The sequence below is a fragment of the Ochotona curzoniae genome, unplaced genomic scaffold (genome assembly GCF_017591425.1).
Source record: "Ochotona curzoniae isolate NIBS_2020 unplaced genomic scaffold, NIBS_Ocur_1.0 contig_4877, whole genome shotgun sequence".
NCBI lineage: Eukaryota > Metazoa > Chordata > Mammalia > Lagomorpha > Ochotonidae > Ochotona > Ochotona curzoniae.
This window is the reverse complement of record NW_024466409.1, coordinates 1,276,306-1,348,394: the sequence shown is the minus strand read 5'-3', so window position 1 is coordinate 1,348,394 and position 72,089 is coordinate 1,276,306. Positions and strand designations below refer to the sequence as shown.

Below are 72,089 nucleotides of genomic sequence, written 5' to 3'. Positions count from 1 at the left end.
CATAAATTATATTTAAATTAGAACAAAGTAGCATAATGCCACTATATCTTGAAATATAGTAAGAAATTCCAGGAAAAATAAATCTAAAATATTTCATCTGTGTGACCAATAAAACTTAAAAACAACCTTCATGGAGTGGAGGAAAGACTAATACGGTGTTTTTAACTATACATCTTGCCCTATGATTGGCCCTTTGCCCTGATTGGCGTGCCTTGGTGATCTTTAAGCTAATTGGATAGGATTGATATATAAGCCAGGAGTTTTGGGGGGGAGGGGCTTCTGTGCAACGGAATTAACAGACATAACGGTTTTAATGGAAGGTCTGAATAAAGCGCCTCTGAGATGCTCTCCAGTGTCAGGTGATTTCTTCTGAGGGACGGGAGACCCCAATAATACCTTACAGGCATTGAGTTTCAGAGCTGAGCCCCATCAACCCAGCATTCAATGTTTTACTTGCTCTTCAAAGTTATTCTCTTTTACACACCTTTGAGGCCCCTGGAGTTAATAAATGACTCAAAGAGTAGTAACTAAGGAACACTTCATGAGAGGACTATTGATAGAGATGGGCAAGATTAAATAAAGAAGTGTGGTTAAGCACACCAAGGTTAGCCAGAGTGAAACATTGTTTTTTCGTCCTTAATTATAAGGGTATATGAAAGGAGCAGCCCTAGAGTTACTAGAACAAGAATATCCATAGCTGGAGCTGGAGCACCAGAACAGACAACCAACCAAGTAAAGGAGGACTGCCATAGCCAAGCCTGATAAAGATTATTTCGTTCATGTTATGGATGGAGTTCTTTAATTCAAGTATTTGCCTCTTGTTGAGTCACTTGATGGCAATCCTTTTGAACATTTTCGGGCATTTTATCAGTCTCTTTCATCTTGAAATGCTAATATTGAAATGTTTTTATGTGTCATTCAATTCTAATGAATCAGCTTGATTTTGTTTCAGTATTGCTATTTCCTATATGACAAATTCTTTAAGTACCTTGAACTTATGTATACACCCTTGTTGTTAAGAAGCTTTGTAACAACTTTTTAAAATTCTTTGTCCCCCATTTCCTCGATGTCTCTCTCAGTTAATTCTTTATTTTTTCCATCTGCACACTGCTTTTATTGTAGAATAATTAGGGAAAAAACAAGGCGCATATGAATCATGTTCCAAATCAAAGCCCTTTTGGATACCAGGAACAGCCTAAGGGCTTTGTTTCTACCCTCTTTATGACAAAACCTTAGTGTTTGCAAGAAAGCCCCTTGTAACACCAGGACTGCGAATTGTGTGGTCTCTGAGGCCAGTGCTTGTGTGTCTCCTACGAGTTTATTAGACACAGATCATAACAAGTTACATAGACCTTTTGTGGTGATCAGTGCAGGATGCCTGAAGCAATCTTAACAGGTTCAACCTGGGATTCCTGTCCTCCATGTTCAGGCATGGAGTGATCCACAGTGCCACAGCTGGTCAGTACCGGAGCGGGACCAGAATCTGCACGCCCTGCAACCACCTGGACTCCACAGCTCTTGTCCTGCTTAGTTGTCTGTGGTGCAGGACAGGGCAGTGGTGACAAGACCTATTGACTTTGTTGTCTCCCTGTCTAAGGAAGTCAAACAAACCGCATGCCACTTTTCCCTTTGAGCATATGGGACTCGGGCAAGGATGAGCTGTTCAAACACTGAGGATATATTACAAAGGCAGCTCAAGGATGACAAATATTTCTGACTTACACTCACATCAGGCACTGCCTAGCTGGTGTTGGGGACTGCCTGTCTCCCCTGGTCATGCGGAATAATTCTCCTGAAGGCCTGGGTGAATAATGAGCCCTGTTCTGCTTTCTCCTGGCATCCAGGAGGCATTAGGCATTCTCTCAGTTAATTCTCAGGATGACAAAGGATTTTGCTCATTTGCAAGGGAGTCATCAGTAATAATTACTGTGCCTCTTTCTCTTCTTTCACTCTTGGTCACTGCTATTCTGGTTAGCAAATTCCTCTCTTCAAGGGTGGTTTCTAAGCTGTGCTGCCAACTGGTCAACAGGTCAGTTTTACTGATTGTGTTTGGTATCTGGGTCTTCATTTGCAATGATTTGTGCCATTCATTCCAGTGAATTTCAGTCCTGGGCTCTTGTGTCTACTTCCATAGGTCTCCCTAGCCCCAGCTCCTGGCTCACCACTTTCCACACCCTATGATCTTGGGCTGCTGACTCACCATTGCCTGAACAGCCTTTCTCTCACTCCTGGTTCAAGTAGTGCCCAGGATTAAGGAGATACCAGCTGTCCTAAATCAATAGGTTGTCCGTGGTGTTGATTTTGCCAGAACCTGCTAGCCATTAGGTCTGAAGGCCACCCAGACCAATTTTGGGTTGAACACATAGGTTATCAAGTTGGTACTATTTTTCTTGTGACACCAGAGCAAAGTGTTGAGCTGGAATGAATTCTCTCTTGTCACATTGCCTGTGCAGCTTGCTAGTGTTCCTTTATCCCCATAGCCTTTTCCTCAGTACACAAAATGGCACCCAATGTGGTACTGGTGGAGGTCTGAGCCTGCTGGCCATTAGGTCTGAAGGCCACCCGTACCTATTTGGAGTGGAATCTGTAGGATGCCAAGTCATTACTCTTTTACTGTGAGACCAGTGCAATGTGTTGAGATGGACTGCCCCCTCCCCCCACCAAAGCCTTTTACTCAGTAGGCAAAGTGGCACCCAGTGAGACACTGGTAGAGCTTTGGACCAGATAATCCGAGCCCTGAAATCACCCTGTTTCTGCACCTACCTGCTTAGGCTCTCCCACTCTGCTTCTCTTTGTGGTCAAATCAAGCAAATCAGCAGGATAGGCAGTCAAAATCTGAGTTTACCTCCTGAACTCCCAGTGAGCTCCCCTTCCAACCTGACCACTGTTAGAGCTCTGGTTGCTGACTTATCTGGCCAGTACCACACTGCTCCTCTATCTCTGCTGCTTCTCCATGTCCACAGGTCTCCAGGTCTACCTCTGCCATTGATCTGCCACCTCTTATTTCCTGGAATCACAGCCTCTGCTCCACTCTGTCTAATGATTCTCTGTTTAAATGTGTCCTTACTCTATTCAGCCATCTTGTTTCTCAGCTGATCTATTTTCACATTTCTGAATAATTTGCACACTGTCTTCCATTACTGGTTTCACTCCTGCTCTTTTTGCTTTTGATTTGAATGGAAGATCTTTATGTATCCTTTCTCCTTCAATCCATGTGTATCTTTGCTGGTGAAGTGTAATTCATGTGAGAAGCAAATAGGTGAGTTTTGTTTTTTAATATATTATGCCAAAATGCTTGTTATAATTTTTTAAAATTTAGGCCATTTACACTCAGTTATTATTGAAAATTAGCAACCTTTTTCCATATATATTTCTGTTTGCTTTAGATTTACTTTATGTGTGTTAGGAGATATTCTGCTTCATATTCTTTCATAATGATAACTACCTTTTTTTCTTCTTTTTTTGCTGTATGTAATATATGCTTAAATATCATTTGTAACGCTAAACAAGTAGTAGCAATTGCTTTCAGTTTCTGTTTGTTTTGTAAGGTCTTTATTTCACCTTCATTTATAATTGAGAGCTCTGCAGGGTACATTATTCCTAGCTGACACCCTTTCTTCTTTCAGGTTTTGGTCTATGTCTCCCCTTATCTCCTTGACTTTAAGGTTTCTTATGTATAATCATCTTTCAGTACAATTGGTGATCCTCTGGAGGTAATGTGGAATTTCCCTCATGCACATTTTGGAAGATTTTGTTTATATTTCACTGTGGAAAAGTTGATTACAATGTGAAGTGATGACAATCTTTTCAGGTAATGTGTCTTGTTCTATGTGTCTACTATACTTGGATATACCTTCCTTTTTCCAAATTAGGAGATTTTATGTTACTATTTCACTGAACAAGCCTTTTAATTAATTTTCTCTATCTACACCTTCAGGAACCCCTAAGACACATATGTTGGATCATTCAGTAGTACTCCATAAACTCAAACATTGTTTTAAGTTTTTCTCATTTTTTGCTCCTTTGCCTTCTTCTCCTCCTTTTCCTCCTCTTCTTTATTCTCCATTTCCCTCCCTTTCTCCTCCCTTTCTCCTTCTTCTCTTCTTCCTTATTTTCCTGTTCCTCCTTCTTCTCCATCTCTCCCTCTTACAGCTTCTTTTTCAATTTCTACTTCTTCTTCCTCTTTTCTCCCTCTCTTCGTCCTCCTGTTGTTACTAAGAATAACCACGTATTTGTCTTTGTCTTCTATCTTGGAGATTCTTTGTTCTATCTTAGCACTGACTTATCTTAGCAACTCTGTTACAAGATTTTTCCATTGTATTTGTAAAATTTTAGATATTATTTTAAAATGTGGATACAAACAATTTCAGTAGCTTATTTTGTACATGGCTTGTAGTTCTACTAATCACACATTTTAAAATTTTGATTTACTTAATTCTATTTCCTAGTAGCTGCTGTGGTAATTAGATGTGCAGAACATTATTTATGGTGTATGAAAAAATCAAAAAATATAATATAGATTTTACGTTGGTTGGTTTGCATGTGAAGACATATTCATGGGAGTATTTTGATATATCTGTCTAGGAGAGGGCATGTTTCAAGTTCAATGTGGTCCCAAGATGTCAAAGTAACAGAGAAAACAAAAGTTCTAAGAAAAATTTTAATTACAGCTTTAATCATAATAGTTTCTGAGTTATAAACTGGCACTCCTCCTCCTACTATCTTTGTCTGGCATTGGTAGTAAGTACTGCTAGCCAAAAAGCATAGAATAGAAAATGTTTTGTGTGTATTTTCATGGAAAGCTTAATTAAAAGTACCATTCCTTCTATCAGTACTTGGCAAAATTCACAGAACTCTTGTAGTCCTTGGTCTTTCCAATTTGGAATATTGTTAATTGTTCAACAAACATAAATGTGTCTCGGAAATGTCATTAAAACCCTGACAAAATGATTGATTGGCTAATCCTTCCCCTTCAAGCATCAGGATCCCATATACGTGCCAGTTCATGTCCCACCTACTGCACTTCCCATCCAGCACCATGCTCGTGGTCTGAGAAAGCAGTGGATATGGCTCCAGTCTTGGGACTCTGTACCCACTTGTGAGATCTGGAAGAGGTTCCTGCTTCCTGGCTTCAGATTATCTCAGCTCCAACCATTGTAGGTATTTGGAAAGTGAGCCAGCAGATTGAAGATCTTTCCTTCTCTATATAGATCTGCTTTTCCAATATTTTTTAAATAAACCTTTTTCTTAAAGTCATTAGATTAAAAATGTATCTTCATACAAAAATTTTAAAATACACAGTCTTTCTGTTTTGGAGTTTGACTAATTTTTTTCTTCAACATATCAGGACATTTTCTATAATGGTTACTATTTTTATATAAAGTGAATACATTTCATACATTTCACAATACAAGGATGATAGATTTATAAATACAAGATTTAGAAGCACAGTGATACTTAACACCCTATCATCATTCCAGGCAACATTATCACTCTCCCTCCTCCTTCCAAAATTAAAAACAAACAAACAAACAAACAAAAAAAACCTTTACAGAAACATAATTTCAGTTCACTTAAATAATCGAACATATGCCTGCATTAGGTTAAAAAGATTCAACAAATATGTTGGACCTCCAGCCGCTGCATGGCGGCTGGGGGTCCCCCCGTCAGTGGTGTCTCATGCCTGGTTTTCACACAGTGGCTACCACACGTGTGGGGAGCTGCCAGTATCGGGCGGCCAGTGCACCATTTGGCGCTAGGCTCCACCTGCTGGCCGCCTGGCCGGGGAGCTCTGGGATTTTGGTTCTTTGATTGCTGCTTAGATAGCTGCATGCTGAACCCTCAGGGCTTTGGGGACATGAATCAATCCTAAAGATTCCCAATGACAGTAAATCTTCCTCAGATGAACTTGTAATTAATACAGTCTCAACCCATGTGCTTTGAAAAATTGTAAAACCTAATATACTTTCAAAATCTTGTGCTACGTGGAAATGGGGAGGGAGAGCAAAGAAATCTTCCATCTCCTTTGATTGTGTGAATAAGCCGTGTAGTGTAACCTATCAGGAACATAACACGTGACTTATAGACAATAGATTCAAACAGCATTGGACAGTAGTAAAACTACAAAGACTCTCAGGGGGAATCAAGAGCAATCCTGACAACCTCTTAACAGGAGGTCATATGCCCAGAGCAGGGGTGGGCACCAGAGTGGAGCAGGGGGACAGGAGGCTTATATCCCAAGCTGGAGACTCCCGGATCCCCACCAAGGGCTATCATTATGGGCACCAAGGACTACATCCCAACTGTCAAGGAGACCACGGGGAACTAGAATGCCTTCGGAGGCCAAGAACTCAGAGGACATACCCCTCCCCCCCCCGCCGCCCCGCCACTTTGGACCTACCATACAGGATGGGAGAAACCCAAATCCTTCCTCATACGATCACAGGTCATCGGAACAAGAGTGAGGAACCCTGAGTGGTCCTCAGAATCAGAAGAACAGTAAACTTCTTCGGGACTAGGGAGAGGAGCTTTCTCTGGTCCTTACTTGGTTCCAACTTTGGGTCCCCACCCTCTCTGCAATAACCATCAGGGTCACTCCAGAGCCCCCCCCCCAAACACACACACTCACACTCACATTCTCACACACACTCACAAATTAGAATAGATAGGCAGGGAACAACAAGGAATGCTTGGTCAGCATGGACTCACACATACCTTACTAGGTAGGACACAAAGATTAAGTACTATTAAGTACTCCTCACCAAGGTATTGAAGAATTCTCTGCACACCCCTCCTAAAACTGTTTTGCACCTCAATTGTTGAAATGTCAATGAAGTAGTCACAGGTTGTTGCTAAGAAATTGCATTTAATTTTAACATATTGTTTACTATGTCAATTAATTCCATAGCATTATATATTGTTGCTGATGTTACGTTGGGGCTTTTAATTGATCGGGATTTTACTCTGTTGGCTGTACCTTCAGACCAGAGAAGGTCTCCCCAAGAAGCTGTTGAACTTATCTGGACAATAAGATGCTGGACTCTATGCTTGGCATATGCTTGCAATGAAGGAATCTCAACTGAACTTGAACTGTGGTCACACAACAAGGGGGAGGAATCCACCATGGGGGGAGGGTTAGGGGAACCCAGTACCTATAAAACTGTGTCCCATAATACAATGCAATCAATTTTAAAAATTCAACAAATAGCAACAAAAACAAGTTTAAAAATTACTATTCTTCAAGAGTATGACAGAGCTGTAAATAATATCAAAACTTAAAATCTCCATTGCACTGTTATAGAGTACCTTTTCTGGCCCAGCATGGTGGCCTAGTAGTTAAAGTCCTCACCTCGAAAATGTTGGAATCCCATACGGATGCCAGTTCTAATTCCAGCAGCTCCAATTCCCATCCAACTCCTTGCTTGTGGCCCAGGAAAGCAGTCGAGGGCGGCTCAATGTCTTGGGACCCTGCAAGCACATGGGAGACCTGGAAGAGCTCCTGGCTCCTGGCTTTAAATTGGCACAGCTCTGGGTGTTGTGGTCACTTGGGGAATGAATCATCAAAGGGAAGATCTTCCTCTCTGTCTCTTCTCCTCTCCCTAATTAACTTTGCAATTAAAAAATTAATAAATCTTAAAAAAATACATCCTTGTGCTCTATATATTATTTAGAACAAATTGGGGAAATATTTTATATTTCTCTTTTGGATTGCATTGTTTCATTAATAATTAATATTTTTCTTATGTATATCTTTTAATTAATTATATTTATTTTTGTTGATTGTTTATTAGAGTGATAAGAGTCAAGGGCTATAGGAAGGTGGGTTAGAATCACCGTTTCTACATTCTCTTTTTTTCTATCCTGTATCTGCGGAAAGACAATGGGTGGGGAGACAAGCAGAGAAGCCACACCCAGTCTTCCAAATGCCTCTGAACCCTGAAATGGAGGACAGCCACTTGACACTAACCCTGGGTCCTGGATATGGGGCATGTCCTAATGGTGCTGCTCAAGAGGTTTTGATAGTTCAACAGTTTTGAATTACTGACAAGCTCACCACTCCAAAAACGATGAAATTGCTCCGGAATCCACTGATTGACATAGTCCACCCTAGAGTCTCTGTTTGCCCAGATATTCACTGCCAACACTTGGCTTGGGTAGTTGATCAATTTGTTCTGTCCCCTGTCATGGTACCAGGTGTTCTCCATAGGCTCCAATGTACTGCATGTCATCCATGTGCATCTGTATATGCTGTCCATTGCTCCATCTGAGCCTCTGAGGAGGCCCAGCTCTGACTCATGCACTCCATGGTCAGACCATGGAACTTGCAATTCTTTCCATGGTTAGGCTTCTGAGTCCAGCAGTTCAGTTCAGTTGGGACAGACCTGATTCTCATGTGTTTTTACCAATACAGGGTCTGGCACAGACTGTCACCCCATCGACTTAAACATGCTGGTAGTAGCAATTGCTCGGTCAGTTCTGTTTCCAGGTCTGCCTTCTACACAAAACCAATGGATGGTATAGCCCAGCTCAATCATGCCAACCACACACTAGGCCCTCACACAAACTAGTGGGAGCTGCAGCCTAGTCAGAGATACCTGCAATAATCCACACCAGGCCCATCACCTGCCCTGGTTCCCATGCCAGGCAGTGTGTACAGTAGACTGGTCCAAACCATCTCATATCCCATTCAGCTCTCATATATGTCAATGGGCAATGAAGCCTAGTTCAACCCAGCTAACCCCACTATCCAGCCCACACTCATCCTGGCAGGTGCCACTCTCTTTGTAGTTATGCCTGCCCCAGTCCTGGTTCTCATGCTCACCAGTTAAAGTGGCAACCCAAGAGGGAGGTGTCCACTGTTTCCCTAATGGGTCCACTCCCATTCTCGGATTCTGCACTTTCCAGGTGGATCTGCAGTTTAACAGAATTAGTCCCCAGTACCAGCATCTGTCAGTTAATACTGAAGCAAAGCCTAACCAACCCTCTCTCATTCTGGCTTGTGCATGCACCAGTAGGAACAGTCAACTCAGCCGGGCTTTTCCCTGATCTAGTTCACATGAGGACCACAGATACTGTAGCACTGCCTGGTCTGGTCTGCCCCATCCCAACTCACTCTCTCCAGTGGGAGTGGTGGTCCAGCAGGGGAGGCCTCCACATCCCCTTGCCAGCTTTGCCCCTCTCCCGTAGGTCTTGGGTGTGCTGGTTAGGTGCCACAACCCAGTCTGGCATGGCCTGCCAACCTCAGCTTTTGCCGATGTGTGCTGTAACCTAGCCAGACTCTGCCCATCCCCAATTCCAGCTCAAGTTGGTGGGGGCTAAAGCCCAGCCCAGCCCAGTCAGCACCAAGTCCGAGCCATAATGTGTCCTGGTGTGTGCTGCAACTGGACCCAGCCTGAGCCACACTCCATTCTGGTGCTCGGATTTGCCAGCAGGTGATGTGGGCTGGTCCTGCCTGGTTCGACCCTGACCTGCACCAAATTTATGCTGCTGGGTGTCAATCCCTGGTCTGATCTGGGCTGCTCCCTGTTTTGGTACTTGTGCTCACCTGCAGGGTCTGTGGCCTGACAGAGGAGTTTCCCAGGTTCCTCCATCTGAACCTCTCCCAATGCCAGATCTTGTGCACATGGGTGGGTCCATGGGTCAGCCCTATTCAGTCCACCTCCTGATCTAGCAAAAACAATGGCCTTTCCTGACTTGTCTTCAACCCATTCCAGTTATTATGGTTGGATGTTACAACCCAATCTATCCTGGCACACAGTCCTATTTTGACCCATATGATGCCAAAGTCAGTATTATTTTCCGTGTGTGACTAGTGCAATGCACTGAGCTTAGTGACTTTGCTCCCAGCTCAGCTCATGCACAGTTCACTGTTGTCCTTACATTCTTAAAACCTTTGCCACACTGTACAAAATGGAGCCTAATGTGCCACTACTAGAGTTCTTGATCTGTTGGCTGTCAGATCTGAGGGCTACTCAGACCTGTGTTGGGTGCAATCTGTAGGAGGTCATGATGTTGCAGTTCACTGAGCCAGAAATGAGTTCACCAGCTCAGTGCATGCACAGTATTGTCCATTGTCCATCCTTCCTTGAACAAAGTGATGCCTGACATGGCTACAGGAAGTGAACTGTGTTGTGAAATCCACCCTGTTCCTGCACTGCCTGTCTGGGATCTGCTGCTCTGTCTCTGCTTCTGGTCAAATCAAACACACCAGCTGGATGGGCAGTTCTTTGTCTGGGTACACCTTTAAAGCTCCTAGTGAATGTCCCATTCCAGCTTGTTGCTGGTGGAGTTCTGTATGCTGGTGGAGTTCATATTACAGTTCGCTGAATGCCGTTGGGGTATCAGTCACTGCAACATCACACCATTGTGTCCACTGCTTTCCTGTGTCTCAGTCCAAGTGCTTCTCTGCTGTTATTCTTTCCTCTCCTGTTTCATGGAATGTACTCTCTCTGCTTCACACTGGCTAATGTTTCTCTGTTTAAATGTCTCCTTACCCTATTCTACCATCCTGATTCTCTCCTAAAACAAATTTTTTAAAAGGAAATAAAACACAGAAATTAGGAATTTAAAAATTGAGTTTAAGATCTGCTACACAAATTAATGTTTTGTAAACACTGGAAAACTGACAAAACTTGCAAAACACATTTAAAATAAGAAATATAACCTGAGGATGTGTATAACCATAAAAGAATGTTCAGCGTATGTTGAGATATATTCCTCTAAACAGAAAACAATATAAATGATAGCACTAGCATACATATAGTAGATACTATATGCTTCTTCCCAGAGCATCTATCAATAGATTAGTTCAAAAATCATGGAAACAATCCTACAAAATCCTAATGATGTTATTTCTTCCTTCAGATGGTAAAAATAGAAAACAGCAGAATCAAATCATTGGATATCCCCATTATCTACACAAGTCCAAAGCCTCTTGTGAAAATGAAAGACTTTAGACACAGTCAGGGAATATGTACAAGAGAGGAGAAAAAAGTAAGATCTCATGAAGAAAATAAGCATATCACTAAGCAAGTGGGAACTTGACTGAGGTCCTATGCAGCAACTGTGACATTGGCACTCGAGAGAAAGACCTTCAACGCACTAGGAGAAATGAGCAATTATACCACACAGTGTGTCAAAAACGAACTCACGAATATGCTTTGAGAAATGGAAAATGTGACATGTAAAGTGGGAAGATAAGTAGTAACAAAATTGATCATTTATATCTATTTGAGCAAACACTATTTCAAACAATAAGCTGTTTTTAATTCTTGGGGAAGGAGAGAATCAAAACAGAGCCTGTTTGGATAGAATTATGAAAATATCTTAAGGCAATGTATCATTCTCATGGAGGGCTGAATTCCGGAGACATATGTGTGATTGTCTATTATACCAACGCACCAGGAAAGGCTGTCACAGAGTCCCCTCCACCAACATACACTTCCTGCACGAGCTCACTGGGTTCCTCCTTGAGTGTAAAGAGGCAAGATCTTGTGTGTTTTTATGGGGTGTTTCCTGTGCCTACAACAGTGCCTGGCACATTATAAATACACAGCAATATTTTTAAATGAACACAAACCAATGTTCCTCCATAACTCCTGCGTTTCATTTAGAAATATCAGGTGAGCCATACAATGGAGAGCCTTGGATGTCAAAGAGGTAACACCAGAATTTTGTATGCTGTTAAACGTACTTAATTTTCATGCTTTGTGCATGGACTCACAGTGAGCAATGAAATACACAGGATCCTCACAGGAGGAAACAGGGTCAGTCAGACATGATAGAATTCACAGAGGTTGATAAGTGGTTGGAGTGAGGAGAAACACTAAGAATTAGCTCATGAGTTTCTTGTCTCTCACTCTTATTTGCCAGGGCCCCTGTACAGGAAATCACAGGGTTGTTCAACATCTTGATAAGACTCACACAGTTACCAACGTTCCCCACAGCTCCCATAGGCACCTTTCTGTCCAGAGGGGGGAAAAGCATCCTTCACTATTTGGCATCCCAGGATAGTTCTTCCTTTCCAACTCCTCACCCGCAGCAGGAAGAATGGTGCTAAGGTAAGAGTTTGCCCAGGATCATCTTGTTTCGATGGCAATTTGGCACTTTCCCTCTTATCCTACATCAACATGAAACATCTTGAGATACACTCATTAGTGAGACTCATCATCTTTGCAGGCTTGCAGTAGAGACTGAATGGGGCCAACTGTGTTCTATGCACTCTCCTTTATCTCCCTTTCCTTTCAACCATACAAGTCTTAACCTGTTGAGAGAAGTACTTTTTCTTTTCTGTGTTGATGTAATTAGTGTGCAAAGTTCTTCAAAGCTAAATAATAAAACCTCAACTTTCATAATTTTTCTATTCCATGTTTTTGTAATATATATTTATATTTATAATAAGTATGTCAGTGAAAGCCTCAAGGCAGATTCTGGAGAATCTTGGGAGAAGTTTTTAAAAAGACAGCTTACAAAGCCATGAGAAGACATAAGACAAACCAAAGTAGAATTATATCCAATAAATAAAAAAAATAGTGACAATCTAATACCATTCCTACAAGGACATGGAAAGGACAATCTGTGAGAGAGGAGTGTAGAATTCTGCTGTAGTTGTGGCCGTAGGAATGTGCTACAGGACAGGAATGGTGACCTTCAGTAAACTTACACTCTTCTGCGAGTTTACACCTTAGCAAAAGGAGCCCAGAAGTTAGATAAGAAAAAAAAACCTAGCTAACTGTTCTGATGACATGGGATAAAACCTATCTTTTCCCATAGCCTCATCATGTACGTATTACCTGAAACTAAAAATTATTGGGTCAATTTCTCATTCACTCTCTTCTGTTTTGTATGTACATCTCTATCTAGTGTCACTTTGGGGGGAAATTGCCTCACTATAACCACAAAAGGTTTGGAAATGCAATAGAGTTCAGGAATTAAAAAAAAAGTGCAAGTACCAAAGTATTAATACATTTTTGAGTTTATTATTTTCAGTGCAGTATAGAACACTAGTATATGTGTGATGTAAAGAATTAAGATTACTGAGGTCAATGTTGTCATGCATTTGGTAAAGTCAGTTCTTGTTACACTTGCATCCCATATGGATACCTGTCCAAGTCCTTGTTGCTCCTGGTCCTGGAAGAGTAATCTCCATATCTCCTGATGATATTGGAAATGAAAGTCATGCAACAGACTCTAGTTATTGTTTGTGTTCCCAGGGACACCACTGGTGGGTTTCTGAGCATGAATTCAAGCATCCCTGCCCAGTTGACCGAAATCACAACCCTTTCTGCGGCATCTGACAAGGCGTTCCGGATCCTGTACTGGCTGATACTTGGCATTGCCCTGGTTGGGATACTGGGAAATGGGACTGTGTTTTGGTTCCTTGGTTTCCACATGCATAAAAACACTTTCTACACCTACATCCTCCATCTGACTGTGGCCGACTTCCTTTTCCTTTGCTGCCAAGTTGTGGATTCACTGATGTTTCTAACTGGATCCTTCCCTGCTATCTCTATGAACACCCCTGAGTCTAAATTCTTAATTACTATGGAAGCCATTCTCTACCTTGTGGACCTGGGCATCCTCAGCACCATTAGTGCTGAGCGCTGCCTATCTGTCCTTTGGCCCATCTGGTACCGCTGCCACAGACACAAAAGCCTGTCAACTATCATGTGTGCCCTCATCTGGGCCCTGTCCCTGCCCCTGGGCATACTGGAAGTAAACAGTTGTCTCTCCACTGTTAGTTATAGTGAAAATATTTGGTGTCAGATATTTAACTCCTTTGCTGCAGCATGGCTGCTGCTTTTATTTTTGATTCTCTGTGGATCCAGCCTGGCTCTGCTGCTCAGGGTCCGTAGCTCACAGAGGTTGCCCATGACTCGGCTGTATGTAACCATTCTCCTCACAGTGCTAGTCTTCGTGCTCTGTGGTCTGCCCTGTGGTATTACTTGGATCTACTTAATGGGGAATGAAATTTTTTCAAGCAATTATAGTTTCCATTTCCAAGTGGTTACGTTTTTCCTGTCCTGTGTTAACAGCAGTGCCAATCCCATCATTTACTTCTTCGTGGGTTCCTATAGGCTGCAGCAGCGAGGACAGTCGCTCAAGGAGGTTCTCCAGAGGGCCCTACAAGATACTCCTGAGGTGGGTGACAGTGGACACAGCCTGCCCCAGCGAACCGTGAAGATATCAGTGATCAACCAGGCATAGAGTGACCTGGATGGCTTTCAGAACCAGCTTTGTCCCCATCAGTTCAAGAAATTCTTTTAACCTCTGTCAACTTCAGACCCTGATCTTCAAACAGCTGAGACAATTATCTTCCTCATGAAGAAAAGTGAATAAGTAGACAACACACATTGGCCAGATGTACATATAGTGTCTCTCAGCCCTCTCTCCTTAGAGGCTTCATCCTATATCATGGGAGATTTTGGACACCAGAAATAAGGACTGTAATTTGTAAATTTCCACCTTGCACAGAAGGCTTGAAACAGTGCAGGAAAATCCTGAATTCCTTTGACTGACAGAAACTAAAAAAGTGCTCCATTACTCACAAATATCTTTTGTGTATGCCCCATAATTTCTGCTTCTTTAAAACTAACAGGGCCTTGCTTGATGGCTCAGTAGCTAAATCTTTGCCTTGTATTTGCCAGAATCCCATGTGAGTGCTGGTTCATGTCCCAGCTGCTCAACTTCCAAACCAGCTCCCTGCTTGTGGCCTGAGAAAAACAATAGAGGATGGCCCACAGCCTGAGACCCTGCATCCACATGGAAAACCTGAAAAAAGCTTCTGGTTATTGGCTCCTGGCTCCTGAGTCCTGGCTTCATTTCAGCTCAGCTATAGCTACTGCATCTACTTCAGACATGAACTAATGGATGGAAGACCTTTCTTTCTATATCTCCTTTTCCCGTAAATCTTCCTTTCTAATACAAATAAATAAATCTTAAAAGTTAAATTACTAGGATGCCAATTCACTCCATTTGCAAAAGAGAACTCTTTCTTAATTTTGGTAGTTCTTAGGATATCTCCCTATTTTAATAAATGTTTATGGAATAAATGACTCCACTAATAAATATCAACTGATAAATTTTAATATAAACCTGACAAAGATCCTCATTGACAAGACACAGATTGCCATTTCTAAGTTTCTTACTTCCTCTCCTTTTTTGTATACTATGTTACCTAACATACATAAAAGAAAACAATATTTGTATTTTGTGGACTGGCTCATTTCACTAAATATAATAGTCTTCAGTTGCATAATTTTTGTGCAATACACAGGATTTCATTCCTTTTTATGGCTTGGTGGTATTTCATCATTCAATGTGTAAGAAAGAAACTTAGAGACTGGCATGGTGGTCAACAGGCTAATCCTCTATGTGCAAACACTGGCATCCTATCACGCACTGGTCTACTTCCAAGCAAGCTTTCTGTTCATGGCCAGGGAAAGTAACACAGTATTGCCTAGGTCCTTGGTACCTGAACCCACATGGAAGGTCAAGTAGAAGCTCCTGGCTCCTGGCATCAGAATCAATAGACTCAGCTCTGGCCACTGCAGCCATCTGAAGAGTGAACCAGTGGATGCAAGATCTTTCTCTTTGTCTCCTCTTCTCTCTGTAAATCTGCCTTTTTCAATGAAAATAAATAAAACATTTTTTAAAAAAATAAAAAAAAGATATCTTATTATTGGAATATTGCTTATAGCCCTTGTGTATATCCCTGTGGTACAGTGGTCATTCTACTTTTTACATAGTGAGTATGATGGTTAGTGGAGCATTATACAAGTGACTATAAAGTTGAAAACATTGCTATAAAATTAAAGAAAAAAGACGGGGCTTAAAGAAGGGAGTAAAAATGGGAGAAAATATTATCTTTGAAGAATTGCATCTATGGAATACATTAAATTGTTCCCTTCAGCTTAATAAAATTTCCAAAAGTTTATTATTTGAGCGATTTTAAGCTTTCACAGAATGATGTTTTTTTAACCACATAAATCTGTATCTGCTACTTAAAGTTGGAAGTAACCTATCTGCTTTTGGTTTTTTTAACCTACCCCCACCCTCCAATCAGGATCAGATTGCTTCCAACCCCATCCTTTCCCTACCCATTTCACCTGGTTCTCCCTTAATAGGGGCTGTTTCATCCCTCAATGTAGGATTCCAATGTCCTTAGTCTTTCTGTTCTTTGAAGACAGGACCTGTGCTATACTTACCTTATATTCGAAATTATTCACAGCATTTACTAGATTAATTTAGCTATCACGAAGATTTTGAAGTTACATATTGCATGCAAATATATTGATTTTACACCTTGCTTCTTTAACCCTTTTATTGTTTTAATTAGGGTATTACTACAGCGAGTGACTTAAAGATTTTCCAAGTGTACAGTTTATGAGTTTGGTCCCCAACACTCTGTGTTGAAGATTTCTGGATCCTGGCTTCAGACAGACCAGTTCTCATCATGTGGCTGTTTGGGAAGTGAACCAGCAGATGGAAGCTGTCTCTGTTTTTGCATCTCTCGTTTCTTTGTAATGCTGCCTTTCAAATAAAAAATAAATCTTTAAAAAACATAATGTGCCCTTTTCATCTCTTCTTCCAAATAGCATCATTTCTGGAGATAATCAAGTATTATTTCATTACATAATTGTAGCATGCTGTAATTACATTCATATCGATAAATACATTTTCTCTTTAATTTAGGGCTTATAAAACTTCTGCAAACATTCATTTTCATATGTTTTATTCATGTATATTTTATTCTCTTGGATGTTACCCTGGAATGAAATTGCAGGAACTTAGAAAACTATGCTACTAACTCTTTAAGTAATTCTCCCAGAGTTTTGGGGTTTTATTGTTTCACATTTCTACCAACAATTTTTATACATTAGTCATTCTATCTGTGTGAGTTGCTATACAATGTGTTTTAATTGCATTTTCTAATGACATGAACTTGAGTATCTTTTTGTATTTATTAGCTATTCATGTGTTCCTAAAATGTCTACCTAAATTTTAACTTTTTTTTCATTTAACTGTGTATGTTTTCAAACTTTTGTTTATTTTTTGAATAGGAGGGAACTTCTCATTCCCAAAATGCCTGCAATAACTGGGAACATGTCAAGGTTGCAGTCATTATCAGATATGCAGTCTATAACTGTCACATAAGCAGCAGAAACCACACTGCCTGAGTCTATCACTGCCTCCCAGGGTGTGCACTGCAGAAGACGGGAATCAGAAGCCAAAGCCAGGAATGATCCTCTGCATTCGCTGTGGGATGTGGGCACTCTGTGAGGCTGAATGTTGATTCACCTTGTATTAGTTTTTATATATTCCAAAATAGAAGCCCTTTGATAGTTATGTATATTGCAAATATTTTGGCAGTTTTTCTATTCAGTTCTCCATACATGTTTATTAGTACATTGGGATTCACAGAATTGTAAAACAGTGCGGTGGTTCCATACATACTATCCTCTTCCCAAGTGATTCTATTTTAGATTGTGACTCTTTTGATCTTATCTTGTACAAAAAAGTCCGTGTTCTAAGAATGGTGTAAGTTAGAGATTCTGAGAATTGTGTAAGTTAGCACCTCTTCCTTAACACCACACATCAATTGTTGCCCCATGTTTGCATCTCATTTCATAATGAGCTTTGCTGTATCAGCAAATTAGCTATCTTTTGCATCCTGTTTCATACATAAGCTTTGTTACAGCTGCACATTGGCAGCCAAGAGAGGGGAAGAAAGAAATTCTTGCACTTAGTGCCACTTCCTCTTTCTGCTCCGTGCCACTTCCTCTTTCTGTGTAGTCTCTAAACTGATTGTAACCCCAAGCCTCACCCAATGAGGCCAGAACACACATCTCCAACCCTGATTCTTGCATTAAGAGTGAAAGTCAGGGCAGACCTTCCATCCTGTGTTTGCTATCTGGATTTAAAGGCAGCTACACAGCCTGCTGTACAAGTAAATTGTCTTGTCCAGATAGTCTTGCCTCTTTCTTTAAAAAAAAATTATTTTTATTGAAAAGGCAGATTTACAGAGAGAGGAGAAACAGAAAGATCTTTTGTTTGCTGGTTTACTCCCCAAGTGACCACAACAGCTATAGCTGAGCTGATCTGGAGCCAGAAGCCAGGAGTCTTCCCCCAGGTCTCCCATACAGGTGCAGGGTACCAGGGTTTTGGGACATTCTCCACTCCCAAGCCATAAGCAGGGAGCTGGAGGGGAAGTGGAGCAGCTGGTGGAGTAGCTGGGACATGAATTGGCACCCAAATTAGCCGCTGAGCCAACACACTGGCCCCCAAATAATCTTGTATTTTGTGTGTGTCTACAACATTGGGGATAAGGATTCTAATGTCTCTCCCCCAGGACACATGAAGAAAACTGGAATTAGAATATCCATCTAGTTTAATGAATAGTTGTTAAATCAATTACTTGACTGATGACTACAAATTGATAAATTTTAAGTCAAGCCTGTGTGAAATGTATTTTGACCAGTAATGGATTTTCATCTTTGAGTTTATGGCTTTCACAATTTTCAACTTTGGTTCGCACAAAGTTTCACAACTGCATAAATTAGCGATTGTTAAGGCTGGAGGTAGTCTGTCTCCTTGAGGTTTCATCTCACCTGCCTTTCGTCAATACCTACCTGCGTCCCTCCTCAACCTTTCCCTATACCATTGCCCTATATCCCTCACTGGGGGTTCTTCCTTCCTTCATGGTAGGCATTGTCTGAGTACTTTAATATTTTTCTGAGGGCAGGGCTTATGTGAAACTTATCTCGTATTCCAAATTTCACAGCACATATTAATTGAATTACTAAAAGTATTTTTAGGTTGCATGGTCTACACTATTATATTGGGGGTTGTTTATTTATTTATTTAATTTCTTACTTACTTAGAAAGGCAGTGTTACAACAGAGAAAGCAGGAGAGTCAGAGTTCTTCTATCTCCTGATTCATTCCCTAAATGGCTACAATGGATGGGGAAAAACGAGTCTAAAGCCAAAAGACAGGAGCTTCTTCTGGCTCTCCACATGGGTGCAGGAACCAAAGGATTTAGACAATCATCTCCTGTTCTTCCAAGTACATTAGGAAGGAGCTAGAAGAGAAATCGAGCAGCTGGGACTTGAATCAGCACTCATAGAGGATGCTAACACCTCAGGCTGAGGCTGCACCATCCCAACAATATTAGTTCTAAGGCCTACATGTTTTCATACTATTATAATAATATGGAGGAAATCAGTCAGGTGGGGAGAGTATTTGGGGAGGGGGTAAAGGAAAATCCAGACTCTATTGAATTATATCATAAAATTAAAACTGAAATAGAAGAAAAAAGTCATTAATGTTTCATATTGTATATGTTTGTGCCAGGGAGAATCTATCTTTCTTATTGTTTCATATGCTAGTCATAAGTTTTAGCATGCATTTTTTTAATAAAGATTTTTCCATAATACAGATTTCTAAGTATAGGGGATTATCCTTTCCCCTACTCGTTCTCCCTCCTCTCTCCCTTTAGTTCCTTCTTATTATTCATCTCCAGTTATTACAATGGTGTGGCCACTCATTTCAGGTATAAGCTTAACTTCATAGTATATAAGTGTATTATGATGTAGTGGCCATTTGGTATTCAGATGGTGGGCCCTCCCTCATAGTTTTAAATATGAAAACAATACAAGAAAGGGGGGTATATGCTCTTTCTAGTGAATGCTGGATGAAGTGGTGCAGACTACAGAGTAAGAGCCCTGTTCCTCATAGCAGTCATGCAGCACACACACCATGAAATCCAACTATGAAATATATCCAGGTCGGATAGCTATTTTCCTCATTGTTTTGAATGTATCATCTAGTAATTATATATGGCAGTCACTCTGGAAGTGTCCAGTGAAATTCAAGATTTCAATGAAGACAGAATTGGAGGCACTGGAAATTGTCTCAGTCAGTTGGGTGACTTCCACTCATGCTGATTGCTGGATGGAATTCCTGGTTCTGTGTATAAACCTGCCCAATCAGGACTTAAAAGCACTGAAGAAAGAAACAAATAAGTGCAAAAGTCTGTCACTTGTTTGCACTATTGCTCTTTCACATTCACTCTCATTCTCATTCTTGCTGCGTTTATGTGCTGCTCTGCTTTCCAAAACTCATAAAAATAAACGTTAAAAACTTGTACAGACTTGTGTACTCACAACCAAGCATGCACTTAACTTATATTATTTAAAAGTCAATGTTATCTAACCAGGAAATTGATATTTGTACTCATGATTCTCTACACCATAGCTCTCATTCGGATTTCATAATTTATGCTTGCAAACATTTTTATAATGTGATACATATTTGTTACAATTTTACAACATTTTAACACATGCATAGATGCACATAATTACCACATATTAGGCATTAATGCATGAAATTCTCTTCTCTGTAAAAGAACATATTTAATCTCCATATTCATCTCATCACACTCTGCAAATTCTTGAAAACTACTCCTGTGTTAGCCATTTCTACAAGTATTCAGTTGAAAAAAATGCTATGTAAATGAAATTGCACTTTGTGAGAACTTTTTTTTGCTTAGCTTCTTTCCCACAAGACCCATTCAAGCATGTGTAAAAATGTATTAACAATTTCCAGTTGACTGCTTTAATTGCAGAGTAGTATTCCATTGTATGGAAGTACTAAGCTTGATTTCACTGAACACAACAAAGAATTCTTGGTTGGCTTGCAGTATGCCCATTATAAATAAAGCAATTATAAAAACATGCGTACAGAGTTTTAGATGAATACGACTTTCCACTACCTCTAATCAATGCCATGGGTGAATTTTTGGGTAATATGATTAAATATATGTTGAACTTTTCTAGAAAGTGCAGAAGAATTTGCAGAGTAGCTGCAGCTATTTGTTTTAGAGCCAACAATACAAGAAAGATTCGGTTTTTCCAAATCCCAACCTATTGTGGGTGAAGAAGTTGGTTAGTGCTCATAGGTGGGCATGAACAGGAACTGGGCTTGTGGCTAAAAACACCTAAACTATTTGGACTCATTTGTATCCAATTTCCTGGCTAAATTACGACTTGGGGATGGGGAGAGTATATAAGAAGAGGTGAAGGAGCAATAAAGTGAGACTTCTCAGAGACTTCCACCATCACTGGTCTCTTGTTGGTGCTTCATCCCCAAACCCTCTCCCTGTCCACGTTACTCGCCCTGCTGGTCAGAGCACCAACCAAGAGTTCAGACTAAGATTTTTTTTTTATTTTAACCATTCTAAGAAGTGTGTTTCATTGGCCTACATCAGGGCTCTGGTCTCTGATTTGCTCTCAGTTCTATAGATAAAATCAAGAAGTTCCCTGGAAACTTAATAAGCCTCACTGAGTCACCAGTTTTGATGCCGGGTCCACAAGTCACGTCTTGATTTAAAAGTACACTTTCAGAAGATAGGAGATTTTCCACATCTCCCACATTGGTGTCAGGGACCAAAGAATATTTGCATGAGGCAGAATTGGAAGCAGAGCATATGAGACATGAACTGGTGCCTATATACAATGCCTGCATCACATGCAGTGGCTTTATTCATTACTTCACAATGCTGACCCCAATCTTCATATTTTATAGTTGTCTCTCTTCCAGCCCTCTCTTGTTTAGATTGAGCAAATTACATCTCATATTTCTCCTCTCTTTTAACTTACCACTGACACTTTGTTCAAAATATTTTTTAATGATTTTGCTAGTGTTTGAAACATAAATTTGTAATCCAGCTCAGTCCATCTTCAATACTTCAATACACTGTAATACTTTGTGGACAATGTAATCACTGTATAACAGAGTATTCACAAGCTTTTCTTCTAATCCTTTATTTATTAAAGTCATACATCTTTGACTCACATGTAAGCTATAACTATCCAATGTAGATGTTATTATTATCTTTATCAAAATGATGTTTATTAGAACAGCAAAAAAGTTCAAAGCAGAAAATAAATTTTACCTTCATTTGTTCCTTCTTTCGTGTGTGCATCTCTGAGTGTGTGTGTGTATGTGTGTGTGTGTGTGTGTGTGTGTGTGTGTGTAGGTCTGAGTTTCTAGCATGTATCATCTTCCCTCTAATAATTCTGCAATGTTCAAGACAATATGTTCCCCATCTTAACTCTGAAAAGTGGTTAAACTAGGCACAGAATTCAAGATTGGTTGTTATTTCTTCCAACACTGTAACTGTTTTTATTCCATGCTGTCTTTTTTTTTTAATATGGAACGCTTCATCAATTTGCATGTCATCTTTGCACATGGGGCCATGCTAATCTCTGCATTGTTCCAATTTTAGTATATGTGCTGCCCAAGCGAGCACCATGCTGTCTTGCTTTAGATAGATTCTGTAGAGAATTTGGCGGCAATCCCTCACCCTCCTTCTTTGCAGGGAATGTGTTTCTCTCCTATGCCTTTTTCCCCCCATGTTTTGGTTTTCTTTTTCTTTAACATTTTTCAGTTATTTTTAAGATGAGCTTATAAGTATTTTTAAATATTTAGTTTACCTTTATTTGAAGGAAAGCATTACAGAGAAGAGATACAGAGAGAAATTCTCAGATTGTTACATGAGAAAGCAGAAGTGTAAGTGCTTCAGGTGAGTTGTGCACCTCTGATTCTCCTCCATTCCATCCCTGTTCTTCCTTTGATATCCTGAGATAACAGGATAGGGCAGGGAACAGTGAGGCAGCTTTGAATGGGGTTTCTAAATATAACAAATGATATTGAACTCATTTATAACCATGAGATCCTACATACATTTTGTATTCATGAACTGTATACTGAACTTCTGCACATATCATTTTGATTATATTTCAATAAAAATTAAAATAACCACCATATGCAATATTTAATATTAACATGTTTAAAGAACATGTAACATTAAAAAGTATGCAATTCAAGTACTAAAACACATGCCATGAGCACTTTAAATAGGAATGGAAGCTTCAATAAGATAAATACTGTTTGGAAGAGAAGGAAGTTGCCCGTCGTCAGGTTGAGGACAGAGGCATAGAGGGCATTGCTGCCAATGCAGAAGCCCAGGAACCATAGCACTGCCATGCCTCCCCTCGATTCATCCAGGTCAATGGAGAGTCAGCATGCCCACAATCAATGTGTGATTCTTGTAAGTTGAAGAATGTGTCTGATAATTTCCATTTACTGCTGAAGGTTTCATCCTGCAGTCTGGAATGTTTGGGTTTATGTTCAGAAACACCTTTGCCTAAATGATTTTTAATGTGTTGTTCATTATTGCAAATCCAGAATAAAACGCATGCCCCTTGGAGAGCACCTATTGTAGTATTTTGATATAATACAGGAATAAACTGGGAGTGAATGAATGCAAAATGTATGTTGGATCTCATGGTTATAAATGGGTTTATTTCAATCAATCTGTGAGTTCCTTTGAGCCCTTATAGTCTCTTCTCCTACCTCTAGAAGTAGAAATGGTATTTTTTTTCTTTATTTCCTGAAATAAACTTTTTTTGTATAAATTTAACATCTTTACATGATGTTACTAGACATAGATACAATAAAAGGATTATTATAATTGAACAAATTAATATATCACTTAGATCAGTCATTTCTGTTTCCATAACAAAAGAAGCTGCATTTACTCATTTAATTAATAAAAACTGAGTAGAAGCACTATAAACCAAAATCCGTTCATGCTGTATAATAAATCTTTGGCTTATTCATTCAATATATATGCTACTTTGTACCTTTTTACCTACCTTTGCCACTTCCTACCCCTATCCTATAACCTCCGTTTTATAGTCTCTAGGTATTTGACTACTTTTTCTTTTAGACTCTGTGTATAAATGAGATTACACAATACTTTTCTTTCTATATCTGCCTTAATTCACTTAGCATGATGTCCTGTAGACTCATCTATGTTATGGCAAATGGCACCATCTTCTCCTTTTACCTGTTAAGTAATTCCTGAACAGGTGTACCACATTTTTTAATCCAATTTTTTCCATTGATGTGCACCCATTATGTCTTTATCTTGGGTGTTGTGAATAGTGCTCTAATCTACATGGAGTGCATATGTGGAGAGATTTGTGATTTCATTTCTTTTGCATACATAGCCAGAGAAGAAATTGTTTACATGATGATTCTGTTTACAATTTCCTCAGGATCTTCCATAGTGCTTTCCATAATGACTGCATGCCAGAGGTCTGCTCCAACTGACTCGAGAGCTTGCAAAGGATGCATGGATCGGCGAAACGATAAGAAAGGGAAGATATGAGGGAGAGACAGAAGAGGCATGGACCACTACAGCATGATGCTCATAATGGACAACTCAGAAAAGTTGCCTTCTTTATTTATACACAAATCATCACAAGCTTTTGCACAACATCCAATTGTTTCATTTTTACTTCATTACAAAAGAATGATTATAAAATCACCCACTGTGGCTATTTGGGAAGTAAAGTGGCAGATGGAAGACCTCTTTCTCTTTGTCTCTCCTTCTTTCTGTAATTCTCCATTTTAAATAAAGTTATTTTTGTACATTTCTGCTCTAGAGCCCAGCGCAATAGCCTAGTGGCTAAATCTTTGTCTTAAATGAGCCAGGATCCCATATGGGTACAGGTTTGCATCCTGGCTGCTTAACTTCCTTTCCAGCTCCCTGCTTGTGGCCTGGAAAAGCAGCAGAGGATGGCCCAAAGCCTTGGGACCCTGAACCTACATGGGAAACCCAGAAGCTCCTGGCTCCTGGCTTTGGATCAGCTCAGCTCTGACTGTTGTGGCCACATGCAGAATGAACCAGTGAATAGAAGATCTTTCTCTCTCTTTCCTTCTCTCTGTAAATCGACTTTCCTATAAAAATAAATAAATCTTGGGGAAAAAGTCTACTTGGGGAAAAAGTCTACTTCTCTATGATAAATCCTTTTCATCTCGTATGGTAGTAAATTGATAGTATTTTTATTACCAAGGAATTAAATCATAGAAACAAAAGTTAATCACTTAAATCTATAACTATAACTATAACTAACAAAAATGTTTAAAACAGGCTTTGATAATAAAAAATGCAGTTAAATTAAACATGGAGATGCAACCTGTAAGGAGCATGATTCAGTTGATTCCATATTGCTGGTGCTTCATGAATCAGGGTGAAGGGAGAGACAACACAAAAACAGGTAGAAGAAAGAGAGAGGTGATAAAGATTTTAAACCCAGGAAACCAGAGGTTTCCTCTCTGCAAAGGGGGGAACAACTTTATCATGCTTTTCCCAGCAGTTTTTATTATGTTAGGCTTTCAAATTCCTCCAAGGACATGGCAATATCCCCTAATAATGACATTTCCCCAAAAGTTACACTTCCATTCCCACTGCTAACCAGCTCTTGAGATTGCCAGGAGAGTATCATGTGCCATGGGGAGAACAGATTCCTCTGTGAGTACATAAGCTCCTTGAACTCATCATCTCAGAACACCATCTAAAGCTGAGGGTTCTGTCCTTCAGCCAACTACTGCCTTGCACACACAACACTTCAGCAGAATTTGTTCTTAGAACTCCCCGTTAAGAACTGTCTCACTTCCTCTCACATTGTTGATGTCAAAAGTCCTCAGTATATAGCAAATCATAAGTATCACTCAGGTATAAATAGTTGTTTCTGCTGAAGAGCATTCAGGCTTTTACCTTTCATTTGACCCACTTTTACATCAGTTGGAACAAAAACATGCCACCAGACATGAATCGCCACTTTGAAAAATGGTGGTGAACCAAGCCCTACAGAACCACATTACAAGTAAAAAAAACATATGCTTCATTTTTACTTAGCAGTCTTCCAGCATGAACTCACAGTGCTTGCATTACTGTTCAGATGGAATCAAGAAGCTCCAAAACAGTAGTGCTCCGGAAATAGGGCCCAATTGTGTTAAAAAGAGAAGAGATTAAACAAAACGCTGAGAAACGTTTAATGAAAAACATGATTCAAATGACCTTACATCCTCACTTACCGGCAAGTCCTAGAACAGGAAATCATAGGGTTTATCCAAGATTTTGGTAAGCCTGGCCCAGACACCAGACTTCATTGCAGCACCTTCAGTTAGCTCTCCAGGGCAGAAAAATGTCCTTGAGTGACTCTGTCAAGAGGCTCTTCCCTTAGACCACATCAGCTTCTGGGCTTCTGCCAAGAATGAAGGAAAGGTAAGACTTTATCAAGAACTTAATTTCAAAGCCTCTTTTGTATTTTAACTCTTATTTTGTGTCCACATCATTCCACTTTGGTTCCTGGGAATTACCAGGAATTCATGCATCACCTACACTAAAGCTGGCCTTATTCATGGGTGTCCCTAAGCAGCTATTTCACCAAATGGGGCCAGGATCTGCCTGCTGGCCACCCAGCGGCAAGCTCTGGGATTTTTATGATATGAAAATATGTGTTTTTATAAAAATGTATAAATTTCAAGTTTTTCTTCACCAAACTAAAACTTATCTTTGAATTCCCTTTTCCACAAACTTTTGAAAGCATCTTCAGATTATGACTGTAAAACTCCATGAATGGGGACCACAGAGATGTTGAGTGTCTTCTCATATCCTTTCTGACCAATCAGTTTATGTACATGGGAGATCTCATAAGGAACCATTCATTGCTTAATGCCTTACTGTAACACTGTAGGAGGAACAAGTCCTTTGCTCACTTGAAGGCCTCCTTCCCCACTGAGTCACCTGGATTCCTGATCTGAATGTGCTGGATTAGACAAAAAGGGCATCCTTGTTGTGGGCTAAGGAGTTGATTAGTGCTCGTTGGCCTGGGCAGGAACAGGAACTGGGCTTGTGGCTAAAAACACCTAGACTATTTGGACTCATATATATCCAATATCCTGCTAAATGAGGAAGTGAGGGGAAGAGTATAAAAGGAGAGGTGAAGGAGCAATAAAGTGAGACTTCACAGACTTCTACCATCACTGGTCTCCTGTTAGTACTTCATCCCCAGACCCTCTCCCTGTCCACATTACTGGCTCTGCCTGATATTTATTCATGCAGATCTGAATGGCTCCTCTTGCTCCAGCTGAAATCTGATGAGCAACTTTCTTTGTTTTCCAAGCTGTGCACTTTTCTACTCCCTCTCATAAACTCCTCTCACACTAAATTTTTCACCAGTAAAAGATACTCCTCTGAAGATCTAATGAGAGAGGTAATGGAGTCATTTCACATTATGCTCAGTGTACATTTATCCTTCTGTACATATCCCAGCACCTCAAACATATCTCTCCAGGAGCACCCATAAGTAATGCAAGTTTCCTCAATTTTTAAAATTTTTGTCTTGAATTTTTAAATTTTATGGTACAATTTTGTGAAGTCTGGGATTTCCACCACCCCTAAAGCCTCACCCCCAACTGATTTTCCCCATGCTGTTATGATAGCATAGTCCTTCATAAGGAGTTATGATTTCATCAGTCTGTTATTTAAGTGTGCCCCAACATTGCTGGAACAGACAATGTCAGACAATCCAGCATCTCATTGTCTACACATTTCCAACAGTTTCATTGGGAGTCCATCTTTGACTTGGAAGCAAGGATGCATATTGCATTGTATTCCCACATCTGGAAATGATAGTCTCCACTACTCCATCACTATACATTTCCATAAATGAGAAGCCATTAGGTAAGATCAACAATGGGTATGAATTCAAACAACAACATTATAGCACCATGGAGTCAAAAAATAATGCACTACTGAGTAGCTAACACATGGGTGACAAAATGAAAACAAAAATCTCTTGGGTAAAATGATGCCAATGTGCAATCCGTGAGCCAGTGATGAATTTGACAAAAGAGAAGAAAGTATTTGGAAGAAATGAAAGTGAAATCAAAAACATCATGACACATGGGATGCAGCCGTGTGGGATGGCTAGTAGGGCTGGTTGGGTTGAACTAGGCTTCACAGATACTTCATTGATACATATGGGAACTGAATGGGATATGGGACAAACAGGACCAGTCTGCTGTACAAAATGGCAAGCAGAGGAAACAGGGCAGGAGGCTGGCCTGGTAGGGGTTATTATAGGTCACTCAGACTAGGCTACAATTCCCATCGGTTTGCATGGAGGCTGAGAGAGCAAGATCAGGCTGGACTGCAACACCTGTTGGTTTGTGTAGAAGACGGGGCTGGAGACAACTGACACAACAATTGCAACTAACAGTGTGCATGTAGATCAATTTGGGTGATGAACTGTGCTGGACCCTGTATTGGCAAGCACACACAAGAATCAGGTCTGGGATCAATCACCTTAGATGATTTTTCTTTGGGAACTGCCCCCAACCGAACCACTGGACTCAAAATTCCAACCATAGAGGAAATTGTGGATTCCATGGTCTGACCTTGGAGTGTATGTCAGAGCTGGGCCTCCTCAGTAACTTAGATGGAGCAGTGGAGAGCATATCCAGATGCAAGTAGAGGATTTGGCAGTACGCTGGAGCCTGCAGAAGACACCTGGTACCATAACAGAAGACAGAGGACAAAACAAATCATTCAACTACCCCAGCCAAGAGTTGGCAGTGAATACTTGGGCAAATGAGACTATAAAGTGGATTATGCCAACCAGTGGATTCTGGAGAGATTTCATCATGATTGGAGTGGCAAGATTGGCAGCAACACAGAATCAAAACCACTTGAGGTGGACCCTCGGACCAGTTCCCACTTTTGGAACCCTTGGATGGTTGGGAGGCTGGGTGTGGTTTCTTCCTTTATCTCTCTCCTACACCCAGATATAGGAAGGAAAAAAGAATGTCAAAATAATGGGCACACCCACTTTCCTCTAGCCCTTGATCCTTCATACCCTAATCAAATATGTAAAAAGTATCAAAAATAAAATTTACACAATGAAAAATTCTAACACAGCTGTGATGAACATTGATTCACATAATTGCATATCAAACATAGAAGAAAAATATTAAAATACTCCTTTATACTCACATTCACTACATTTCCCAAATGTAATGAGAAATTATCCCATATTCATCTCTACAAAACTTTTATTTTAAAATATTATGTGGGTCACACACAGTCTAAATTAAGTTTGGCTTTTTTCAACTCAGCATGTTAACTTCAAGATTCAGCCAGGAGGTACCAATAGGTTCTATTTTTTTTTTAATGTTTTAGTTGCAGAGTAATAGTCCATTGTAAGTAGCTACTAAGCTTTGTTTCATTTATCAGATATTTGGTTTAGGTACAGTCTGGTCATTATAAATGAAAGTAATGTGAAGATTTGTGTGCCTACGTTTAAGTGAACTTCATTTGCCATTCTGAGATCCCTTCAGTGACAGATTTGTTGAGTGCTATGGTCAAGTGGCTATCAAACTTTTTCAGAATATGCAAAAGGATATCCAGAAGAGCTGCATCACATTGCTTCCCAACCAGCAGCATTACAAGTTCCAGTTTCTCCAAATCTTCATTAACAATTGATGATATAGATTTTTCCATTCATTCTAAAGACCAAAATAAATCAAAATTTCATGAAATGGATGAAGAAAGAATAAGAATATGATATTTGTGATAAGTTCATCACATTTCTGTTTAGATAATAGAAAAAATAATGTGAGCATGAGGGAGGACAGGGTGGAAAGTGTTCCTAAATCTTCACTGTGAAATAAATAAAATATGTTCACTTAACATAAATAAAGTAAGTTAAAATTTAAGAATTAAATAGAAATAGTAATTATCAAGTTTAGGCTTTAGAGGAATAACATTCTGGGGGATTTTTACTCTGTGCATGCTTCTTGATCATTCAGAATGAGAGTGTACACATGAGGTCATTATAACACTATAAAGGTAAGCAACACATTTTTCCTCTGAAAACTGGGAACTAACAGCCCCAACTAGGGAGCAATTTTTGTTTGGTTGTTTGTTACTTTTTGAACCTGTCATTGATACTGTCTCAACCCAGGTGTTTTGAAGAATTGAACTTGCATTATTTTTAACATATTGTTTACTCAATACTATGTCAACTAATTCCATAACATTGTATATTGATGCTGAGGTTTTGTTGGGGCTTTTAACTGACCGGAACTTTACTCTGTTAGCTCTACCTTCAGACCAGAGAAGGTCTCCCCAAGAGGCCACTGAACTTATCTGGACAATAAGATGCTGGACTTTATGCTAGGTATATGCTTGCAATGAAGGAATCTCAACTGAACTTGAACTGTGGTTATGCAGCAAGGTGGAGGAATCCACTATGGGGGCAAGGGTTGTGGGAGGGGTGGGGGGAATCCCAGTGCCTATAAAACTGTATCACATAATACAATGTTAATAACAATTAAAACAAATAAATAAAACTTAAAAAATAACACTATAAAGAAAATTTGCAAAGACCAAACGAAGAGTCAGGTCATGGTAATCTTCAAATGTCTTATTGTACAGTTACTAAGCCAAAAAATGCAAGTAATACATTGTTTGTTATTGTTTCCTAAGCTTGTGGTTAGCAATGGAGGTCCAAAAAAGCTATTAATTCCGGGATGGTGAACCTAATGGGATGGTATAAGAAGGGAGAGGCTCATATGTGAGTGTAAACAGGGCAGGTGCTGAGAAGCATCTTGGTGAGGCTTGTGGCTGAATCTGGCCTCTGATTTGTTTTGTGACTCTGAACAAGAAATAAAGAAGTTCTTCAAACATTTGATAAGCCTCCATTTTTGGCCAGTTTTGATGCCAATTCCTGCAGGAATCTCCCAATTTGGAAGACAGAGAAGGCTCGTCGCCTACAAAGCTCTTCACACTACAGAGAGAACGAAGCAGAAAAGGTAAGAGCACCTTATCCAAAATGTCTACTTTCAATTACATGCTTTGCTCATACTTCATGGTCCTGCTTTCTACACTGAGGTACTAAATTCAGAGGTAATGGAGCTTCTGACAAACTGGGAACTAACAGCCCCAACTAGAGAGTCCCAAATAGTATCAAGAATTTGATCCCTTTTGATTTCTTTCCAAATCTTTCTTACATCTAATCATTCAGCTCTAGTCATAGAGAGGAGGCTACCTTAATATTCATTTTAGGAGAAAAATGACATGCAAGTTTTGAATCTTGGAGCTGAGCTCTTGATAGCTCAGGCTTCATCAATTTATTTGCCCTTCAAATAAATGAAAAGTTATCCTGCTTTAAACATCTGGTAGGGATCCAGAAGGTAATAGGTTACCCAAAGTGTGCTAACTGAGGAGTACTTCATGAGGAGGACTATTTATAGGGGAAGTTAAGGTAGAGTGACAATGCGTGGCCAAGCACACCAAGGCTAGCAATAGTGAAGCACAATTTTCATGGCTAAAAAAGGGAGAAGAAAATAAACCGTTACTACAAATAAGCATAATTACTCCATGAACATATAACCACAGCGTGAACTGCAGGGTTGGACCACCAGGCATACAGAGCAACACTGCCACTGACAACCCATATTCACAGGCACATGGTCAAGAGATGTTGTTAAAAACCCAAACACTTCTCCTCAGGCCTTCACTCTCATATGTAAACCTGCCAGCTATTCAATTCCACCAGAGACTAGAAGGGAAAGGATCCCACAGATGAGGTCCATTGAAACTACCCCTTTGGTTCCTACCAGGCAGAAAAGCATGGAAAGGAAATCATCTATGTCCTGACAGTTCTTGGTCCTTTCCTTTACGGAGGTTGTGAAACAATTTCTCACATTATCTCCACCAGTGATACTCTTCTTCCTATTTGCATCTTTTTTTCTCTTGATGTCAATTTTATGAAAGAATCAGCAACATTGAAAAAAAAAGTGCATTGAAAATACAAAACAATGTTAAGTGGGAAATGATAGTGCCTGTTATTTAAAGTGTAAATCTGGCTATCCTAATCAAGACTCATTAAAATCGTGACTAATAAATCTATTAGACCTGACATTGAGGCTCTCAGACATCAGACATTGAAGAAGCAATATTTGAGGGAAAATATCAATTTCTGCAGTCCATGGTGGTTTCTCAGACTCTGTTCACATGAAGATTTTTTGAGGGGAGTTTTATGTAACATATACATATAATATATCACAATAATTATATTATATTACTGATACATATATACTGGAGAAAAAGCAGTGGAACACTCACAGACTGGGCTCCACCAGACCAGGGCTGCTATTGGGTACGTCATGTTGATGTGTTCTCTGGAAAATTCCTTTGCTTGGCAAGCTCCTAGGGTAGGGTCTCTGTCAGATATGCTTTTTATGCCAAATAATTTACAGAATTTATCGTATCAAATCAATTACACACAAATACTCGTCAAATGTTCTATATATATTTGATTTTGATCTTGTACATTTAAAACTTATTGTTTATAATTAAAGTATAATTAAGAGAGAATGATATGAAAAGATTGCCAATGTTCACTTGATTGATTTGGTGAATGAATACACACGTGATTCAATCCCAAGAAAACCATAAAGCAATTTCAGTTTCTGACAATCCTCCTTGGCTTCTCTTCATCTTTCCTGCTGTTGTGAAGGTCAATACTAATTCCACAGCCAAGATTTTTTGTCTGATTTTTAAGGTCATATATTTAGAATTGAATAATGTGTGCAGTTTCCATCCCTGTCATTCATTAAGCATATATTTGGAGATACTTCCATGCCATTGCTTTGCAAAGGAGCATTTATAGGATTATTAAACTGTACACATAATCATTTCCACCTTGACAGACATGTGTCTTTTAAAATTTTTGGTTGTTATAAATAAAGAGGTTGTGAATGTTAGTGTTAAAAATTTTGGAGGACATTTCTTACCCTCTTAAATGAAATTTATCTATTGAAATTTCAGGAGCATAAGATTTATGACTATAATTGTCCAAGGATTTTTCATAGTGATTATCTATTCACATTCTCTCCAGCAATATATGAAATTTGCACATTCCCTACATCCTACCAACAAATATGATAATGTCAGAATTTTTAATTTTAAAGATATTATTTTATATTAAGTATATCATTGTGATTTAATTTGCACTACTGCAATGAGATGAACTTGAGCATATATTTGTGTGTTTAGTGGTTATTGCTGTATGTTGAAGTGTCTACTTAAGTTTTTATTACTCCTTTTGTGTTTTTACTTCTATAAACAGCCAAATATTCATTAAAGTTTTGGAGAGAGAACTTACTTGTGTCTTCTGGTTCAGTCCCCAAATGACTGAAACAGCTGGAATTGTATCAATGCTGGAGTCAGAAACTGGGAATACAATCTAAGTAACACACATGAGTGACATGAGTGGCAGAAACTGAGTTATTTTCACATCAACACTGCCTTCTTTAATTTCCAGCTGGTAATTAGAAAGCCAACATGAGCATTTGCAATTCAAATTTTTGTGTGCACACTGTTTTTTCAAATCCTCTTAAATGAAAATTCTAGAGTGAAATTTCAGGAGCCTAGGAAGATGTATGACTAACTCTATAAGTGAACTGAAAATGAACCATTGTTAAAATTTTTTTAAAAGCAATAACAAAGGAAGGGAGTCAGTGGGAGTGTAGGGTAGGAAGTTTTATTATACACTTAAATCTGTATTGTGAAATATGTAAATAAAATTTGCTCACTCTACATGAATTTTCTTAAATTAATTTTAAAAATTGTTGAAGTACTTTCCAAAATTGCACAAACTGAATCACTATATGGAAGTGTAGAAGAAACAATGGAGAATAAATTCAGACATATGAGATGTGAAATGGGAAGAATAATAAAACATTGGTAATCCTATGGATAAATTTGAACAAAAAGTATTTCAAACAATAACAAGTTTTTAATATGTTGGAGGTAAGCAGAATCAAATAAAGTACGAAAGAACAGGAGGCTGAGGGATTCATAAGAATTTAAAACTTCCTAAGTGTCTGGTGTTGTTTATAAGAAGGGCTACCTGCTGTGAAAGGCTATCTCAGAACTCCCTCCCACCAATACACAGGCCCTGCATGAGCTAACTCAGCTCTTCCAGAATATAAAGGAACATGCCTGATCTTGTGTGTTGTTCACACAGTGTCTTCTTTGCCTATAACCATGCCTGACACATAATAAACACACAGTAAGTAGTGTCTAGTGAACGATTTGTTTAAATGCTTCAAAGGTATCTGTAATACAATTTGGCTTCAACTTAAACACAAAAGGAAATCAGAGGCAATAACAACAGACTTTGGATCCAGATGCTCTGAATATACTCTAACAAAGTGATACAGGAGAAACATGACAATTAATGCGTGTTTAGTGCCCTATCATTTACAAATGAATTTGATTAGTGATAATCAGGAGCCAGGAGTTTCTTCTGGGTCTCCCTCATGAGGGTAGGGTCCCAAGGACTTGGGTGTTTCTCCACAAATTTCTCAGGTGCATTTGCAGGGAGCTGGATAAGAAGTGGGGCAGCCAACTTTCAAATTGGTGCCTATATGGGATGCTGGTGTTGCAGACAGAGGCATAACCTGTGTCACAATGCTGGGCCATGGTTTTTCTATGTAGCAACAATATTTTATCATTTAGTTGCTTTGTGAATGGAATGCCCTCCAAACAGAGAAAAGAAGAAGAGTTGTAAGCTGAGTTCAGTGCAATGATAAGGCTCAGATTGACAGACAGGTCAGAGATTGTGATTGTTCTGCATTTCATCTGCTAACTAGGGCTTGTGAAATGAAAAGTGCATGTGATGGATGCATAAAGGTTTTAATGTCAACTCTGCACGCCCAGTGGATGACACACCCACTGTTCATGTGGATGCCTGCTGTCCTGCAAGCTCTCCCCATTGTGAAGATGGAACGGGCCCTTCTTTTGGTTGTTTCCCATTAGCTTCTCATCCCCTCTGCTTATATGCCTGTATCCTATATCTCAGTACTTCTGAAATTTGTTCAGGCTCTAAAAATCCACAATTTTGATATCCCATTGGAATTTGGTTTGTTGCACTATCTCTTGAGATTTTCCCTATGTAATTGTCAGAAAACCTTAGCAATGCAGTTTAAAAGCTGCTTAAGGATAAGAACTTGGACACAGACCTGTGGATTCAAATACAGCCTCTGTTACATATTTGCCCAAGACCTGGTGGCCATCATTCAACATCTTTTTGTGTGTGTCTACTGAACTGTAAAGTGAAAAGAACAATAATAGTTACCTAGAGCATTCTGAGGAGCATTCAGTGCGATTATGCCTGATATGGACTCACTCGGCCGATGTTATTAAACCTGTAGGAGTAAATTCTCCTTCGAAGCTGGAATTCACGTGAACATCTGTCACTTCACCCAGGCCTTGCAAAATTAGAAGTTCTTTCTATCTCCGTGCCTTCTGCATTGAATCCTCTTCACAAAGAGTTTAATAAGCAAAGCACACTTGACCAAAGAGTACCTAGCAGGGGGCAGAGCCAATAGGAGGATTTAAAGTATATGCCTCACGGAGAAGGCAATAAATAATGTGCTTTACACATCCCCTTGACTCACCTCCTCTACTCCACCAGATTTGCACTCCACTTCTTCTCTTTTCTTTCTCTAATCTCTTCTAAAGCTTAACTTTTACTTCTCAAGGTGCAGAAAATTTAATTCTTCCTGAATTCTTTCCCTAAACTATGGTCTCATGCTCTTCCAGATGTTCAGTACATCCATATACTGTCTCTCCTTGGTTTGGCGACATGGCAACAGCCACCATCAGACTTTTGTGAGGGATAAGGAATTCTTTTCATCATACTCCCATGTTGTCATGAAGAAACACAACTTTGTCATTGATATGCATATTTTTCTGTTGATACGCTTCATTTAAAAATTTTGTATGACATTTAACGTGTAAAATATTCACTCATTTGCTGATTACAAATCACTTGACTACCCACTATGACTCCCAAATGGAGCTAGAGACACAATAGAAAGGAGAAAAACACTCCTTGTCCACAGAAAGCTGACCCACTGAGTAACTGCAACACCAAGAAGTCTGGTTATCCCCCCACCCCCAGCTGTCCTATCCAGAGCTCACATTTCCACAGGAACCAAAATCATGGTCTCCTTTCTCCACGTTGAATTTATTTAAGTGCCACGGTTATATGTTAGGCTTCCAAATTTTCCTGTGGAGAAATCTCTGCCTCAGAAGATCAGAAAAACTGGATTCACAGCCATGTCTATGCCCCACACTGTTGTCTTATATTTTCCTTCTATTTTCAGACTATGATTAAGGATGACAGTACCATAGATGTTTCCACATCTGAAGAGGCTCAGAGCTGGAAAAGACAGATTCCAGGATTTAGAATCAAGTGAGCTAGGTGTGAATTTGGGTTCCCGGACTGTCACATTTTTCTTGATGGCTTAGTCTCTGAAGTTCTCTGGTTCCCTCCCCTGTGGCTCAGGGATAATAATCCCCACATAGCTGGAGGTCTTGAGAATAGGCCATGCACCAGGTTCTCAATCCTTATTTGTGTTCCCAGGGACACCACTGGTGGATTTCTGAGCACAAATTCAAGCATTCCAGTCTTCAAAATGGAACAAACAATGAATGGAACTGATAAGACCCCTATTCGAATAGGTAACAAGGAGACCCTAATCCTGGAATTGCTGATCTTCATGGTGGCCTTGGTTGGGTTACCAGGAAACATGACTGTGCTCTACCTTCTGAGCTTCCACATGCGCAGAAACGCCTTCTCCATCTATGTCCTCAACCTAGCGGGAGCCGACTTCCTCTTCCTTTGCTGCCAAGTAATTGTGTCCATGCTGCTTTTATTCGATTTCTTACATCTTTTCTCAATCCCTTCCCCTACGTACAACATCTTACTCACTGCATCAGCCTTTTCCTATACCGCCGGCCTGAGCATGCTCAGTGCCATTAGCACTGAGCGTTGCCTCTCCATTCTGTGGCCCATCTGGTACCGCTGCCGCCGGCCCAGACACCTGTCAGCTGTGGCATGTGCCCTGCTGTGGGCCCTGTGCCTTCCTCTGAGCATACTGGAAATGAACGTTTGTAGCATCCTGTTTAGCCATGATAACAATAACTGGTGTAAAATCTACAACTCCATTGCTGTAGCATTGCTGATCATTTTGTTTTTGATGCTCTTTGTGTCTAGCCTGGTTCTGCTGCTCAGGGTCCTCTGTAGCTCACGGAAGTTGCCACTGACCCGGCTATATGTGACCCTTCTGCTCACAGTGCTGATTTTCGTCCTCTGTGGTTTGCCCTGTGGCATTTATTGGTCCCTCATAATGTGGAAGAAAAAATTTTCATATGATTGCCCTCCCCACTCTTACCTTATTACACTTCTCCTGTCCTGTGTTAACAGCTCTGCCAACCCCATCATTTACTTCTTTGTGGGCTCCTTTCAGCGGCAGCAGCGAAGACAGACCCTCAAACAGGTTCTCCAGAGGGCTCTACATGACACCCCTGAGATGGCTGAAAATGGAAGCAGCTTTCCTCAGGAAACCTTGGAGATGTCAGAAAGCACCTTTGGACCCTGATGAAGAGATGGCCCTGGCTAGTCAGATATACCTGAGCACTGCCCCTGTTTCATGATTTTCTGCTTTGCTCTCAACTTCATGTCTCTGGATGCCTCCGTGACTCTCCAGTACCTACTAGGAGGCTACTTAAGGCTGAATTTCCTTGTTTGTTTTGTTTTGTTTTGTTGTTTGTTTATTTTATGGGGTTTTTTTAGAGAACGAAGACTGAAATGAGATTATATCATCTTCTAGACATTTTTAATAAATTTCTCATCTTCTCTGTCTGAATGTTTCTTATTGAATGCTTTTCTTTGCAATGTTGGTATATTGGAAACAATTTCTTTCTAAACTTATTTAAACCTCTTGTTTACATCTGTTTTCTAGTGGAAGGCATGGAAAAGAGCACTCCTTATTCTTCTCTCAAACTACATCACTCTGACACTCATGTCCAGTTATGTGGTAGAAGTAGCTTGGTTCTGAAGCAGCAAGCTATGCTCCCTCAAGTTTTATCGTCTTCTCTGAGTTTGGAAAAAAATAATATCCTTACAGAAAGACTTTATCTGCATAAAAACAATTCAGGAAATTGTGCTTATGTAAATTTCTCTTCGTATAAGTTGCCAGTTGTTCATCACAGGATAATGAGTCAGATGTTCCATAGAAGTAAACTGAAAGAACTATTTGCTGTGAATCAGACAACCATAGATGTTCGTATCTCCCACACCTTGACTATGATGGTGAGCATATTTTATTCCCACCTATGTTTTCCTTCCTGGGATTCAGAGAAATTGCCCTTATGCTCTATCTCTATGATGATATTGTAATTGACTAGACAATAAGACTTTCATTGTACCAATGCTAGTGATATATATATATATATATATATATATGTATATGTATCTCTCATATATATATATAAAGGTTTTGCTAACCAGATTGTTTTTGCTCACAAGAAGCCTTTAGTATATTAAGAAAGAGGAAATCTTGTACACAGTAGTTCTATCATTATTATTATTGACTCTGGATCCTTCCATGTTGCAAGTAGAAAGGTGAAAAAAATAATAGGAGTGGTCAGTCTCATTAGGAAGAGTCAATATGGAAATGAACATGTAAGGAAAATCTTATTGAAACATTTGAAATTTATATTACAGAGTCCACAATTTAGCAAGCAACTATTCTGTTTGAATTTTTCTTACCACTCCACTATTGTAAGGTAGGCAATGGAAGATGAGCAGTTTAGATAGACGGAAAAAGAATGGTGCTCAGTATGTAAATAAATGTCATTCTTCTGTGCAACATGTATTTGATAGTACTGCAAACTTTGCTATGAAGAATAATACTGGAGTGCTGTAAACAGTGGGAAATAATTTTCATGGCTTGAAATAAAAAGGATTGGCATGAATTTTTACAAAATCAATTGGATTCAATTTTATCATACTGTCAACTTTAGATAGAGCTGATCAGGTCACCTCAGGAGAGCAATTTGAAATATAACTTGCTGTTCTCCTAACGCTCCACCCAGGGATATGTCCAACCCTACAGGGTGAGAAACCACAGAGGAAGACCACATAGAGGTAAGCAAATACAAGGGCTAGGTGTAAACAGAGAAGCAACAAGATGTGTCCCTCATATACATCTCAGTCTTTTGCCTATAAAAGGCCCACTTGGGGATAAATGGAAGATTAGTCATCTTCAAAATAAATTCAACATTTAACTCATCACATGAAAAATCAGCTCTACACTTTTTAAGAGTCTTGATTTGGAAAGTGACCTAAGAATTAGAGGACTTGAGAGTTAAAGGACACTTTCATATTCTGCCTTTCATCTTGCATCTCTTTTGAATTATGACTGGGCCAGGTCACTTCAGCAGGACAAATCTAAAATAACTTGCGGTTCTCTTGACCCTCCACCAATGGGCATGTCCAACCCTACCAGGTGAAAAATTGCAAGTGAAGATCACAGAGAGATAAGCAAGTACAAGAACTAGGATCAAAGAGAAAAGCAATGAGATGTATCTTACTTGGATATTGCAGTCTTTTTCCTGTAAAGGGCCCACAGGGGAAAGGAAGATTGCTCATCTTTAAAATAAATTCAACATTTAACTCATCACATGAAAACTCTGCTCTAAACTTTTTAATAGTCTTGATATGGAAAATGATTTCAGATTTGGGATATAGCTAAAAGACTCCCTCATACTCAAATTCTGCCTTTCATTTTGCATCTCTTTTGAATTATGAGATATATACTATTATATTTAGATTAGAACTTATGATTCAACAACATCCTGCTATACAAATGAGAGAACCATGTGTGTCAACTGGAGAGGGTCCAAAGAGAACATTGAGATAAAAAGAAGCTTGTTTGAGCCTTTAGTACACATGATTTGGTGACTTGACCCAGGGAGACCAAGTCCAGGTTCATCCAGATTAAAGAATAACTTATGAGTCTTATACAAGTTCATGGTGTTTTATTCACAAATGTGTTCCATACACAGGAACACAATTCCTTCTCCATGGCAGCTGACAGGACTACAAGGCAGTATTTGTACCCAAACAAGCCCTCCACTTTCTTGCAGACAACAGTAACATTGAGTCATACAGTTACATAACAGAGATGCATGCCTCTATCCAAACAAATAGGCCCATTGGTTACCATTATATTGGCTGCCGTAGAGTCACAGAGATAAGGTGGCATGAAGGTCTGAGAACTTGGTAAACTTGTTTCTGAGCTCCATATTCTTAACAGTGATATAGGTGAAGCTTCATTGATTCATTTTCAAAGAGTAATGGGAAGCAGAAAATACAATTTTAATGTATGCAACATATTAGTGGGTGTGTGAGTGCCTACTGTATTATCTTCAGGCCCCAAGCAAGCCTCAACCACTGCAGACATTTGGGAAGTAAGCCAACTCATGGGACTTTCTCTCTCTCTCTCTCTCTCTCTCTCTCTCTCTCTCTCTCTCTTTCTCTCTGCCTCTCTCTATCTGTTTATCTCTTCCCTGCCATATCATTCTCTGTGTCTTTCCAAACTCAAATACACAGATTATTTTTAAAAAGTCTATTAGAAAAAAAAATAGCAGAGTGAAAGAGCAACAAAAGCACTCAAAAATACAAATCGGATAAAATAATAATATCCAGAATATGTGTTTAAGAAATCCCAGCTAAGAAATGGTCCAAAGACACGTGCAGTTATTTTTCATGTTTTTCATTTGACATATATATAGTCAAGAGATATATGAGAAGAACGCTCAGAAACACTTGCCAACAGGGACACCCAAAAAAAACCACAATAAGACATCTCTATACTCCAATTAGAACAATAAGTACTCAAAATTAAAACAAAATAAGTTTTTGGTGAGGTTGTAGAGAAAAAGTATCCTAATACAAACTGTTAGTAGAAATGCAATTTGATAGAGCCAGTCTTAAAAGTAGTATGGAGATTCCACAGAAAACTAAAAACATATTTAGCATGCAAACCAGTTATCCCACAGCCAGAAATTATCCAAAGGTGATAAAATCTGCTGGAGTCCAGCTCCAGCTGAGTTCGGAGCTCGAGAAGGGTGCGTGGAGTCAGCGATAAGAAAAGATATAGACACTATCACTTGGTGCCTTCTTGCTGCAGCTCAAGAAGAAGCTGTCGTTTTTATATTTACTTAGAAACAACACAAGCCTCTACATAAACGTTTGATTTTACTATGTTTGACTTCAGAACTAAGCGAGCATGTACAAATGTTCAATTAATTTTTACTTCATGGTCAATTAGGTGCTCATAAAGATAACTCTGTAAGTTACCATAATCATTTTCTTCAAAGCAAGCCATTATTCATTCTTCGTTAGTGGCCATTGGGTGACAGCCAAGACTCTAAGGCCAAGGCACATGCGATTACTTGCTAATCAGTAATACGTTCCTACCGCAGTTCTATTCCCACAACTTGCCCATCATTTAATGGGAGAAATATGTTACAAGGAAAAAACGTAAAAATCCAAGACAAAAGTTTCATTAATAGATCCCCCCCACAATTACAGGCTCTATAACCCTATAAACAATCAAACAATAATCAAAAGCCTATCTCTACAATATTAATAAAATCACCCTATAATTCCTCTAATAAAAAATTGTAAAAGCAGTTAAAGCAGCTACATTTTCTACGCTCTAAAGAGTTGCAAGCGCAGGCTAACCTTTAAATTCACAGTAACTATATTTTTTGCCATAGCAGCTTCTGCCCATACTTCCATCACTTTCATTACTTTGAAAAATTCTTATTAAGCTGTTTCCCAGAAGCATGCTATATGTCTGGACCAGATTTCAGAGCAATGGGTAGGCACACAATAAGGTGTCCATAAACAGCATGGGCTTAATTGTACGCCTATGCACAGTTAAAGGCCCACTCACCAAGACATTATCAACAACATTAACTCTCAAGCTCACATTGGTTGCCAAACCCATCTCACAGGGGCAAACAATACCTCAATAGATTACAGAATTCAGTGGGGTGCTTGAATGTCCATGCAAAAAGGGGGTGAGACTGAGTCAAGGTGGTCAGAGAGAAATCCGCCAGGCCCTGCCAAACAGCTGGAAGCTCCCCAGGACCCTGCCAAGCAGGAGAGCTGTTCTCCTCACACCTTCCTGTCATCCACACCTACTGCACGGACCCCAGCAAAATTCAGCATGTGAAAGAATCGCATACATTTCCATGACCATAGTGATTCAATTTACAGTAGCAATGATATGAAAGCAACCTAAACACTCATCAACTGATGATTGAATTAAAAACTGTGACATATTGTGTGTGTTATGGAATATTATTCAGGTATGAAAAATAATGAAATTATGTCTACAACAGAAGAGATGCAGCTGGAAATCAAGGTGAGTTCTTTAAAGCAAAGCAATACAGGCATATACCACTTTTTCTTATTATCTGCGATAGCTAATATAGAGAGTATAAAGATTGGGTGGACGGCAGGTTAGTCAGCACATAATTATAAATATCGTGTCACTGACACCTACATTACAAATAAGAGTGTATTCTTCTTTCTCACATTAAAAATAAAAAAATACAGAGAAGGGGAAAGCATGAAAGCTCTGTTCTGCTTTTAATTAGTATATTAGCCATGAGGGGATTTATACATTTATGTGCATTTCTTGCATTGAATACTTTATTTTAAGAAACTGTTTTAAAAATATTAAATTTTTGGTAGGAAAATAAAATTCTCTATACTGCAGATAATATTCAGCATCCACCATTAATTTTAAGGCATATGACTCTGTGTTGAGAACCTGCCATTACATCAGAAGCAAACAGATTCTTGACCATGAAGAATCGTTTTTCACCAAAAACTTTATCTTTGTATGAGTGCCAAAAATTTTTCCTGTGTTTGTGTCAGTATCTCTTCTCTGACAGCTTCTAAAGTTTTTGGTACAGTGTGATAATATTTCCCCATTCTCAGTTATAATCACTTTCCTGTGGTTTCTCCACTAGCTACATATTTTCAGTATCTTTTTTGAATTATTGGCTATATTGAGTTTTATTTCAGTATCATACAAAAATAGATTCTCAACATTATTATTCTAGATGACCATGTGGTGAACCTAATCCCACATACTTACCCAATTTCAGTGATCTGGCATGTACATATTATCATATGCTAAATTCTCATATGTATTTATATCGATTTCTACAGCTTTCTAACTTATTTACTTTTTTATATAGGACTCAATAGAACAATGTTCAAACTTCATACTGTGCCAATCTCCACTGCTTCTTCCAGGCTATTAGTGCACAGCTGGATCACAAATGGAACATCCAGGAATGAAAGCAGAGTAAATACAGTGGACTAGCCTTGCGGGACCTGCATTATGCTCTGCACCACCAATGCTAGCTACTTCCCTCTTATTTCCTGGGTGAATCATCTGTTCATTATTGAATGTGATGTATCCAAGTCCCTAACCATTGCAATGCAATCTCTCTCTCTCTTTAGATCATTTAATATTTTTCTGTGTACATTTGTATGCTCTACTGAGAGGTACGTATACAAGTATTTTAAATTATAACCTCTAGTTGATAACACTCTTTCATGATTCTAAAATGTCCATCTTTAAAAACTCTTGCAGTTTTTGTTTAATGTCTATTTTGTCTGGTAAATTTCTTACTCCTCTGCTATTATTTTGTTTTCATTGATTTGGAATCCCTTTCTTAATCATCTTTTATGTGTGTTGTAAGGAATGAACTAACGTCCTGGAGAGGCATATGACGGATATTTAAAAAAAAAAAATCCGTCCTTTAATGCAATGTCCTTTAATGGAAAATTTTAATCAATTTACATGTAAGAAAACAATTTTAGGTAAGTAAAAGTTTATCTCATTTTGCTCTAATATTGAACATCATAATATTGTGTTTTAAAAAATTAAAATCTGTGAAAACGTTTTCAAGGAATATATTGCTGCAATTTCACCATATTCTTACTTTGTGTATCATATTTTGTAGTTTACACAATATCTTCACTTTTTCTCACCTTTATTATGTCTGTTATGGTGGCCAGTACTCAATGATATCTGATGTTACCACACACTATAGCCACATACTACCATGCACTGGATCCAGAAATTTTGTTTTCCTTATGATTGCTCCAGTAGCTAATTGTTTCTCTCTCTCTATCCCTGTCCTGATCCTGCTTAGTTCCTGAGATAGAACTCCTATTATTTGAGCAATTAAAAATCCAATGATCGCTTCCAAATGTTGCGCTAAAAGAAGTAATGAGACATCTTTCGCTTTTATAAAGAATATTAAGCTTTGGGAAGACAACACAAAAGACAAGCCACTTTGCTAAATAAATTGCAAAGTTGTATACACAAAAGAAAGGTTCATGAATGAAATTAAATACAGTACTTCAGTGAATATGCAAGGGATAAGGAAGAAAAATATCCTTATTCATGTGAAGAAAGTTTTAGTGCTTTAAATAACAGATCAAACCAACAACGTTTCTTTAAACCAAGGACTAATCCAGGGCAATGTTCTAACACTTTTCAATTTTGTGAAGTCTGACAAGAGACAGGAGCCAGTAGCAGAGATTTTGAAGCAAGCAGATCTTTGGTTTATCACTACAAGGAAAGAAACCAGGCTCACTTTGGCAGCACATATACTAAAATTGAAACAATACAGAGAAGATTAGCACAACCCCTGCACAAGCAGGACCTTCATGAAGCATTCCATATTTACCCTATTCTCAGAACCTGCCCATTCCAGTATCTTGGGGCAGTAGTTTTTATAGCCAAGCCTTTTATATTTTGCATACCACATAACTCTGCAGAGTATTAGGCTGAGTAGCAGCCCATCACAGCCAGGTCTAAAGAAGCATGAACCTTCTGAGGCAGCAGTTACAGTGGGAGTGGAGCCTAAGCTGCCTGTCTCCCTATAGCTGCCTCGAGGCAGCTGAACCTAAACAATGAAAGCAAGAGATACAGCTACTGTTACAGGCCCTATTGCTACATCCTATCTGTATCTATAGGCGTGAAATTATCAGAAAACCTACACTTTCTAATGCAGAAGAGCAGATGGCAGAGCAAAATAAAAAACTAAGTGAGTCCAAATGTTGAGTGAGGCAGCTGGTCAGACAGCTCAAATGCTGGAAACATTCTGACCAACAAGTGAATGAAAAGCAAAACAAAACAAAACGAATTGCACCAAGAGAGTAGAGCTCGGACAGCAATCAACCTGCAAAACAGATGTTCAAGACTAGTGGAGAATTTGAAAGACAAGAAACTATACAAAAATGTAGAGATAATTTGCAACCTGCAGAAAATCATTAGGTGACTATCAAACAAAACTACTGCTTGCATCGCTGCAGCCAGTAACACTGTGATGGAAACAGGAGTTCAAGCAGAAAGCAGTCCAGAGACCAGCCGGCCATCTGATGCTTTCACCACTCAGCATACTTCATAAGAAGCTCAGATGTCAATGTTGCTGAGTTCAATAAAGCCATACATTGAAAGAGGTCCTACCTAGAAAAATCACTCCGAATGAAAACCAACCACAGCTCATTAGTTCTAGTACCAGGAAGATATTACAAATCTTGAATTGGAATTCAAAAGTCTGAAAAGGGAAAAGAAAAAACTGGTTCTTTTTAAATTTATTTATTTTATTATTTTATGATACAGTTCCATAGTCTCTGGGATTTCTCTGATTCCCTCCTCAAATCCACTCCCCTGAATGATTTCCCCTATATTTTTATAGTACTATAGTTCTTCATAAACAGTCCTAAGTCCATCATTCTGCTATTTAAGTGCATCCTGACATTGTAGGTATGAACAATGGCAGAGAGTCCAGCATCCTATTGTCAAAATATATTCAACAATTGCATTGGAAGTCCATCTTTTTTATTTGGAAGTAGAGAAGCATACTGAGTTGTATCTTCACATCTGGATATGATAGTCTCTTTTACACAGTTACTATGCATTCCCTTAAATGAAAAGCCACAAAACAAAATCAACAACAGAAATAAAGTTTAAAAATTTACAACACCATAAAGTTAAATAACATGCTACTGAATGACCAATATGTAGCTGAAGAAATGAAAATCAAAGATCTTCCTAATGCAAATGATGCTACTGCATGACCTATAAGTCACTGAGGAAATTAATAGGAAACACAAAAACTTTTTGAATGAATGAAAACCAAAACAAAAATATCAAAACCCCTGAGATGTAACAAAAACAGAATTGAAAGGACTATTGATTTCATATTTTCAATAAAGGTTGTATATCAGAAAGAACATATGGTATTGTTTGGGGATTGACTTGCTTTACTGAGCATAATGATCTCTTCTTGGGACCATTTTTGTTGCAAATAGCAGTATTTCATTCTTTTTAATGACTGAGTAGTATTCCAATAGGTAGATACACCACAGTTTCTTTATTTACTCCTCTTTTGACGGGCATCTGGGTTGTTTCCACAATTCTGCTATTTTAGATTGTGCTGCTGGAAGTGTAAGATTACAGGTCCTTTTCTCACATGCAGATTTGATTTCCTTTGGTTATATTCCCAGAAGGGGGATAGTTGAGTCATATGGCAGTTCACTGGAGTTCAGTGGAATCTCAAAGTAGCCTTTAATTTGTATTTCCCTGATGGCCAGAGAGCCTAAGCATTTTTTCAGTTTACGAATCCAAAATAACATCTTCCTAACAATCCATACAGTTTTTCCACAAATGTTTGCTAAAAAATTATATTCATTTTATTTTAAGAGCAGAGGGATGGATAAAGAGAAGAGAGGCAGAGATATTCAGAAGATCTTTTCATCTGCTGCACCTCTCCCCCAAATACCTGCAGCAGCTGGAGCAGGACCAGGCCGAAACCAGGAGCCAAGAGCTCCAAGCCTGTGCTCCCATATGGGCTGCAGTGACCCAGTGCTCAGGCCACTACCTGCTGCCTAACAGTGTGCACAGCTGAGACTTGAACCAGGTACTGTGAACTGGGATGCCAGTGTCCAAAGCAGGGAGGAGACAACATGAGTGGAAAGGATTAAAGTACTTAGACCATTTTCTGCTGCTCTCTCAGGTGCAGCTGCAAGGACTAATCCTCCTTAAGTGTAATGTATAATTGTGTTTCAAATCTCATGTTTAAAAATTGCATTTCAAAAGGCAAAGCCTGCATTAAGACAGTAATTTCTCTAACAATTCTTAGCAAAGTGCACTGCAAACTTCCTTGAAAATATTGTTCTAGGTTCCATTAAGAACATTTGTGAAACAGTGAGGGAGATCATAATATCAATATTAACATGAGTTCAGAGAAGTTGATTCTAATCTTATGACTGACTTGAGTGCTCAAGACGTCATGGGCGCAATACTTATAGATACGGTGAAAGAACAAGAAACTCATGGATTTTGATGTTTTTCTTTTTAATTTCATTTCTTCAAAACAGTTTTTTTCCTCGTATTAAATTCTTCACTCACTCATAGGTCATACATGGCATCATTTTCTTCAAGAAGGTTCTTGATTTCCTTTATCATTTCTTCAGTGACACATTAGTCACTCAGAAGTATGCTATTTAACTTCATGGAGTTGTAAATTTCTTTGACTTTGCTTTATGGTTTTTCATTTAAAGGGAGGTATAGTTATTGTGCGATGGAGACTTTCATGTCCAGATGTGAGGATATAACGCAATATGCATCTCTACCTTCAGATCAAAGATGGACTTCCAATGAAACTTAAATTTATCTTGACAATAGGATTTGGGGCTCCCTGTCATTGTCCATGACAACGTTGATAGACTTATGACTGGTTTTGAAGAACTATAGCATTATAATAATATAGGGGAACTCGGTGAGGAGTAGATTTGAGGAGGGCGTCAGGGAAATCCCAGATCCTATGGAGCTGTGTCATAAAATAATGATAAAAATAATGATTAAAAAAAAGTGTAAGCTTAAAGAATATAAAATTAGTTTCTTATTAAAGAATAGGGATATCCAGTTAAAATCCGATTAAAATGCTACCAAATACAACCCTGGAGCATTTAAACACATCCACATAAGGAACAAGCACATGAGGATACCTAAGAGTTTTGTTGGCTTTGTGGTTTGACTATGAATCATAGCCTTGACAGGGTCTGTGTTGTTTTGTGTCCTTGTTCCTTTAATTATCCACTGAGCTGTCGTGCTGGGCCCTACTGTATGAATCTGATCAGCTGGAGGCCTTGGAGTACCCATGGTTCTGGGGAAGGTTGAATGCTTCCACCCAGAGGTGCTGGCCTGGGGCTGGGGTTTGTTAGGATGTGCTCAGTTTGGGGTTTTAGCATCTGAGTTCCAAGAAACAGTCTTGTTCTAAGAAATAGTCATGTGCTTCCCTAGTATGTGATCAAAGATAGAGAAAAGGTTATAAAGACAGCGCCTTGCCATCAAGGCTATTATTAAGCTGGGGCACTACAATTTCATAGATAAGAGGTTTTATACAACATTGTGGGTAAATACCATCTTCCATTCAGCCATCAATGACACACACCAAAAAAGAACCTATCCCAACTGGTTGTGGATCTCTGTCAGCTGCCAGGACAAATCTGTATCAATCAGCAGGATCAGGTGAGAGATGGGACTCATAGAATCTGCAGTGCTGGGTTCTACCACTTTACATGGAAAGTTATGACACAGTCATGTGGTACTTTGCTGTCTGCCTATGTTTAGCAGTGTAGATGAGGGCAGCTCCTTGTGTGCTCAGGCAATAATCTAGTCCAGAACTAAGTCTCAAATCTGAACATTGATCTACCATGTGACTCAGCCATTTCTGGATAAATGTTATGGAATTCTTCTCAGCCAAAGCAAAGAATGAAATGTCTTTTGTAACTAAATGGATGCAACTGGAAATCATAATATCTGGTAAAATAAGCCAGTTCCAAAACCAAAAGTATGTTGTCTGCCTGATTCAGGATAACTGATACACATAGTACAAAAGTGTAGGACATATGAGTGAGATTGACATTTTAAGATTTAAGATTTAAGATTTGACTATGGCTTACAGCCTATGTCAACACTGTTGAGGAGTGATAGACTTTTTTTCCTACTTGGTATTTGTTAAATTCTTTGATCATTCTATCGGAGCATTAAGCATGAGATGGGAAAGTGAAATGAAAATGTATCATTACTAAAATTAAAGTTGAATAAGTATGGTAGAAGGATGGTATGGGGAATGCATGCAGGAGGGAGGGTAAGGTGGAAAATATCACTAGTATCCAAAATATGTATTGTGAAATATGTGAAATTTGATCACTTTATATAGACAAAATAAATTACAAAATATAACTATATAACTCTTATTTCCACTCTGTTGATTATTTTCCACATTCATTTCAATGCTATAGAAAACAAACTTGTCTGTGAAATTTGAACAATTAAATCATTATTTATGGAAGTAATAACAATTACAGAAATCAGAAGTTTTGAACCTGACACAATGGCTAAGTGGCTAAATCCTTGCCTTGTAAGTGTTATGATCCTGTATGGGTGCTGGTTTGTGGTCAGCTACTCTATTTTCCATCAAGCAGAACAGTCAGAACACAAGCCAATGGGATCCCAGTGCTTGCTAGGTAAGAATTTAGCCACTGAGTCATCATACTGAGACCCTAGTCTACCATATTTTTACCATATGCATAGAGGCACATAATTACTACATATTAAACATATGAAACTATTTTTTTCATTGTAAAAAAAAAACAATGGTTTTTGGTTTACTCCTTAATAATGAATCATACCTTTACAGAATCATCCGGAAAGTGCATGATCCAGACGTGGAAGTGGCCTAGGAAGGAAAAAGTGGGAACCTCCCCCTGGGTTACCACTCCCACTGGAGAGCATGAAAACCAGGACAATGGCAGTGGTAGCTGGACAGAACAGCACCAACCAGCATGTGTGTGGGCTAAATAGTGGAGTTGATTTGGTTGAACTAGGCTTCAATGACCATTGACATGTATGAGAGCTGAATGGGATGTGGGACAGACTGGGCTAGTCTGCTGCACATAATGGCAAGCACGGGAACAAGGGCAGGGGGCAGGCCTGGTAGGGGTTATTGTGGGTTGCTCCTATTAGGCTGCAGCTCCTACTGGTTTGCATGGGGATTGAGAGTGTTGTGGGCAGGATCGGGCTGGACTCCAACACCCATTGGTTCCAGTGGATGACAGGACTGGAAACAGAATACACCCAGCAAATTGCAACCACCAGCTGCTTAGGGCGATGGACGGTGCCAAGCCCTGTACTTGCAAGTACACCCAAGAATCAGGTCTGGGTTCACCTCAGACAAAGCTTCTTTGGTGATCTCTCCAATCAAACTGCCGGACTCAGATCCTTAAACATGAAGAGAAGTGGAGGATTCATGGTCTGCCATGGAGTACAGCAACAGAACCAAGCCTCCTCAGAGGCTCAGACGGAGCAGTGCAGAGCATAACCAGGTGTACATGGAGGATATGGCAGTCCATCAGAACCTGCAGGCGATACCTGGCACCACAACAAATCAAGGACAGAACAAACAAATCAATCAACTACCCCAGCCATATGCTGGCAGTGAAAAACTGGGCAGAGACTCTAAGGTGGACTATGTCAATCAGTGGATTGTGCAGCGACTTCATCGTGCTTCGAATGGCACGATTGGCAGCAGTTCATAACTGTTGAACTATTAAAACCACTGGAGCAGGACCCTCAGAGCATGCCCCACATCAGGGAACTGGGATGGGTGGGAGCATGGCTTGGGCTTCTCCTTTTATCTCCCCCTTAGACCAAGATGCAGAAAAAAAAAATGGTTAAATAATAGTCATACCCACTTTCCTGTAGCCTTTGACCCTATGTGCCCTAATTAACTATGTAAAGAATGTCAAAAATAAAGAAAAAACACATAGAGATGAGAAACGATATAACCAATCATACAACATCCCACTTCCCTAACTCTTAACAACATCTGTGCCAGCCATCTCTTTAGTATTTTATTTCAAAAATTTTCTATATAAGTGATTTGGACATGGCTGAAACTTAATTTTTTGGTTTCCTCTCTGTCTCTCCTCTCTGTATATCCACCTTTCCAATAAAAAAAAATAATAAAAATTAATCTTTAAAAAAAATTTTTGGTTTCACTCAGTATTTTTCCTTCAAGACCCATTCAAACCTGTATCAATACATGTCACAAGTTTTATATTGATTGCTCTTCTAGCAAAGTAGCATTTCATAGGATAGAAGTACTAAGCTTTCTTTCACTTATCACAGAAAAACAAATTTGGTGGGTTTCCAATATGGACGTTGTAAATAAAGCTATTATAAAATCTTATGGGGCCTGGCAGAATAGCGTAGTGGTTTAAATCCTCGCCTTGTACACACTAGAATCCCATATAGGCGCCAGTTCTAATCCCGGCAGCCCCATTTCCCTTCCAGATTCCTGCTCCCTGCTTGTGATCTGGGAAAGCAGTTGAGGGTGACCCAAGGCCTTAGCACCATGCAACCACATGGGAGACCTGAAAGAGCTCCTGGCTCCTGGTTTTGGATTGGCTCAGCTCCAGCCATTGCGGCCGCTTGGGGAGTGAACCATCGAAGGTAATATCTTCCTCTCTGTCTCTCCTCCTCTCTGTATATCTGCTTTTCCAATAAAAATAATAAATAAATCTTTTCTTAAAAACTTATGTACATAGTTTTAGATGATTATCACTTTCTACCACCAGTTGTAAAGTTTTGGGTGATACAATTAAGCAGATATTAACTTTGGAAAGTGCAAAAGGATCTCAGAGTAGCTGCAACCTTTTGCTTTCTAACCAGCAATACAAGAATATTGTAAAGACTGGTCCCAATAATTCACACTACATTTTTTTTAAATTTTAGCCATTTTAAGAAGAGTATTGTGGCATTTCTTCTTGGGCTCCTATGAGGTGCCTCTTCTTGATTGTAGTTGAGAACTTCCACCAGTATCTCTTTGTGTCTGGGTTAAAATCTCTGCTCTTGTAAAAGTACAAGTCATAGTGGGTTAAATTGGATAAAAGCCCTAACAGCCTCATGTTAATGTAAGTATCTTCAAAGACTATCTCTTACTATTATAAAGAAAATTTAAATTACATTATTGCATAAATAAAGGAAAATAAATGGCAGCAGATTGAAGAGGTTTTTGAGTAAAAGTTGAGGGAGATTAAATGATCTCTCTTCATTAATAAAAGTTTTAGAAGGGACTACACCTCCAATACTATCATACTTTGTGATAATTCAAGATTAAGATTTTCACATGGAAATGTTGTATGCAATCAATTTAGCCTACAACAAAGTTCTTATTAAACAAATACTTTTCAGATAAATTTAGATGAACATCTCAGAATAGTTGAAATAGTATAAAACTTAAGTGTCATTTGTTTTAAAATAAGTAGCTGAATATGAATGCAGCATGGGTACATGAAGGAAACTGACAAGCAATAAGAATCAGTATTCTGTTGCTGACATAAATAAAGTCAAAGTTTATGAAGTATGGAGGAAGCAGGTTATGTTAAGAGTGATTATCTCTTCATCTTTCAATGCAAATGTGAAATAAATTAGGGTTTAGTGTGTCAAGTAGTGGCTTCTGGAGGATGGAACTCATGGAAAATTTCAACCTGACACACTCTTGATCACTGAAAATGGGGGCATACACCTGGATACATTACCACAATGTGATGAAAGACAGCAAGGATAAAGCCACAAAGAAGGGTCAAATCATGGTAAACCTTAACTGCTTCATTATTCAGTTATTAAGCCCCAAAATGCAAACAATGTCACATTCCTTGGAATTGTTACTTTGGCTTGTGATTTTAGTTTGTAATGAAAAGGCAAAAAAAAAAAAGCAATTATAGCAAGGAAGGTGAGCCAAATGGGATGGAATGAGACAGGAAGTAGTGGAGGGAAACAGGAGGCTTTTATCTATGAGTTAATGGGACACATAGGGAGCAACATCTTGGTGGAGGTTGTGATCTGAAGGGCTCTGTCTCTGATTTGCTCTTGGTCCTGTACAGGAAATCAAGAAGCTCTCCAGAAACTTGATAAGCCTCACTGGGTCACCAGTTTTGAGGCCAGCTCCTCACAGCATCTCATGATCAAAAGGACAGAGGAGTTTTATCTGCACCATCACCAGAGCTCTTCAGCTGCAGAGAAGAATGGAAGAAAGGTAAGAGTACTTAACAAGAAATGTCTGATTTCCAGTTGTGGTCTGTGCTAAAATTTCAAAAGCCTGGTTTCTCCCTGTAGACAGCAAATCAAGGATTGTGGATGTTCCTTCAGTAAAAGGCAGACTGCAACCCCAACTGTGAGAGTCCAAGGGGGAGTAAAAGAGGTGTTTGTTTCTCTCTGATTCATCTGTCTACATCTCCCCTTAATACCAACCATACATATCTTCTGTCCTGTCCGGGAGACAATGCTGCCTCTAACATGAATTTCAGGAGATGACATGATGGCATTGAATCTCAGAGCTAAGCTCTTGTCACGTGTTTTTTTAAGTGCTTCTCCTTTGTACATCTGGCAAGGTCTCTGGGAGTAAAAGATGGTGCAAACTGGGATAACGGAAGAGTAGGTCATGAAGTGAGGAACTAGGCTAAAGTAGCATGATAAACCACATGAAAAGTCCACCAGAGCACTGTTTCCATCCCTAGACTTAAGTACTGGGAACACTTCCTGTGAAGGCAGAGAAGGTGAAGGAAAATAGGTCCAGCAATAAGCCTACCCGTCACATCTCCGTATAAACTCCAGGTCCTTTGTCTTGCTTTTTCTGAATGAATCATTTCTCCATTCATCCCCATCAGTTATCTTGTCATGTTTTCACATTTTTTCTTTGTCACTTTTATTTACACATAAATCCACATTGGTCAAAAGGTGCATCAAAAATGGAAACAATCATAAAAGCAGAACTATATTTTTAACATTTTCAGTGTAATGTGGCTATCCTAATAGAAATCCATATTAAAGTGACTTTTAACAAAAGATTTATTTTATTTGAAAGTATAAGCTACAGAAAAAGGAGGCACAGAAAAAGAGGGATATCCTGCGTGCTTTTTACTCCCCTGATGGCTGCAACTGTCAGCACTGGAACCAGCCAAAGCCAGAAACCAGGAGCTCCATTTGGGTCTTGTACATGGGTGACATGGACCCAGGCATTTGGGCCATGCGACTGCTTTTCACAGGTGATTAGCACAGGTCTGAATCAGAAATGCAACAGTGCAGTCTTGAACCAGAACCCTATGGACATTGCAGGTGGCAGCTATACCCTCTGCACTACACACTGCCTTAACAATAGTGAGTTTAAGACATTTACTAAACCTTCGTCTGAGGAGTGGTAAGACAAGACACTGGAGAATGATGGAATATTTGGCGTAAATTAGCAGTTTCAGGAGCACCAAGTGATTTCTCAAGCTTTATATTCAAAGATGTTTTGGGAACTCCTCATGGGTTAAAAATTTTGTCTATAGCAGTTGAGTGTTCTCAGACAGGGTTCAGGAATCATAGAGTCACTTTAACTCATGCTCTCAATGACTTCAGGAAATTTCTCAATACACCTTATAATCTTAGGAAAATTTCTTTATCATTTAAGCCTCAGATTCTTCCTGTGTTAAACGAGTACAACATAATAATATTACTTAAGGAATCCATGAGAAATATTAGGGTACAAGGTAAACAAAGCTGGTAAACCCTATTTTCTGGATTTCTTTTCTGATTTAGACCCAATGGTGGCTCACAGTAAGTGAAGTACAATTGCAAGAAATTTCTTAGCAAGTGAGAGAATCTGAAATATATTCATCCATTTTCTGTTGATATAACTCAATACCTGAGTCTGGGTAATGTGCATAGAAAAACACTATGTCTATCATGGAACTCTCAACAACATGGCATTAGATCTTATGAGGACCATCTGGCTGTCATTCCTCGTGATAAATGCCTTTATGTTTGCAAGGCATGAGAGGGGAGAGAGAGAGAGAGATAGGAAGCCTGAGTGATTAGGGAAAGGGCAAATTCTCTCTTATACATTAATCCTGTTGAGAGAGCTAATAAGGCCCACATGAACTACAATTTCTTCTTCTATTTTTTATATTTCATTTTATGACAGTTTTATCAGCTCTGGGATTTCTTCAGGCCCTCCAAAAAGCCTTCCCCCATATTAAATTCCTCCATATTGTTACAATAATACAGTTCATATCCAATCATTATTCCTTCATTGCGGGCATGGACCATGTGGAGTTCAGCATGCTATTGTCCAGATAAATTCAACAATTCCAATGGGAGACCATCTGTGGACTGAAAGTGGCACTGGCCAAATATCATCCCCTCCAATGAAAAGCCACTAAAAACTTCAATAACAATTTACAACATCGTGAAGTCAATTGACATGGTATTGAGTGACCAATATGTTTAAAAATGCAGGTTCTGAATCACGTCCTGTGACTACTTCATTGACATTTCAATTATAGTTTATACACAACCAGCTGCTATACACCTTAAAATGGTTATATGCCAGAGTCCAGCTTCAGCTGAGTTCGGAGCTCGAGAAGGGTGCATGGATGAGGCGCAAGGAGAGAGACGGACCACTAGGATTCCATGATCATTGTGGACCATGAGAGAAAGCTGTCCACTTTATTTATACAGAAGCAGTACACGGTTTTCGTTTAGGGCAATTTGACATAGCTTCAACGGGGGCACAATTTACAACAGCTTGAAAGGTGAGTGAGGAAGAATTCCACATTCCTTGTTTATCTCAGCTTGCCAACCCCCACTTGCTCTCCTCAAGTCTGGGTTCTATCCTTGGCACACCTGTGACAACCAGACCCCTACCTTGAATTATGTATGGGTTAGTAAGTCTGGGGTCTTGGTTTATGGGGATTAAAGGCCATTGGCATTAAAGGCCATTAGGCCTGCAAGCTCACATAGTTTGTTAACAAGTAAAACAAGAGTTATAATGGTGGAAAGAATTGCAATTAGCAATGAACCATTTAAGTTTCAACTCTACAATGGGCAAGTGAATGTTTCCAAAGATAATTCTACAAATAGTTTCACCTTAAGACAGGGCATTATCCATTCTGATGCTGCAGCTAAGAATTTCTCAGTAGACAACATCTTATTCAGTAATACACTCCTACTTCAATTCTTATTCTACAACTTATCCATCACTTAATGGGAGAAATACATCAAAAGAGAAAAAACATAAACATCTAAGACAAAAAGTTTCAAACATTAAATCCCTCTACAACTGCAGGTTCTATAACCTCATAAATGATCAAACAATAATCAAAAGTATATCTTTATGATGTTAGTAAAAATCACCCTCTATTTCCTCTAGTTAAAAAATTATGAAGGCAGCCAAAGCAACTACATTTACAAGAGTTGCAAGGACAGGCTAATCTTTAAGGTCACTGTAACTATATTTTTGTCATAGCAGGATGGCCTTTAGGGTCCCAGTAACAGGATAGCTTCTAGGGTTCCAGTAGCTATATATTTTGTCCTAGCAGTTTCAGCCCATACTCTCATCACTTCCATTAGTTTGTAAAATTCTTATCAAGCCATTTCCCAGAAAGCATGCTACATGTCTGGACCAGATTTCAGAGCAATGGGTAGGGACACAATAAGGTGTCCATAAACAGCATGGGCTTAATTGTACTCCTGTGTGCAGTTAAAGGCCCAATCACCAAGACATTATCAGTAACATCAACTCCTAAGCTCATGTTGGTTGTAAAAGCCATTTCACAGGGGCACACAATGCCTCAATAGATTACAAAAATTCTTAGTGGGGTGGTTGAGTGTCCATGTGAAAGGGGGTGAAACTGCATCAAGGTGGTCAGAGAGAAATCTGCTGGGCCCTGCCAAACAGCTGGAAGCTCCCCGGGCCTTGCCAAGCAGGGGGGGGGCTGTTCTCTTTACACCTTCATGTTATTCACACCTACTGCACGGACCCCAGCAGTTATAGGGTTCTATTCAGCTGTCTCGTGTCTATTTTCACTTTTATATTTAGCAGCTTATAGTATTGAAGTGTGATTTTTCCTGAACTTCACAAATTTTAGGATAGTCCAAACAAGCTTATAACTCAGATATACCATGTTAACAATTGAGGCACAGAACAGTTTTAGGAGGGGTGTGCAGAGAAATCTTTAATACCTTAGCAAGAGGTAACTAATCTTTGTGTCCTACCTAGTAAGGTATATGTGAGTCCAACCTGACTGTTTCCTGTCTGTTCTAACCTTTCCTTATTGGTCTCTATCGAATCTAATTTTGGTGGGGCTCCGGAGAGACCCTGATGGTCATTGCAAGAGAGAGTGGGGTTCCAAAGTTGAAATTAATTAAGGACCAGAGAAAGCTCCTCTCCCGAGTCTCAAAGGATGTTTACAATTCTTCTGTTTCTGAGGACCGCTCAGGGCTCCCACATGTTATTCTAATGAGATTAGATCCTGTGAGAAAGGATCTGAGCTTCTTCCATCCCATGTGGGAGATCCAATAGGGAATGGATGACCTCAGAGTCCTCAGCCTCCAAAGGCACTCCAATTCCCCATGGTCTCCATGGCAGTTGGGATATAGTCCTTGGTGCCCATACTGACAGTCCTTGGTGAGGACCCAGCAGTCTCCAGGGTTGGGATACAAGCCTCCTCCTGTCCTCCTGCTCCACTCTGGAGTCCAACCCCCACTCCACCACTGCTCTGTGCATATGATCTCCTGCTAAGAGGCTGTCAGGATCGCTCTTGGATCCCACTGTATGTCTTTATAGTTTTTGCTAATGTCTAATGCAGACTTGAGTCTGCTGCCTGTAAGTTACCTGTTACAATCTTGATAGGTTATACTTAGCATCTTCCTCATACATTTTAAGAAGGTGAAAGATTTCTCTTCACTCCTGACCCATTACGGAATAACATAGGGCATTAAAAGCACATTGGGCTTTTCAGTTCTTTGATGTCGATCATAAGCAGTCTATCATTGATTGTTGGTCCATTGGTTATATCACAATATGTTTGAGGTTTAAATAATATTGTAATTTACAGGTATTATTTTTCTGATTGACATAATTTCATGTTAAACTAAGGCAAACATGTGGTATCTAACCTTCTGGGATTGGCTCATTTCCCTTAGCATAATGGTTTCCAATTGGGCCCATTTGACCACAAAGTACTGGATTTTGTTTTGTTTTCTTTTTTTTTTTTTTAATAGCTGAGTAGTATTCCATGGAGTAAATGAACCATAGCTTTCTTATCCAATCTTCTGTTCGCGGGCATTTCAGTTGCTTCCAAGCTTTTGCCATTATTGATTGTGTTGCTATGAACATAGGGATGTATGTTGGTTTCTGGTGTAATAGGTGTTTTGGATATATTCCTAGAAATGCTAGTGTTGGATCATATAGTATGCAGATTTTCAGTTGTTTGAGTGTTCTCCATACTGATTTCCATAGAGGCTGTACCAACCTGCAGCCCCACCAACAGTGGAGTAGGCTTCCCTTTTCCCCACATCCTCGTCAGCAAGTGTTGTTGGTGGTTTTTTGTATGTGAGCCATTCTTCCTGCCATTAGGTGGTTCTTCAGCGATGTCTTAATTTGAATTTCCCTTATTGCCCAGGAGTTTAAGCATGTTTTCATATGTTTGTTTGCCATTTGGGTTTGTTCCTTTGTAAAGTGTCTGCCCATTTCCCATGACCATTTCTTGAGTGGTCTGTTTGTTTTGATGTTTTGCTTGTTCTGGAGATCTTTGTATATTCTAGAGATTAGCCCCCTATCACCTATGTAGTGTGCAAAGATCTTCTCCCATTCTGTGGATTCTGCTTATTTGTTGATTGTTTCCTTTGCTATACAGAAACTTTTTAGTTTGGTGTCCATTTGATTATTTTGGTCTTGATTGCTATTGCTTTGGGTGTTCTTTTTAGGAAGTCAGGGCCTACACCTAAATCTTGCAGAGTGTTTCCAACATTTTCTTCCAAAAGTTTGAAGGTTTCTGGATGTAGGTTTAGGTCTTTTATCCATGTAGATTGGATCTTAGTGTATGGTGAGAGATGTCAGCCTAATTTCTTGTTTCTGCAGGTCATCGACCAGTCGTCCCAACAGCATTTATTGAACAGACCTTTCAATTTCCCTGCATTGTCATCTGTTTTGTTGCCAAATATTATTTGGCTGTATCTGTGTGGGTTCCCTTCTATTGCTTCTATTCTACTCCACTGATCTTCCTCTCTATCTTTGTGCCAGTACCAGGCTGTTTTGATTACCACTGCCCTATAGTATGTCCAGAGATCTTGAATTGTGATTCCCCCTGCTAACTTCCTATTCTTCAGGATGGTTCTAGCTATTCGTGGCTTTTTGTGTTTCCAGATGAACCCTTGTATCATTTTTTCCAGTTCTATGAAGAATGTTTTGAGTAATTTGATTGGAATTGTGTTGAGTGTATATATTGCTTATGGTAGTACCAACATTTTGATGATATTGATTTTTCCTATCCAGGCACATGATGTTTCTCCATTTTTTGAGGTCCTCTTCAATTTCTTTTTTAAGGTTTGTGTAGTTTTCTCCAAAGAGGTCATCTATATTTTTAGTTAGTTTATTCCTAGATACTTCATTTTCTTATCTCTTATTTTGAACAGTAACTTGCTTATTAAATCTTTTTCCATCTTAGAGATGTTTGCATACACCATGGTTATTAATTTTTGCTCATTTGTTTTGAATCCTGCCACTCTACCAAACTCTCATATAAGTTCTAGCAGTCTGTGTTGAGTCTCTTGGTTTTTCTATGTATAGGATCACATCATCTGTGAATAGTGAAAGCTTGACTACTTCATTTTCCATTTGAAGTCCTTTGATTTATTTTTCTTGTCTTATAGCTTCTGAGAATACTTCTGGTACTATGTTGAATATCAGTGGTGATAGTGGACATCCTTGTCTTGTCCCAGATCTCAGTGAAAAGGATTCCAATTTTTCTCCATTCAGTATGGTGCCAGTGTTGGGTTTTTTATATATTGCTTTGGTTATGTTGTGGATTGTTCTTTCTATGCCTGCCTAGTTTAGAGCTTTTAGTGTGAAGTGATGTTGGATTTGTAGAAAGCTTTTTGTGAGTCTATTGATACTATTATATGATTTTTGTTCTTCAGTTTTTGGATGTGGTGCATTACATTTATGGATTATAAATGTTGAATCACCCATGCATTCCAGGGATGAATCCTGCTTGATCTGGATGAATGATCTGTCTGATAATTTTTTAATTATTTTGGCTAGAATTTTGTTGAGGATCTTAGTATGAATGTTTATCAGGGAAATCGGTCTGTAGTTTTCCTTCTCTGTTAATTCTCTATCCGGTTTTGGGATTAAAGTGATGTTGGCTTCATAGAATGAGTTTGGAAGGGTTGTTCTCTTTTCTATTGTTTTGAAAAGTTTGTAGAGGATTGGGGTTAGCTCTGCTTGGAATGCTTTGTAGAATTCTACAGTGAAACCATCTGGGCCTGGGCTATTCTTTGTTGGGAGAGCATTAATCACTGAATCAATCTCTGCCTTGGTTATGGGTTTGTTCAGGTCCTGTGTTGCCTCTGGGCTAAGTTTTGGTAGGTAGTGGAGTCCAAGAATCTTTCCATTTCCTATTGGTATTCTGATTTGTTGGAATACAGTTGTTTGTAGTAATTTCTAATTATTTTTTAATGGTTGCAGTGTCTGTCAATATGTTGCCTTTCTCATCATTGATGCTATTAATTCTCATTTTCTCTTGTTTTTTCTTTGTCATCGGACCAGTGGCGTGTCTATTTTGTTTATCTTCTCAAAAGCCAACTTCTTTATTTGTTGATTTTATGTATTTTTTTCATTTCTATTTGGTTTATCTCCTCCCTTGTTTTGATAATTTCTTGCTTCCTATTGATTCTGGGGTCATTTTGCTGCTGTTTTTTCCAGTTTCTGGAGGTGTGTGTTTAATTCCTTTATTTGGTGTCTTTCTTGGGCTTTGACATAGCACCAATTGCAATGAATTTACCACGTAGCACTGCTTTGGCAGTTTCCCACAAGTTTTGGAATGTTGTTTTTGAGTTTTTGTTGGTTTCTATAAATTTTTTTTATCTTCTCCTTAATTTCTTCTCTGCCCCATTGTTAATTTAGTAACATATTGTTCAACCTCCAAGAGTTAACAAGTTTTCTGGGGGCATTTTGACTCATTGATTTCCAGTTTCACTCTTGGTGATCTGAGAAGGTACATGGTTTGATTCCAATTTTTTTGAAGTTAGTGAGACTTGCTTTGTACCCTATCACGTGGTCGATCTTGGAAAAGGTGCCATACACTGTTGAAAAAAATGTATATTCTGTGTTTGTAGGATGAAAGGTTCTGTAAATGCCTACTAAGTCCAGTTGTTCTATTGTCTATGTGAGTTCTATTGTTTCTCTGTTGAGTTTCTATCTTGTTGATCTGTCTATTGGGGTTAATGGGGTGTTGAGATCTCCTAGGATGATTTTATTCGCATCTATGTCTTCCATTAAGTCTGTAGTAATTGCTTCACGTAGCTGAGTGCACTGTGTTTGGTGTGTAGATATTTATGATGGTAATCACTTCCTGATGAATGGTTCCCTTAAATCACATAAAATGTCCTACTGTATGCCTTTTCATATTTTTCACTTTGAAGTCTGTATCATCTGAAATTAGAACTTTCTAATTTTTTTTTCATCCATTGGTGTGAAATATCTTTTTCTATCCATTCACTTTCAGTTTCTTAGCATCTTTTTTCATTAGATGTGTCTCTTGTAGGCAACAGATAATTGGGTCCTGTGTGTTGATCCATTCTGTTAATCTGTTTTTAATTAAAGAGTTTAGGTCATTTGAGTTTAGAATTAATATTGAGAGGTTGCGACACCCTTTGCCATGTTTTGTTCCTGGGGTCCACCTGCCCCTCTCCCCCTGCTACAGATGGGCACTTCCCTGTGTTAGCTACTCACAGAGGCTCACCAAATTTTGCTGAGTTTCCATATCCTTGGACACCCTCCTTCACCCTCTCAGTTTGTAGTTCACAGTCTTTCACATCTATTTCACTGCTGCATGCCATTTTCTCAGTCCTGAAAACACTCTGCCCTTCTTTTTGCCCTCAATTCTGTCAATTTCCATCTCCAACTTTCCATACCCCCTGTCACATCAGCCTACCACCATTGGCCAACTTAACTCCTCCCAATGACCACAGTTTCTTCACTTTTTAAAATATATTTATCTGCATTTACTTCAAAGAGCAAGAGAAAGAGGAAGGTAGAGTAAGAAAGAAATATGCTCCATTTTCTTGTTCACTGCCCAAGTGCCAACAGCCAAAGACAGGATAGGACTACAAGCTTCAGGCTAGGCCTAAAGATAGGACTCTAGAATTACATCCATATCACCCACAGAGCAGCATGAATCCTAGTACTCCAGCCATCATCCACTACCTCTTAGGATGCATTAGGATGAAGATGGATCAAAGGTGGAGCAGCCTAAAACTGAAGTTACATCTCAACCAGTGGATTACTTCATTCTGAACACCTGCCTCTTTCACCCACAATTTTAATTGCCATCTAGAATTTAACCTGAGAATATCTCCTCTGCTTTCCCTTCATACATGCTTAATTGATAGGCGTGGGTGGTGTGTCAATGCATGAATCCAAAAGCAGACCTTCAATATTCAGATCAACACTGTCAGACATTGAGACAAATAAAACATCATACATGAGCTCCAATTCCACCTTTCATAAATAGAAAATTAATGATTCTTACCTCACAGATGTTAGAGAATTAAGCCTGAGACAATCTGATAACTGATTAATTACCAGCTGTTAAGCACTTAGAGCCAAGCTTGTAATTTTTTCATTTTTAAATATTCATCTATTTTACTTGAAAGGCAAATTTACAGAAAGAAGGTGAGAGAGAAAACCATCTTCCATCTACTGGTTCAATCCCCAGATGGCTACAGAGGCTAGAGATGAGCCAATCAATGCCAGGAGTCAGGAGATTTCTCTGTCTCCACCATTGATGCATGGTCACATGACCTGAACCATCTCACTGATCTTAGGCAAGAAACAGGGAGCTTGCTTAGGGATGGAGATGTAGAGATGCCAGACTACCAACTGGCAGCCATGTGGGATGTCAGTAATTGCAGACAGAGGATTAGTGTGCTGTGCCTAAGCTACTGCTTTCACAATGACATTTCCATGAACATCTCTCTTTAAATACCAAGACCTGCATTTTTTCTACCTCCACTCAGTCTCCTTCCCCCTCCCCCACACACAACATGCAAATGCTTTCATTAGCAAAGGACATTCTGTTGAAGATAGCCTAAGAGACAATATGTAGTTTGTATGGTACACTCCATATGGCACAACAGTTAGCCATCCTGCAAAGATCTATCTTAGTGACTCTCAGATTTCAGTCACCGACACCTACCTCTGTATTGCTGAGCAGTTCTGCTCAATCCAGTCCCCACACCCTGTACCACAATGCTCCTAGGTATTCAGCAAAGCCACATTGAGTCCCCACTTCAGTGGTCAGCTTCAGTAACTGGAGCCCACATTTGTCATTCTAAAAAGCACCAAGCTGTTCCCAGAAAAGATCATGATCAATAAAATGTTCATCTCTTTCCAGGAGTGTTCTAATATTAAAATGTGTTCTAATTGTCATCTTTCCTATCACTTACATGATCCACAATGTTAGTGTTCCTCATGGCTGCCTTCACTCATTGCATAAACACTGAGAACACAGTGTGTGTCACACAGAGCTAGAAACAAGGGAGACAGAGCATTCTTGTCTTGTGTGTGAACCCTGTAGTTCAGTGTGAGCCACAGAGCCCTGCCCTCATTATACCTCTGCTAAAAAGTGTTCACCTCCTTCATGGACCAAAAGTCTTTATCCCTCTCACATGGACCGCTCTTAGTCGTCAGGGTAAAATAATCACCTTTGGTCAGTACAGAGTAATATTTGGATCCATAACTGTAGCACACGGAACAGGAGTGTTTGAACTACAAACCATTTCCATGTCATTTAGAGGACGTGTATGATAGTAGAGAGATGCCATATTTAGAGTCAGCAGTAACAAGGTCTGAATCCAAGTTCCTGTATTTTCTGGCTCTTGATGAATTGCTTCATCTCTGCAAGCCTCTGTTTCCCTTCCCTGAAACACAGGAACAGAAATTTCCATATAACAATACTGTATCTGAGGGTAAGAGGTGAGATATCTTGCATAGGAATTCAACACTTGTTTCTGTTCCCAGGAACACCAGTGGAGGGAATCCAAGCCTGAATCCAAATATCCTCGTGTTGGGGACGACTCTTGCACCAACAAATGGAAGCAATTCGTCTACAATTCGTCCTGTGGAATACCTGATTCTGGGCTCCCTGATCATCATCGTTGCCCTGGTTGGGCTGGGAGGAAACGCAACTGTGATTTGGCTCCTGGGCTTTCACATGCGCAGAAACAGCTTCACTGTCTACATCATCAACCTAGCTATCGCTGACTTCCTCTTGCTCTGCTGCCTCATCACAGATCGCTTTCTTGCCATCAGTAATTACCAATTTTCCTCTATCTCCAGGGAGTTACTGCAATACACTTCAATCCTTCCATACATTATGGGCCTGAGCATCCTCAGTGCCATTAGCACTGAGCGTTGCCTGTCTGTCCTGTGGCCCATATGGTACCGATGCCATCGCCCCAGAAAACTGTCAGTTATCATGTGTGCCCTGCTCTGGGCCCTGGCGCTGATACTGAGCATCTTGGAAGGAAGATATTGTATCTCCTTTCTTAGAAATAATTTCATTCATCAGTGTAAGAATATTGATTTTACCATAACCTCCTGGCTGGTTTTTTTATTTACAGTGCTCTTGGCATCCAACCTCATCCTGCTGGTCAGAGTCTTCTGTGTATCACAACACATACAGCTAAGCAGGCTATATGTGACCATTCTGCTCACTGTGTTGGTCTTCCTCCTCTGTGGTCTGCCTTTTGGCTTTTTCTGGTTCCTCATAACCCAGACTTTGCATGCTTATCATAAATATTTTGGCCATTTTTTCCTGGTTACAGCTGTCCTTTCCAGTGTTAACAGTTGTGCCAACCCCATCATTTACTTTTTTGTTGGCTCCTTTCGGCAGCAGAAGAGGCAGCCCCTAAAGGTCGTTCTCGAGAGGGCTCTGCAGGGCACCCCGGAGGAGGATGAATGAGGAGGAAGCCTGAACTAGTGATGAGAAGAGCCTGTGTCCTGGTCAGTCTATCAGGACTTTGAGAGTCAACACTGCCCTGTTATACCTCACAGTATCTGCTCTTTGCTCATCTCCCTGTCACTGAATCAACCCAGGAACTCCTCACCATCTTCCAAAATACTTAATTTAATCTGACTTTTCTTATTTGTCTTACATAAGGAACAGGGAAGTAAGACCATTTCCATCATTTTTCACATTTTAACATCATCAACACAATTCTCATCTTCCCCTGAATGTTTCTTTTGAAATTATTTTTGAAATGGGCAAAGGCATGAACAAGAGCTCTCAAAGATAAAATACAAATGGCAATAGACATTTAAGAATGCTCAAAATCATTAACCATCAGGGAGTTAAAGATAAAACAACAATGACGTTTCACATTATCCACTTAGAAAGTGTATAATAAAAAATAAAAACATACTCAAAAGCATGTGAGGAGAAACTTATCATAGGCAGAATATAAACTAGTACAATCATTATGAAAAATACCCTTTAGACTTCTCAGAAATTTGCAGTTTCATGTATGTCTATTGCAGCTCAATTCACTATGGATATGAAGTCAACCCAGATACCCATCCACTGATGAGTGAAAAAAGAAAATGTGATATATACAGACACTATTTAATACCACTCAACCATTTAAAAAATGAAATCCTGTCTTTTGCAACAAAATGGTGGCAGCTGGAAACCATAATATTTAGTAAAATATACCAGTCTCTCAAAAGGACCAATATTGTATATTTCTTCTGGTATGTGGTAGTTATGTAGAATGCCAAAAAAATGTTTAAAAATTAGGTGAATAAATTGTGATTTGATTGTTACTCCTAGCCCCTATTTATTCTTCTGTGCAACTGTGGTATTCCCACTTTTTACCTATTCAATGTTACAGTTAGTGCTGCATTAAGCCTGTGGTTGTAGAGTAGGGGTGATGCTTATGTTTCTCCAAAACTATCTGTTTCTACTTTTTGCTTGTTCAATATTATATTTAGTGGTTCAATAAACCTTACTTACTACTGAAAGAGAAATAACAGTTACTAAATTGTTTTGTCTTTCTTCTCCTCAAACACCACATTGCTCTTAAATCTGTTTTTTTACTTGATATAATGTGGCATTCCCTTAATATCACAATTCTTGCTCTTTTTAAAACTAAATAATATTTGGTTGTATGCATGCTAATTCCTCATATTTCTAAATTATTCTTATGAATTGATCATTCACAATCCAACAGAGCAATACAGAACAGATATAGGTCATGAATCAAGTTGCATGTAATTAAGTAACAATGACTCCTAAACATGTGAAAAGATAATAAACAAAATTAATTTTAAAAACCTACAAAAATAAAATTACACAGAGTTCTTTTTTACATACAAAAATGCAAAAGGTCAGGAAATTTGACAGCCAGACTCTCACTTACATCTTGATGGAGCACATAAATTTTGCAGCACATAATTATTCCTTGAACAATTTAACTAGAATTATACATCTGCAAGATCAGATACATGTCAAAGCAAGTAAGTGCCATACCATTTAAGATGAAAAGTTTGGTAGCAGCTAAAATGATCATCATTATGAAATAATTTATGATACCAATATTTTTCCAAATTATTTACCCTTTAATTATGAAAACTCATGCCATGCTTAAAAATTAGTGTACGCACTAGTCTCTAGCTTTGCTAAATGTCTTGAATTTTGTGATGTAATTTAAAAGGTTCTTTACACTATGACTCAGGCTTGATTTTCTGTAATTCATTTACATTATGTTTTTATTATTTGTTAAGTATCTAAAATGTAGATATTTAGACCTGTTCACAAACCCAGCAGCAGGTGGCCCCACATTGGGCCAGGCTGAGGACCTCTGACCCACCAACCTGGTGGCATGCTCTGAGAATTTGGGGGTGTGAGCTTACAGGGGTTCTGGAGGATGGCACAGAAGTTGGCGAGAAATGACCTGAGGATACATGTGAGATGAAGAATGACTCCTGAGGGACAGCTAGAGACAATACCACTGTACTTGCACGTAAGCAAGAGGGTTAAGACGTAGCCATTTGGAAGGGAAAACGAGGAGAAGTTTAAGAGTCAGACCAGGCAATGGGCCATGCCAGGGACCTCTCCCCACCCATAAGGCAGGTTCCTGGGCCCCAATAGCAATGGGCAAAACCTTTGGGCCACCAGGCATCATACTCCGGGGAATTTGGGTGTGTGGACTTACAAGGGTTCTGGAGGATGGCACAAGTGCAGGTGAGCTGGAACCTGAACGTTCATGTTCAGGGGGTGAATTACTACTGAAGGACTTCCACACACAAAGGACTGTACTTGCAAGTAAGCAAGGAGGGCTGAGAGTGAGGAGTTTGGAGGGGGAAGCGAGAGGAATTTTTAGGGTCAGAATGAAGTAACAGCACATGTGGGAGAATGAACTGGGGCAGTTAGAATCAACCATCACAGAGCACACTCACTAACACACACTAAAGCAAGGGCTGGGGGCCTACATGTAGGGCTAGATCACAGTACTTACCAATGAGTGTTGGAACAAGGGAAGGATGATGCTAGGTTGGGCCATGACACCAGCCAGCATGTGACAGAAGCATGTCTGGGGGCAGAATCTGTGGGGAGTGGTAGCCCAACCCATATGGAAATGCTATTTCCATTAGCACATGCAAGATCTGTAACTGAGGACAGCCTGGTTGGGGAAATAAGGGGACACCACAGCTGTATTGGGGTTCCCACTGGTGAGCACAAGAGGCATAATGGGGAAAACTGGCAAGGCTGGACATGGCTGCAGTCTCCGCTGAGATGGGTATATACAGGGTCTTGGGAGTGGCAAGAATGGACTAGTCTCCAGCATCACCTGGTACTTGTGAGAGCCAGGGTGAGTGTAGAACAGACTGAGCTAGGTGTTGGCTCTAACTGAACCTTGCAACAACCGTGTCTGGGCATGGGCCAGGTGTGGCTGTGCTATAAAGCCCAACAGCAAAAGCCAGAGTGGATGTGGCCAGTTGGGTAAGGACACTGCTCCTGCCAGGATAAGAGGTGGACAAAGTCAACCTGAACCAAGGACCCACCAGTGTGCAAGGATACCTGATAGAGGAGCTTGGAAAACTCCTTTGTCAAGCTGCTGTCCCTGGGGGAGGGGCGCAACCTTGGACCTGGGAGTTTAAACTTCCAGCAGCCACGAGGCTGCTGGTGGGTCTCAGGACGGGATGTCTCATGCCTGGATCCGAGACCACAGCCACCAGGTGCACATGGTGAGCTGTCCCCAGGCAGCCAGCACGCCATTTGGTGCCAGGCTCCGCCTGCTGGCCGCCTGGCCGGGGAGCTATGGGGTTTTGGTTCTTTGAGTCACTGCTTAGTTAGCTCCAGGTTGAACACATTGTGCTTCTAGGACGTGAAACATTCGTAAAGATTCCCATTGGCAGTAACTCTTCCTTTGTAAAACTTGTAATCACTGAACAATGCTGACCACCAAATACCAATCCAGGCAAAAGGTATGGCTTCGGGCTTGTCCTGTAGAGTTATATCATGTTACCTGTCGTGATGATGGATCAGGAGAAGGGTCACCTTAAGCAGGGCCATTACATTAACTAGCACTCAAGAACCATAACTGGAGGTAAATTCTGTGAGGGATGTGTGGGCCACATCCTGTGAAAATTCTAGCCCCACTGGTTATCACAAGAGATGGGGTGGTGATGGACTAAGCTAGGTGTGACCAAGGAGCCTGCCATCAATCACAGGTAAAGGAACCCCCAAATAGTCTGGACTGGTCAGGGCAGTAGCAACCGATTGTGCATCCTGATTAGCGTGTGGGGTGGGCTGGGCTGCAACGTTCACCAGCTCATACAAGGCCAAATGGAAGACCAGACTGTGCTGGGCACAGGCCTAAACCCAATGGCATGTATGAGAACTGGGTCTGGGAGTGGATTAAGTGGGGGAACTTGGGAAACTCCCCTGGTGAGCCATAACTCCCACTGGTAAACATGTGGTCCAGACCTGGGGGTCGGACAAGCTGGGAAAAGTAGCTCAAACAGTTGGCTAATATGTCAATTGGTAATGGAACAGGGTAGATCAGGCAGGACTGAGCAAACCTTAGCCCACAAGCAAAACTAGAAACCAGGGTAGAGCACAGGTCATAAGAGCTAGGCTCTTGTACCTACTGGTCTGCGTGAGCCAGGAACGCTAAGCCACAGTATCTAAGGCAGAGGTCGGGACAGGTGAGGGGCTGAGCCAAGCTGAGTCAGAGCAACCACTGGCATGCGAGTGATCTATGGCTGGGAATAGGTGCGGTTGGGGAGCTAAGGGGACAACCCTAGCTGGGTTGAGGTTCCCACCAAAGGGAATGTGTGGCCTGGAATGGGGGCTGCGTTCTGATCTGGGAACAGTTGTAGTCTCCTTTGGCACAAGCCAGACCCCAATACCCTCTGGTGTCCTGGAGGACAGGGATAGATGTGGAATGGACTAGGTTAGGTCTCAACATTCTACTGAGCCATGTGTGAGCCATATGTGGGTATGGACAAACCATGGCTGAGCTGAAACATCCAACAGCAAGAACCAGCTTGGGTCGAAGACAAGTCAGGAAAAGCTACTGTTCCTGCTATGACAGGAGGTGAACTGAGTAGGGATGGCTCATGGGCCCACTGGTAAGAGTGAAACCTGGCATTGGAAGAGGTTCTGATGGAAGAGCCCGGGCAACTCCTCTGGCAGGACACAGAACCGACAGGTAAGTGCAAGAACATGACAGAAAACAGCCCAGAACAGGCCATGGAAAGTTACCCACTGGCATACAATTGGCAGGGGTTGGGGGAAGACCAGTCTGAATATGTCCACATCATCCACTGACAAATCCAAGCACCAGAAAAGTGTGGGTCGAGCCAGATTCGGTCGCAACAAAGACTATTACACAATACGGAATGCTAAGGTGGGGTTGCCTGTACCAGAGGGGACCACAGCGCCCAACCAGCAAGCGTGAGAACAAGGGGGCAGAGCCAGCAGGGGAATAAGGGGTGGTTCCTTTGCTGGGCAGCTACTCCCACTGGAGAGCATGAACTGGGATGGGGGCAGACCAGACTAAGCAGGGCTACAACACCTGTGCGCCTCATGTGGACTAGATCAGGAAAAAGCCAGGCTGGGCTGATTATTCCTACTGCTGCAAACAAAATTAGAGTGGGTGAGGGTTGTTTGGGCTTAGCCACAGCACCAGCTGGAAGAAGCTGGCACTGAGGGCTAGTTCTGTCAAGTCAAACCACAGGACTATCTGGAGAGTGTATAATCTGGGAGTGGGAGAGGCCTGGGAAAGAAATAGTGGGCTCCTCCCTCTTGGGTTACCATTTCCACGGGAGGACATAAAACTAGGACAGCGGCTAGGGTGGAATAGGGTGTGGGACAGACTGGATTACTCTACACATACTGACAAACCAGGGTAGGGGATGGGCCTGGTGGGGGTTATTGCGGGTCGCTCCAACCCCCCACTGGTTTATGTGAGGGCCAAGTATGTGCTGGGCAGAACCAGGCTGGTCTGCAACACCCATTGGTTCCAGAGGAAGTTAGGAGTGAAAACAGAACCAACCCAGCGATCACAACCATCAGCTGATCAGGGCAATGGACTGTGCCGGGCCCTGTACTTGCTGGCACATACAAGAATCTGGTTTGAGAACACCTCAGACAAAGTTTCTTTGGCGATATCCCCAATCAAAATGCTGGACTCAGAACCCTAACAAAGAAAAGTGAGAAGACAGAACAGGTCAACCAACCATCTCAGCTATATCTTGGCAGCGAAATATGGGGCAGAGACTCTATGATGGACTATGTCAACCAGTGGATTCTTCAAAGACCTCATAGTGCTTGGAGTGTCAAGATTGGCAGCGATTCATACCTGTTGAAATATCAAAACCACCTGAGCAAGAACCTCAGAGCACACCCAACATCCGGGACCTGAGGAGGGTGGGAAATTGGGTGGGCCTTCTCCCTTAATACCCCCCTTTAAACAGGAAGGAAACAATATGGAATAAATAATAGTCTTACCCACTTAAAAAAAAAAAAAAAGATGCTGTCCCTGCAGGTGAGTGCAAGAACCATGGCAAGAAGCAACCCAGATGTAGCCAGTTTACAATATCCACTGGCATACATGTAGGCCAGGTCTGGGGGCAAAACAGGCTGAGCCACTTCATAACTATCACTGGAAGATATGAGAACCGGAAGGGGTACAGGAGAGACCGGATTGGGCTACAACAACAGCCAGTTTACATTAGGGCTGGGACTGGGGACTGGCTGGCTAGGCTAGGCTAGGCTATAACATCCACCAGCAAGAGCTGGAACTAGGAACAGGCTGTAGGAGCTAGGCTGCAGCACCCACTCATGGATGGCAAGGTGAGAGGCAGTGGGCGTCCAATCTGTGAGCCCCAGAGGCAGGGGTCTGGTGGGGCCCAGGTTGCCTGGGCCCTCCCATGCAGTAGTTGCTAGGTGTGAGTCTCACAAGTTGTGTGGGTCAAGCTGGCTCCAAGTTTCCTGACTAAGGTACCTAGGACCACCTGCACAGAGGATGCCATGTACATGAGTCCAAGGGCCAGGAGTTCCAGCAGACCTCAGTCACCTAGCAGGGCAGAATCATCAGAGCTTGTGCCACATCAGAGATCCTGGGTTGATATTAGGTGGCCATTCCCCATCCCCAGGTACTGGGGCCTTTGAGAGGCTAGGTATGGCTTCTCCCTTCTTCCTTTCCATTCCCTCAGAAACAGGAAGAAATAGAAAATTAGGCAACAATGATCACACACACTTTTCCTTAACCCTGAATCCTTCCCACCTTGATCAACTAGGTAAACATTATCAGAAACTAAAATTTAAAATTTAAAATATAAAATAAAATAGAGATTTACTCCAACATCATATAAAATCTATGTTCCCAACTTTTATTCTACACTTTCATTGTATTAATCCAGTTCCAATCACCCAATACTCCACATATTACCACTAAATTAAGATGAGAGCATTATATTTTAAAATTCCATGCATGGTAGGATCTAATCCACAATTTTTCACTGATTGGTTTCTCTTTAGATGAATCAATATTGAAGTGTCTACTGACTCACATTTG

General features: G+C 40.0%; 3 protein-coding genes, 1 non-coding gene and 1 pseudogene across 7 annotated transcripts; 4 read left to right on the top strand and 1 right to left on the bottom strand.

Annotated features, from left to right (window-relative positions):
- The first annotated feature begins 11,944 nt into the window (after positions 1-11,944).
- LOC121161843 (mas-related G-protein coupled receptor member X2-like) lies at positions 11,945-14,565 on the top strand. Of its 4 annotated transcripts, none has more exons than XR_005884728.1 (3): positions 11,945-12,059; positions 13,212-13,341; positions 14,034-14,565. XR_005884728.1 is itself a non-coding variant. In XM_040988492.1 (3 exons), the coding sequence occupies exons 1-3, from the start codon at positions 12,049-12,051 to the stop codon at positions 14,203-14,205; spliced, it is 285 nt and encodes a 94-aa protein (XP_040844426.1). In that variant the 5' UTR covers positions 11,945-12,048; the 3' UTR covers positions 14,206-14,565. The 4 variants fall into 4 exon arrangements, 2 of the variants coding, with proteins under 2 accessions (XP_040844426.1, XP_040844425.1); XM_040988492.1 differs by having other exon boundaries at positions 13,212-13,313; XR_005884727.1 differs by lacking the exon at positions 13,212-13,341 and having other exon boundaries at positions 14,076-14,565.
- A 7,641-nt stretch (positions 14,566-22,206) lies between these two features.
- LOC121161846 lies at positions 22,207-22,311 on the bottom strand. The gene has a single exon (XR_005884729.1). It is a non-coding gene; the product is annotated as a U6 spliceosomal RNA (small nuclear RNA).
- Positions 22,312-30,449: 8,138 nt separating this feature from the next.
- On the top strand, positions 30,450-37,376 carry LOC121161821 (mas-related G-protein coupled receptor member X2-like). Its single transcript, XM_040988450.1, has 4 exons — positions 30,450-30,493; positions 30,584-30,731; positions 36,099-36,187; positions 36,359-37,376. Exons 1-4 carry the CDS (start codon positions 30,450-30,452, stop codon positions 37,374-37,376), a joined length of 1,299 nt encoding a protein of 432 aa, XP_040844384.1.
- Positions 37,377-44,469: 7,093 nt separating this feature from the next.
- Positions 44,470-44,568, top strand: LOC121161844 (annotated as a pseudogene).
- Positions 44,569-54,058: 9,490 nt separating this feature from the next.
- LOC121161820 (mas-related G-protein coupled receptor member A-like) lies at positions 54,059-64,966 on the top strand. The gene is made up of 2 exons (XM_040988449.1): positions 54,059-54,153; positions 64,024-64,966. The coding sequence occupies exons 1-2, from the start codon at positions 54,059-54,061 to the stop codon at positions 64,964-64,966; spliced, it is 1,038 nt and encodes a 345-aa protein (XP_040844383.1).
- The last annotated feature ends 7,123 nt before the right edge of the window (positions 64,967-72,089 follow it).

What these genes read in the sequence shown, in the direction of transcription:
- LOC121161820 (XM_040988449.1), top strand. Translation starts at nt 54,059, where the DNA reads ATGGACATTGCAGGTGGCAGCTATACCCTCTGCACTACACACTGCCTT. An exon ending in AAACCTTCGTCTGAGGAGTG is followed by an intron (nt 54,154 to 64,023) that starts GTAAGACAAGAC and finishes TTCTGTTCCCAG; the next exon opens with GAACACCAGTGGAGGGAATC.
- LOC121161821 (XM_040988450.1), top strand. Translation starts at nt 30,450, where the DNA reads ATGGTGAACCTAATGGGATGGTATAAGAAGGGAGAGGCTCATAT. An exon ending in AAGAAGGGAGAGGCTCATAT is followed by an intron (nt 30,494 to 30,583) that starts GTGAGTGTAAAC and finishes ACTCTGAACAAG; the next exon opens with AAATAAAGAAGTTCTTCAAA. An exon ending in GAGAGAACGAAGCAGAAAAG is followed by an intron (nt 30,732 to 36,098) that starts GTAAGAGCACCT and finishes TTCTATTTTCAG; the next exon opens with ACTATGATTAAGGATGACAG.